This window comes from Stenella coeruleoalba (assembly GCF_951394435.1).
Source record: "Stenella coeruleoalba genome assembly, chromosome: 18".
Classification (NCBI taxonomy): Eukaryota; Metazoa; Chordata; class Mammalia; order Artiodactyla; family Delphinidae; genus Stenella; species Stenella coeruleoalba.
The window spans coordinates 57,838,558-57,910,646 of record NC_137164.1 but is presented as its reverse complement, the minus strand read 5'-3'; the positions used below and the strand labels follow the sequence as shown (position 1 = coordinate 57,910,646).

The 72,089-nt window shown below is 34.4% G+C and overlaps 1 long non-coding RNA gene across 1 annotated transcript; it reads left to right on the top strand.

Annotated features, from left to right (window-relative positions):
- The first annotated feature begins 20,361 nt into the window (after positions 1 to 20,361).
- Positions 20,362 to 49,559, top strand: LOC307176800. Its single transcript, XR_013824895.1, has 5 exons — positions 20,362 to 20,425; positions 21,473 to 21,516; positions 45,707 to 45,822; positions 47,769 to 47,800; positions 49,464 to 49,559. It is a non-coding gene; the product is annotated as an uncharacterized lncRNA (long non-coding RNA).
- The last annotated feature ends 22,530 nt before the right edge of the window (positions 49,560 to 72,089 follow it).

The window sequence follows — 72,089 nt, the reverse complement described above, 5'->3', positions numbered from 1 at the left end:
GAAGCAACTAGATATTCCAGCACCCTTATACTTTACATGAATTAGAAATGATTTCTTCTCCCCATCAAATCTTTCATGTCTTACTACATAACTGAATGAATGTAGGCCTTTTTATTAGACACTAGCAAATTATATTCAGTATGAATGGCTTAAATGATTATTTAAGAATATAGGACAATTGTGAATATATCAGACCTCAATATATTTCTAAACGCTTCTAAATTTTTGCATCATCATTTTAACGTAAATATTTGTTTAATTTATACTAATATAATATAGTTTATAAGTATTCTAAAGTATATAGACATTTGTTAGGATTATAATGCCTTCCTTTATCATATCAATAAATATATATGTGACAGGTGAATACCTCTGTTACAGGATTTCTAAAAGCCTGTACAGTTTAAAAGACACCAGTATACCTTTAAAACATGTAACAGCAAAAAATATATTAGGCAATCTTCCTGGAAAAAAACAGTAGTATGTTGTCAACTCCATTAATTTACTTACTAAAATTAGGGCGTTTTGGGGGTTTTTTTGGTGATATCAATATACAAATGTTTATTAAGTACATACCACATATCTGGGACTTTAATTGTGATACAAAACAGGCAAAATTCCTTTTCCTTGTTTTCACAGACCCTATATTCTAGAGAATCACCTTTCAATGGAACTTTATGAGATGGTGGAAATGTTCTATATCTGCACTGTCCAGTAGCCCCTGGTCACATGTGCATACTGAGCACTTGAAATGTGGCTGGTATGATTAAAAAGCTAAACTTTTAATGTTATTTAATTTTATTAGTTATTTATTTATTTAAATTAATTTTAATTTAAGTAGACTCATGTGGCTACTAGCTACTAGATAAGACAGCTCAATTCTTGAAGGTCATACAGTACACACCCTCAAGATCATGAAGCCAGTCCCCACAGTTAACAGGTCATTATAATATAGGTTGACAAGTGCTGTGATAAGTGAGAAATTCTGTGGAGCCACACAAATGTATTCTATCCAAGAGTTTGGCTTAAGGAAGTCTTAGAGAAATTCACATCTGATAGATAAGAATTTTTGTCAAATCATACTGATTTTTAAAATATCCCTGTTATGTAGTAAAATAACATAATGGGACAGTAAATAAGAGCTCTAAACTAGATCATTTATAACCAGGATAATCTGTATGACAGCAGAAAAAATAGGTACTTATTACCTTCCATTTTAGATCTTAGGTTGTCTACCAAGAAATTATGAGTCTTTTCCACATTTATTAAAATGTCTGTGACCTAATACGTTCCATTAGCACATGCAGAGATACACACTACATGATTCTGATGAAACTGGAAATGCCAAATAAAACATTATATTTCCTTTTGATGTCCTAGTTTTAAATCACAAAATCCATTTTAAAAGGCAAATTATTTCTCCCTAAACAATATCAGCATGAGTAAACTATTTTCAAGTCTTGGCAAACATATACCACTTGAATTAGTAAGCCTTCTGTAATTGGTTATGTCTATGAAGAAATTGAATTTTTAATTTTAAAAAATATTCCCAGGCTCAGATAGTGTTACTGGAGAATTCTACCAACCATCTGAAGAATTACATAAATCATATACAATTTCTTCCAGAAAAAGAAGAAAACAATTCCTTGCTCATTTTATGAAGATAGTATTACCCTGAAACCAAAATCAGACAAAGACCATAAAGAACAGAAAACAACAGAGAAATGTCCTTCATGAATATAGGCACAAAATTTCTTAAAAATTTTAGTAAGTAAAATTCATCAACATATAAAAAGAATAATATACCAAGCAAAAATGGATTTTTTCCAAGGATGCGAGACTACTTCAAATTGAAAATCAGTTGATGGAATTCACCATAGTAACAGGATAAAAAAGAAAAATCACGTCATCATATTAATCTATACAGAAGATACATTTGCTAAAATCCAAAAATTAGGATTTTAACTCTCTATACAGAATGAATTACAGAATCAGAAATACTTTTCTGCAATTGCTTCATAATGTACATAGGTTAAATTCAGCAGTTGGTCACGATTGTGTGCATAGAGTTTTGTTGTTGTTGTTTTTAAGAGGGTAAACTGCGATGCTTTTTTCTATTTTTTATTAAAAAAAATTTTTTTGGCCGCACTGCACGGCATGCAGGACCTTAATTCCCTGACCAGGGATTGAACCCGTGCCCCCTGCAGTAGAAGCATGGTGTCTTAACCACTGGACTGCCAGGGAAGTCCCATGTCTGGAGATATTTTTAATTTATAAGTCATTGTAAACAAAAGAGACATGAGTAAAAAGTTACTGTATTTACATTTTATCAGAGTAGAATAGCCAAAATCGCATTTTCCTTGATCCAATGCATAAATAGTGTTAAGATAATTAAAAAGAACATATAAAAACATTACACAAAATTATTAGTCATTTTTAAAATCTAAGAGGCATATTAGATATGAGAGTAAATTTTGCTCAGGCATCAAACTTCTCTCCAGATTTATGCATTTGCTTCCTCTAGTCAAAATTAAAAATATATATACCCCTCAGTCCCTGGGAAACAATGGGGGCAGGTACATCTTCCTGCTTGCATAACCTCTACTTGTCTGCCAAGTCTCCTCCTTGTCTTATAAATGCTCTTTTTAGCCCTGCCTATCAACATTCACCTTAGTGATTTGAAATGAGCAGTCTTCGATAAACAGATTATAGCATATCCATATGGTTGAATGCCACATGACAATAAAAAAAGTGAAAGAAGATACAAAAAAAAAAAAGAACATACACTTTCACATTACATTTATTCCAAGTTCTAGAACAGGCAACTCTAAGCTATGGTGGAAGGAACAGTGGTTTCCTACGGGGTCAGAGAAGAGGATTGACAGGAAAAGGAAAAGAAGAAATTTTCTGACTGATCAGAATTTTCTATAACTTGATCAATTTGGTAGTTACTTAATAAATTGTTTACTTAGATTTGTTGTAGGCAAATTATACCTCAACAAGACAAGAGAAAGAGCATTTTCCCTGCTTTATGCCGGGTGGTCTCAAGGTCTAAGGGTTACTCTTCATCTCTACGTTACATGTGAAATACAGTGAGTACTTGGAAGGCATCTAATAAATATTGCTTGAAGGAGCAATCTCTTCTATATGAAATATCATTACATGACATTTAAAACATTTTATCATGATTTCTAAAGGGTGATATGTTAAATTTGAGTGTTTTCAGATGCTTAACTTTCAAAGCAAATTGTCTATAAGAAAAATAAGTAAATGAAAAGACTAATCTCAAGAGGACCTGAACTTATTTTATTATAACACATTTTTTATGAGAAATTTGTATGTGAAAAGATCTTCCTATAAAGTGCCCTATTACTCTGACAGTAAATGAATAGGCTCACAGAGAAACTCCATATAACCAGTTTTCCTTTTTAAAATCACAGTCATACAACTCTCAGTGTTTTGTCTAACATTAAGTGTACATTATAGCTTTTTTTTTCTTTTCAGGCAACAATAGGAAAAAATGAAAGTAAATATATCATAAGCACAGTGTCTGCTCTATTATTAACAGGGTTTTAAATAAAAAAGTTTAAGCAAATATAGACCCATACAATCTCTGCAACCTTGATAGTAAAATGTATTCTATTGTAAATATCTTGTATATCACTAACAAAAGTCAAAATAAGCAAGGCTAAGGATGAATTGTATTACAGTTTCTTTATTTGAACGGTTCCACCACATACTGTTTTGTTATTGGCAGTGACAGATTCCCTCCTACTGTAGTTTGCTTTCCTTTTATATCATAATGATGACAGTAAACTCAGAACCGGATAATTACGGAGTGCTACAAAATGGGTAGTACGCCAGGGCATGTGGTAACTTGACCTTAACAACATCCCCTGGCAATACTTACCTATTAATATGAAGGAAAATGCAGAAGTATAGATACTAACAAGTATTTTACTTATTACATATATGGATTCTAAAATCAGCCCAGGACACTGTCTACAGGTTTATTAAAGAAACATATAGGGCTTCCCTGGTGGCGCAGTGGTTGAGAGTCCGCCTGCTGATGCAGGGGACACGGGTTCATGCCCCAGTCCGGGAAGATCCCACATGCCGCAGAGCGGCTGGGCCCGTGAGCTGTGGCTGCTGAGCCTGCACATCCGGAGCCTGTGCTCTGCAACGGGAAAGACCACAGAAGTGAGAGGCCCGTGTACCGCAAAAAAAAAAAAAAAGAAAAAGAAACATATATTTGCTTATGTGTAAAAGGCATGAGAGAGACAGGTTGTTAATTTGTACCAATTTCTGATTCAATGTACTATACCCATTACATGATTGACTAAAAATAGAAGGAGGGCATTAAAGTTGCTTTGTTTATAGAGAAAAATACAAAATGGCATTTTTATTTACTTGCTTGATAAATTAATTGTATGTTTTGTTATTCCAGTGAAATAATGAATATGACTCATTATATGACTGAAATTTTGAATATGACTACATTGAAGTCTCTGTAATCTACTATTCTAGGGGTACATGAATTCATCCTATTACAGATATCCTTGGATTTAGTTCAAAATAACAATGTTTTATAAAGAATGCATTTCTATGAAGAATAGCTATGTCTATAATCCTTTAAATTTTTCAAATATAAATGAAATATATTATTTTATGCTTATAGGTGATTTAGGGTAGTTGAGACTTTTAGAAATAACAAGATTCACTTTGCATATATATTTATGTATAGGAAGAGTCAGTATACCATCCTGGAATGCCAGGGGATCTTTGTTTGGTAACAGAACAGACTTCATTTTATACAGACTTTCTACTCATGCTCTTATTAGATTATACTTGTCTGCTTTGCCAAAACATTGGATAGAGACTAACTTTAACTAAAACAAAAAAAATCTCCATGAATTTACCTCTTGATTGAGAAGCCTCACCAGATAATTTTCAGACATAATGCATTAAATTCTTTAAAGTATTCTTTTTCTGTATATGCACTATTCCATTTCCCTCCTAAAATCTTGTATACTTTCCTTTCAGATAAAACAATTTATAGCAACTTAACATTAGATGAAGTAGAAGAATAGGGTAACACCTATTATAACATTCAAAATATTAAAAATTTCAGAAAATAAATCATCATCAGACAATCATGAAAAAAGATTTTTCTGAAGATAGTAAAAGAGAACAAAAAAGAGAACTTATTCACAAATTATTTAATTTAATTCACAATTAAACAAATAAGTACATTTATGCACACATATCTTTTTCTAAGTTTTTACTGTATCTGACAAACACAAAACTAGCAATTATTCCCTCAAGCTACAAAACATAAAGGCACTTACAATATGAACCAGTTATTAGTAAAAATAATGATGTTTTGTCAAGTATATTTCTAGCTTTATACTTCATTCATTTCTTACATTATTTTCCACATGTTTTCTTATGAAAATGCAAACAGTAAATATGGCTCAATTCACAGGCAGGAATTATGTTTTTCATTGGGATGCAAGATGAGCAAATAGTTGATATTGATAGGAATAAGGTAAATATTTTTGCCAACTATAAACTAAATAACGTATTTAAATGCTTAGAGTATCACTTGACATATAGCACTCATTGTGTACTAGATATTTTAAAATATTATTTCAAACTGTAATTCCCCAACAGGTGTCCTAAATAATGAAGTACTATTTTTTAAAATTTCTTATTTCAATGTGGGTGAACGTCTAAAATATTCATTTGTGTATGGGTTTTTTTTTTTGTTTGTTTCATATATTGTAATGTGTGATATAATATGTAGGATATCTACTCTCTAGAACCTGACACCATTTCTCTTAATCAACCGAATATTCTTTTAATACCTTTGAACTTTGCAACATTTGACTGTAACAATATAATTCAGGCTATAATTTATTACAGTTGTCTCACAAGATGCATTTACTTTTGGAAGTGGAAGTTGGTTGGCTTGAATATGTAATACTTGAAAGAGTTAATTTGTCTTCCTGTGCTTGGTTACTTCTTACTGGGGATGTGAGTGAGACTCTACACTGTGGAAAATAGTGCCAAATAAATATTAAATCAATCAATCTATTGATGAATCAAAAATGACAAGGAATGTTGGCTTCTATTCATCTTCTTGGAAACTAAATTATAGAGCTTATTTCAGAGCCAAAGCAGAGTATGTCACAACAGCCCTAGCAACCAATATTCTGAGAAAAGACTTACACTGAGAAAACTCAAATGTGTTATCACCCTATCAATGCAGGGAAAGTCACATTATAAATTATCCTAGTGCTACAAATATCTAGCATAATAAACTTGGCAACTACTTTGTAATGTCAGACTAAAAGCATTTGAGTATGAGAGATTTAGTTTTCTGCCCATTTTTTTTTTTGCTTCTGACAGCATGTGGTTTGTTTTCAACTGCAAAATATATCAAAAATATTAAAATAGAAGTAAATAATACAAGCACAGTTAAAGGAGTTAAAGAGTTGATCAATGTGTACTTCAGGTTTTGAAATATTTAAAAATAATTAGTTTATTAATACTGTCTGAGTTTTAGAAGGCCTTTAATATTATTTTACTAAACACCTGTCATATATTCATAAACATATATTTTTTTAATAGATCTTTATTGGAGTATAATTGCTTCACAATACTGTGTTAGTTCCTGTTGTACAACAAAGTGAATCAGCCGTATGCATACACATGTCCCCATATCCTCTCCCTCTTGAGCCTCCCTCTCACCCTCCCTATCCCATGTCTCTAGGTCATCGCAAAGCACTGAGCTGATCTCCCTGTGCTATGTGGCTGCTTTCCACTAGCTAACTATTTTACATTCCATAGTGTATATATGTCGACGCTACTCTCACTTCGCCCCAGCTTCCCCGTCCCCACCCCCCGTGTCCTCAAGTCCATTCTCTACATCTACGTCTTTATTCCTGCCCTACCACTAGGTTCATCAGTACTTTTTTTTTTTAGATTCCATACATATGTGTGAGCATACGGTATTTGTTTTTCTCTTTCTGACTTACTTCTCTCTGTATGACAGACTCTAGGTCCATCAACCTCACGACAAATAACTCAGTTTCGTTTCTTTTTATGGCTGAATAATATTCCATTGTATATATGTGCCACATCTTCTTTATCCATTCATCTGTCGATGGACATTTAGGTTGGTTCCATGTTCTGCCTATTGTAAATAGTGCTGCAGTGAACATCGTGGTGCATGTCTCTTTTTGAATTATGCTTTTCTCAGGGTATATGCCCAGTAGTTGGATTGCTGGGTCATATGGTAGTTGTATTTTTAGTTTTTAAGGAATCTCCATACTGTTCTCCATAGTAACTGTATCAATTTACATTCCTACCAATAGTGCAAGAGGGCTCCTTTTTCACCACACCCTGTCCAGCATTTATTGTTTCTAGATTTTTTAATGATGGCCATTTGACCGGTGTGAGGTGATACCTCGTTGTAGTTTGATTTGCATTTCTCTAATAATTAGTGATGTTGAGCATCTCTTCATGTGCCTCTTGGCCATCTCTGTGTCTTCTTTGGTGAAATGTCTATTTAGGTCTTCTGCCCATTTTTGGATTGGGTTGTTTGTTTTTTTTGATATTGAGCTGCATGAGCTGTTTATATATTTTGGATATTAATCCTTTGTCAGCTGCTTCGTTTGAAAATATTTTCTCCTATTCTGAGGTTTATCTTTTTGTTTTGTTTATGGTTTCCTTTGCTATGCAAAAGCTTTGAAGTTTAATTAGGTCTGTTTTGTTTATTTTTGTTTTATTTCCATTACTCTAGGAGGTGAGTCAAAAAAGATCTTGCTGTGCTTTATGTCAAAGAGTGTTTTTCCTGTTTTCCTCTAAGAGTTTTATAGTGTCTGGTCTTACATTTAGGTCTTTAATCCATTTGGAGTTTATTTTTGTGTATGGTGTTAGGAAGTGTTCTAATTTCATTCTTTTACATGTAGCTGTCCAGTTTTCCCAGTACCACTTATTGAAGAGTCTGTCTTTTCTCCATTGTATGTTCTTGCCTCCTTTGTCATAAATTAGGTTACCATATGTGCATGGGTTTATCTCTTGGTTTTCTGTCCTGTACCATTGATCTGTTTCTGTTTTTGTGCCAGTACCATACTGTCTTGATTACTATAGCTTTGTAGTATAGTCTGAAGTCAGGGAACCTGATTCCTACAGCTCCGTTTTCCTTTCTCAAGATTGCTTTGGCTGTATGGGGTCTTTTGTGTTTCCATACAAATTGTAAAATTTTTGTTCTAATTCTGTGAAGAATGCCATTGGTAGTTTGATAGGGATTGCATTGAATCTGTAGATTGCTTTGGATAGTATAGTCATTTTCACTCTATTGATTCTTCCAATCCAAGAACATGGTATATTTCTCCATCTGGTTTTGTCATCTTTGATTGCTTTCATTAGTGTTTCATAGTTTTCTGAGTACAAGTCTTTCGCCTCCTTAGGTAGGTTTGTACCTAGGTATTTTATTCTTTTTGTTGCAGTGGTAAATGAGATTGTTTTCTTAATTTCCCTTTCTGATTTTTTTGTTGTTAGTATATAGGAATACCAAAGATTTCTGGGCATTAATTTTGTATCCTGTAACCTTACCAAATTCATTGCTTAGTTCTAGTAGTTTTCTGGTGGCATCCTTAGGATTTTCTATGTATAATATCATGTTATCTGCAAACAGTGACAGTTTTACTTCTTCTTTTCCAATTTGTATTCCTTTTATTTCTTTTTCTTCTCTAATTGCCATGGCTAGAACTTCCAAAACTATGTTGAACAAGAGTGGCAAGAGTGGACATCCTTGTCTTGTTCCTGATGTTAGTGAAAATGCTTTCAGTTTTTCACCATTGAGTATGATGTTTGCTGTGGGTTTGTCATATATGACCTTTATTATGTTCAGGTAGTTTCCACTGTGCCCCTTTTTCTGGCAACTTTTTATCATAAAATTGTGTTGAATTTTGTCAAAAGCTTTTTCTGCATCTATTGAGATGATCATGTGGTTATTATTCCTTAATTTATTAATATGGTGTGCACATTGATTGATTTGCATACATTGAAGAATCCTTGCATCCCTGGGATAAATCCCACTTGATTGTGGTGTATGATCCTTTTAATATGTTGTTGGATTCTTTTTGGTAGTATTTTGTTGAGGATTTTTGCATCTATGTTCATCAGTGATATTGGTCTATAATTTTCTTTTTGTGTGTTATCTTTTTCTGGTTTTGGTATCAGGGTGATGGTGGCTTTGTAGAATGAATTTGAGAGTGTTCCTCCCTCTGAAATTTTTTGGAAGAGTTTGAGAAGGATCAGTGTTAGCTCTTCCCTAACTGTTTGATAGAATTCTCCTGTGAAGCCATCTGGTCCTGGACTTTGGTTTGTTGGAAGATTTTTAATTACAGTTTCAATTTCATTACTTGTGATAGGTCTGTTTTTATTTTCTAATCCTCCTGGTTTAGTCTTGGAAAATTGTACCTTTCCAAGAATTTACCCATTTCTTCCTGGTTGTCCACTTTATTGCCATTTAGTTGTTTGTGGTAGTCTCTTATAATCCTTTGTATTTCTGCAGTGTCAGTTGTGACTTCTCCTTCTTCATTTCTAATTTTATTGATTTGGGTCCTCTCCCAATTTTTCTTGTTGAGTCTGGCTAAGGGTCTATCAGTTTTGTTTATCTTCTCAAAGAACCAGCTTTTAGTTTTACTGATCTTTGCTATTGTTTTCTTTGTTTCTATTTCAATTATTTCTGCTCTGATCTTTGATTTCTTTCCTTCTACTGACTTTGGGTTTTCCTTGTTCTTCTCTCTCTAGTTGCTTTAGGTGTAGGGTTAGTGTTTATTTGAGATTTTTCTTGTTTCTTGAGGTGAGATTGAATTGCTATAAACTTCCCTCTTAGAATTGCTTTTGCTGCATCCCATAGGTTTTGGGTCATTGTGTTTTTGTTGTCATTTGTTTTGTATTTTTTTATTCTTTGATTTCTTCAGTGATCTCTTGGTTATTTAGTAGCGCACTGTTTAGCCTCCATGTATTTGTGGTTTTTACAGTTTTTTTCCTGTAACTGATTTCCAATCCCATAGCATTGTGGTCAGAAAAGATGCTTGATACAATTTCAGTTTTCTTAAATTTTCTGAGGCTTGATTTGTGACACAAGATGTGATCTGTCCTGGAGAGTGTTTCATGTGCACTTTAGAAGATAATGTATTCTGCCACTTTCAGGTGGAATGTTCTATAAATATCAATTAAATCTATCTTGTCTATTGTGTCATTTAAAGCTTGTGTTTCCTTGTTTATTTTCTGTTTGGATGATCTGTCCATTGGTGTAAGTGGGGTGTTAAAGTCCCCTACTATTATTGTGTTACTGTCGATTTCCCCTTTCATGGTTGTTAGCATTTGCCTGATGTCTCGAAGTGCTCCTATGTTGGGTGCGTAAACATTTATAATTGTTATATCTTCTTGGATTGATTCCCTTGATCATTACGTAGTGTCCTTCCTTAGCTCTTGTAACAGTCTTTATTTTATAGTCTATTTTATCTGATACAACTATTGCTACTCCAGCTTTCTTTTGATTTCCATTTGCATGGGATATCTTTTTCCATCCCTTCACTATCAGTCTGTATGTGTCCCTAGGTCTGAAATGGGTCTCTTGTAGACGGCATATATATGGGTCTTGTTTTTATATCCATTCAGCCAGTCTGTGTCTTTTGGTTGGGGTATTTAATCCATTTACATTCAAGGTCATTATCAATATGTATGTTCCTATTACCATTTTCTTAATTGTTGTGGGGTTTTGGGGGGGGGTTTTTCTTCTCTTGTGTTTCCTGCCTAGAGAAGTTTCTTTAGCATTTGTTGTAAAGCTGTTTTGGTGTTGCTGAATTCTCTTAGCTTTTGCTTGTCTGAAAAGCTTTTGATTTCTCCATCAAGTCTGAATGATATCCTTGCTAGGTAGAGTAATCTTGGTTGTAGGTTTTTCTCTTTCATCACTTTAAGTATATCCTGCCACTCCCTTCTGGCCTGCAGAGTTTCTGCTGAAAAATCAGCTGTTAACCTTATGGGAATTCCTTTGTATGTTATTTTTTTTTTCCCCTGTGGCTTTTAATATTTTTTCTTTGAATTTAATTTTTGTTAGTTTGATTAATATTTATCTTGGTGTTTTTCTCCTAGGGTTTATCCTGTATGGGACTCTCTGTGCTTCCTGGACTTGGGTGACTATTTCCTTTCCCATGTTAGGGAAGTTTTCCAGTATAACCTCTTCAAATATTTTCTCAGACCCTTTCTTTTTCTCTTCTTCTTCTGGGACCCCTGTACTTTGAATGTTGGTGCGTTTAGTGTTGTCCCAGAGGTCTCTGAGATTGTCTTCAATTCTTTTCATCCTTTTTTCTTTATTCTGCTCCTCGGCAATTATTTCCACCATTTTGTCTTCCACCTCACTTATTCCTTCTTCTGCCTCAGTTATTCTGTTATTGCTTCCTTCTAGGGTATTTTTCATTTCAGTCATTTGTGTTGTTCATCTCTGTTTGTTCGTTCTTTAGTTCTTCTAGATCTTTGTTAAACATTTTTGTATTTTGTCAATCTGTGCCTTCATTCTATTTCTGAGATTCTGGATCATCTTTACTATCATTACTCTGAATTGTTTTTCAAGTAGATTGCCTATTTCCTCTTCATTTATTTGGTCTTGTAGGTTTTTACCTTACTCCTTCATCTGTGACATATTTTTTTTGCCATCTCATTTTTTTTTCCTTTTTTTTCATAAGTGGGGTTGTGTCCCTGTCTTACTGGTTGTTTGACCTGAGACTTCCAACACTGCAGTTTGTAGGCTGTTGGATAGAGCTGGGTCTTGGTGCTGAGGTCAGGACCTCCAGGAGACCTCACTCCGATGAATATTCACTGGGGTCTGAGATTCTCTGTAAGTCCAGTGGTTCAGACTAGGAGCTCCCACCGCAGGAGCTTCGGCCCAATCCCCAGCTCATGAACCAAGGTCCTGCAAGCCATGTGGGCAGAAAAAAAAAAAAAAAAAGAAAGGAGAACAATAAGTAAAAAATAAAATCAGACTAGGAAACTAACAGCTATGTTAGAAAAAATATAAAAATAAAAATATAGATGAAACAACAACCAGAAGGTAAAGTAGAACCACAATAGTAAAACAGAGGAGGAGAAGAAAAACAAAAAAGGTGGAAAAGGCCTTGGCTGGAGAGTGTGGGGCCTAAGCAGGGGTGAGGTTTGGGCAGTGGATGGGGCCTATGCTTAGGACCCACAGGGCTGGAAAAGGTGGCGGGGCGGTTTGGGGGGAGTGTTGTGGGGGGTGGAGCTTAAGTTCACAGAACAAAAGGGGCCCAGGCATGCCTCCCTCTGGTCTCAGAGCGTGGGGCATCCCCACCTGGGAGCCCAGCAGGTTTCCTGGGCTCAAGTGGGCAGGGCAAATGCCCTCTACTTCTCTCCTGCTCCTCCCGTCCCAGAAGTCCCCTCCCACCTGCCTCTCCTGATCCCCCCAGCCTCCCTCCTAAGCCCCCAAGACCAACCCAGCCTGGAGGGGACCTCTGGGGGCGTAGGACCTGGCCCGAGAGCCGGGCAAACTTCCCTGGCCGATTGGGCAGGGAAAACGCTGTGCCTGCTCCCTGCTGATCTGAGTCCATGAGGGTCCCTCCAGGTGTGGGAACCCCTCCCCCCTCTCAGCCACCCCTCAGGGGCGCCAGTCCTCTCAGGCCTCCACTTGTCCTCCCCTCTCAGTCCCCTCACATCCTACCGGTTCACTTGGGGGGTTCTTCCCATCTCCTTGGGTGTCAGCGTCCCCCACCAGAGTCCAGCAGATGCTCTGGTTATGGAGAGATGTGAACTTTGCATCTTTCCACACTGCCATCTTGACTCTGCCCCATAAATATATATTTTTAGAAGTCAAATTTTTTCTGATACTAGGTAAAATTTTAAACACACTGTAGATGTTTTTTAAGATATATATCGAAAAATTATTATAAGCCTCAGTGTATAAAAATGAAAATTATCTCATATAAATTAAATAAGAATAAACAGACTCTATTTTCCTATGTTGTATAATAATAAAATCAACATTCATCAGATTCAACTACTCAGCATAGCAAAAAAGATATTAATCTCTGTATAAAAAATTCATGAGTTCATAAACTGATATTATCTATTATAAAACAATAAATGGGAAAGCACACATGATAAATGGATACTCCTTAAATCCCCAGTTTTATTATGATACATTCAGTAGTGCCAAAGGGAAAAAGAACAGCCAGAAATACTTGAGAGAGAAGATAAAAATCAGAACAAATACAGACATTTTAAAATTTGGTATTTTCACTTCTTATAATACAGTCAAGGAAAAAATAATATTGAAAGCTCTCAGAAAAGGCATTAACTACATGAATATTAAACAATTGGAAGCACTTAAATACTTGAGTGGAGTGAATGTAAGTAGTGGGAGGAAATACCCTTCAATCATTCAAGACAGAATAAACAAATTAAAGTGATGATGCACATCAATGATATCCCTTCTAGGCTTCACTAATTGAAGCTGTAACAAAATCTACAACTCAATCAAATGTAAATGGACACTTCCTAACAAATAGCTGTACTACAGCTGAGCCTTCTAATCAGAGCTGACAGGAAAAGCAGTACTGTCATCTTACCCAACATAGTCATTTTGCAGATGAAGAGACTAAGGCAGTTAAGTGCATTCCAAAAAAAAAAAGGTGATCAAACAATTAAGCAATAAAAGGAAAAAATTATAACTCGATCCTATGTCTTTGATTACAAGGTCAATACACTGTCTAATGTATCTAACATTTGGCCTGGTTTCAAAGGTAGAAATGTGGAGAATTTTAGGAAAGATTGGTTGGACAAGGTGATGTAAAGTGAAACCTGCAGCTTCGGCATTAGCCAGGCAAAACAAGGAAAGCATATGTGCCTGGCAAGTTCAACATCCTGGGTGTAAGAGGTAACACAAAGTTTGAGGAATTCAAAGGAGTTCAGTTTAATAGCTTTTCTTCTTTTCCTCCTTCCCTTTTTCTTAGACAGCCTTTGCAAATCCAAGATTGGGATGGAATATGGAGGTGAGGGGAGGGGAAAAGAAGAAGGATAACTGACAGAAAACCTGTCACCTGAATAATACAAGCATTTTCTCAGGGGCCTCTGTCTGGCAGATAATGAAATATATATTCTTTCTTTGTGTATTTGTGGTTTCTCAGGCCTTTTTCTTCTGAAGACCCTCACATGCAGACCTCTGGCACAGATGGCATGTTCCTGGTTAGCTGCCTGTAATTACCTCTCAACACATGATTTTTGATGGGGCTCCTCTCCCTGATTTGCCAATTATTAGCATTTTTCACAAGAGAGATAAGTACCTAATCCTGAGTACACCATGTTTTATAAGACATAGACGATATTTTCCATAGGTGTATCTAGACCTTGTCACTTGGAGAAACATGAGCAAGGACACTGCCTGCCCACTCCCAACAAAAGGGAAAAGTACACCAAACAAATCCTCATTACTGACTTATCTGTCCAATAGATTCTAATTAAAAACTCTCTTGTATGTTCAAATTGCATGATAATTAATGGTTTTCTAAACTACATTTTTGGCAGTTGGGCGGTTCCTCAAAATGTTAAGCATAGTTACATATACCCCAGAAGTTCTCTTCCTAGTTATATACCCACGACGGGTATGAAAACATATGCCCATCCAAACAAAAACATTACATGAATGTTCATAGATTAAATCATAATAGTCAAAAGGTGGAAACAACCCAAATATTTATCAGTGATGAATGGATATACAAAATGTGGCATATCCATACAATCAGATATTATTTGGCAATAAAAAGGAATGAAGTACTGATACATACTACAACATGGATGAACATTGAAAACATGCTTAGTAATGAAACATGCAAAGACACAGAATAACACATATGGTATGATTAATGAATTAATATGAAATATCAAAAATAAGTAAATCTATAAAGATAGAAAATAGATCAGTGCACAGGACTGGAAGGGCATAGATGATGACTGACTGTCAGTGGGTTTGGTGTTTCTTTTAGGGTGAGGAAACTGTTCTAAAAATTGATTGTAGTGACAGGTGCACAAACTCTGTAAATACCATTTAATAGTATACTCTATGGGTGAATTTTGTGGTACGTGAATCATATTTCAATAATGTTTCTAAAAAAAATAAAAACCCAGCATTTTCCCACACTCCTTGCAAGTCCTTCACAGATCTTCCTGCACCTTGTTTTAGATTAGCACATGGGATTACTTTGCATCTATTATTCTCAGCTTTAAAACCTCAACCCCAAGATAAAATATTTATTTTAACATACATATACAATTGTACTCTATTCATAAATAACTAAAGATGTTTTATAAGAATATATATAATACAAAAGAAGAAGAGTGGGATTTTGATGGAATCGAAGTCAAATATAAAATTAGAAAATTAGTAGGTTAGGAAAACCATTTTCAGAAATGCAAAATATAGAGTAGTTTAAGTTTTTATATAATTTCAAAACCCTAAATATATAAACATTAGTTATCAAAAAGTGTTCTAGGGCTTCCCTGGTGGCTCAGTGGTTGAGAGTCCGCCTGCTGATGTAGGGGACATGAGTTCGTGCCCCTCTCATAAGAGGCTACATGGAACTTCACTGCCTGATTTTGTAAAAACAGTCCTTATTCTTTGGTCCAACACTATAGCAGGGTTTTTCTTTAGTGGGTCAGTAGTATTTGTCTATGTAGAGGGCACAGGTGAAGTTATATATTACATACTCTATGTGTTCAAGAATTCACGTAGTCCTTCTTTTAACATTTGATATGATATGCTTTGGCAGAGAATCTAGCTTCTTTCCAAAGGATAAAGGCATAGTTGCTGAAACACATTGTTGGTGATAAATAAGGGTTTCTTTGAGTGTATATACATGGGAAAATAAAAATAGTTCTGGACTATTGGACTTCTAAGAAATTTGTGATGCTGATTATTCCAGGTTTCTAATTGTTGTCCTTATTTAGATGTTTATCTATTTTTATTTATTTATTCATTTACAGTAAGCTTTAACTTTATTTTTAAGATGTCCTCTTCATTCAGGTTTGCAAGAAACCAGAGGGGGTGAATCACTTTTAAGAGAACAGTTTTTCTACTATCCAAGGAATTGAGTCACATTAACATTCATTGTAACTTTAATATTACCTAATAATAGATGAACAATGATTTTAAAAGAATATTAGTAAAAATTATTTAAGGTTTCTTGCTCATCTTAATTCTGCATGCAGTACCTGAACTCTAAACCCATAATGGAAGTGTTACTTTCATTTTGGTTTTCCTCCTTCACAGAAAAATAATTGAAACACTTTTTTTTCTCTCAAGGATTCCCAAATGCAAACCATACTCATTAAATGTGAATCTGTACCCCTCATAAAATAGCATATATGCCAAAAAAAAGATCAAATGAGGTTTTTCTGATTCTTATGGTTATATATTCTTTTTGATTGAAAATTGAAGCATAATGACATAACTGACATACAATATATTAGATTCAGGTGTACAACATAATGAGTCTATATTTGTCTATACTGCAAAATGATCACTACGGTAAGTCTAGCTGACATTCATCAACATACATAGTTACAGAATTTTTTTTCTTGTAATGAGAACTTTTAAGATCTACTCTTTTAGCAACTCTCAAATATGCAATACAGTATTATCAACTATAGTTGCAGTGCTGTACTGTATTTTATTATTCATTTAATGCTTTAAGTAATTTATAGTTTTTCTTCTCAAGTTTAGAAGAATTTTATATATTTATATTGTATTTCCTGAACACTCTCCTGCCCCAATTTCTATATCTGTAATTAAGTTAAACAGGCCATATAGTACACAAACACTGCTTTCAGAATGAGTATGTATATTCATTTCTAGACTTCTTTCCAGTATATTTAATTCTTTTACATGTCACCAGTGAACCGGCACCTCTAGGCAGGAATGACATCTTCAAAAGAGCAAGTAATTAATCACACACACCCACACTCGCACACGTGTTCACACATACAGAGATGCAGATTGATAGATAGGTAAGTGGATCTAGACTTTGGAGATCACAATATGATAAAATTTATATTCTCCTTTATATTAACCATTCTTTCATGAATACAATTTTTACCTTATTAATTTGTATATTTATGTTTGTGGATATAACCTAATACATTTGTTTTGTTTTTATAAATATTGAACTTTTTGCCTAAAAGCAACATCCAATTTTATGTCTTGCAGATCAGAAACAGCAATATTTCTGTTCAAGTAATTTTAAAATGTGCTATATTTGATCCATCTGTTTTCCAAAGCACGTTGATATATCTTCTGGCAAAGATAGCTGGATATACTTTTCTCCAGACACATTATAGATACTTTGAATTTAACATAACACCTTGATAACAATGAATAAGTCATCTTAATGTTTTTCCAATTTGATAATCAACAAATATACTTAAATTTTATTTTATTTTTTTATTTAATAATTTGCTGATGAAGTTGAACATTCCACCATATCTTGAAGTAGTAATGCATTGTCTCACATAAAATAAAATGTTCAGTAGCTATACTATTTAACTTATAGCATTTTTAAGGAAACTCATAAATTCAATTATTCTGCAGAAAGAAATTCAGTGAGATGAATATTCACAACTAATTTATATTTATTTTATTAGAATCCGTATCAAACATATATTCCTTCAGCTCCCACTATTTTCTAATCATGTATATAGAAGGTTATTCTAAGCAACAGAATAATTGAAATATGCAGTTACCAAGCATTTCAGAATAACTTTCAGTAACTTCTAATGCTTTTGTAATGAAAATTGTCAGAGATACTCTTTTTTTTTTTTTGGCGGTACGCGGGCCTCTCACCGCTGTGGCCTCTCCCGTTGAGGAGCACAGGCTCCAGACGCGCAGGCTCAGCGGCCATGGCTCACGGGCCCAGCCGCTCCGCGGCATGTGGGATCCTCCCGGACCGGGGCACGAACCCGTGTCCCCTGCATCAGCAGGCGGACTCTCAACCACTGCGCCACCAGGAAAGCCCAGTAATACATTTTTGCATCTTGCATTTTATTAATATTTCAATACTAATATTTTCTATCTCTTTTTCATTTTCTGAATTATCACAGGTTTTGAAAACTTATTTCTAGACCCTTTTGTGATAATCTACTTCCTACATGCATGGAAGCTTGAAAGAATAGCTGCTTTGACCACTCAAGCTTCTTTCAAGTTTCTTAGGACCAGCACTTCTGCACATTTTCAGTGGTTGATGAGACATGCGTAGATTGCTCTTTTGTATTGTGTGTTATAACACTTTGATCACTTTCAGAAAAAAATGGTACTTCTAATTGAGAAAAAATATGTATTGTTTCGGTACTTATGTGTATGACTTTAAAAAAACGTTTCTCTGAAAATAAACAGCGATTCTGTAGTCCTTAATATTTACACGCTTTAAACATGGGTTTTAAAATATTTTCTTGGATAAAATCTTTACTTCAGATTTTAAAGGTTCTGGGAAGGAAAGTGGCAAAAATAATTAATAATCTTACTTTAGAATTTATAGTGGAATCCAATGACATATGAGCTATAATCATTTTAATCCTCCTACAAGAAAACATTAAATATTGTCATATGGCAGTAACATTGATAATGGACATAGTGTATGATTCATATTTTTGTAGTATTTATTGTTCAAAGAATATACCTATCATATTATGCTTTTTAAGATAATATGCGTGTGTACATTTTTTAAAAACTTGTGATTAGAGGGGTTTCTCTGGTGGCGCAGTGGTTAAGAATCTGCCTGACAATGCAGGGGACACGGGTTCGAACCCTGGCCCGGGGAGATCCCACATGCCACGGAGCAACTAAGCCCGTGAGCCACGACTACTGAGCCCGCGTGCCACAACTACTGAAGCCCACACTCCTAGAGACCATGCTCCGCAACAAGAGAAGCCACCGCCATGAGAAGCCTGGGCATGGCAACGAACAGTAGCCCCCTCTCACCACAAGTAGAGAAAGCCCGCGCACAGCACAAACACCCAACACAGCCCAAAATAAATAAATAAAATAAAATTTTTAAAAGAAGAAAGAATGTTAAAAAAAAACCCAAACTTGTCATTAGGGAAAGTGGCACTCCCTCCAGTCACACAGTGTGAGATCTTTTTAAAGAGCTGCTTTTAAAGGCCAATCAAGAAACTTGTATGGTATCATGGTGTTAATTAGTAATCAACTTTTGACATAGAGCCCTGATTATTAGTTCTCTAAAAGAAATTTATAGGAACGTACACACCGTTAATAATTTTAGCAGTTAAAATAATAATTAGCTGTTACAACTCTTGCTGATCGAATGGTAATCACAATGTGTGAGTCATCAAATTCTGATTTTCTTAACCAAATATATCTAATTTACCCATAGCAGCCACCTCTGTTCATAAAACATCACAGTATCTCTCTTCTCGCATGTCCGTATGCAATATGAACTTGTCTCTCCCCTATCAAGAGCTGGACTAGTGTACTTCACTCACTTGAATCTGACCAGTAAAAAATTGCAGAAGTAATGCTGGACCAGTAGGAAGTATAGTCTTTAATTGCCTAGCATGTTACATTTTCTAGGAATCCTATATGAAGAGCACTTACCTTGAGACAAAGATTCCATTAAAAAAATAAAATAAACAGGGCCTCCCTGGTGGCGCAGTGGTTGAGAGTCCGCCTGCCGATGCAGGGGACACGGGTTCGTGTCCCGGTATGGGAAGATCCCACATGCCCTGGAGCGGCTGGGCTCGTGAGCCATGGCCGCTGAGCCTGCGTGTCCGGAGCCTGTGGTCCGCAACGGGAGAGGCCACAACAGTGAGAGGCCCACGTACTGCAAAAAACAAACAAACAAACAAAAAAAAACAGAAAAAAACTCCAAGTCCCATGTATCCCTTAGAAAATCAGAAGAAATACAGAGAGGAAGAGAGCAAGAGCACTAAGATGTGTAAATAAGGAAGCCATGTAGTAAATGGATCCACCAGCTCCAGGCATTCCATTTTCTGCCGCATGGGATCAGACATGACCTGCTAACTGGACCCTTCCACGAAATCATGAGCAAATTAAAGTTTGTTTTGAACCACTAAATTTTCACAGTTAGTTATGCAGCAGTAGATATCTAAAATGCCCATGCTCACATGGAAGAATTATAAAAATACAAGGAAAATATAGATGCTTCAAGTCTATTAATAATAGAGAATAGAAGATCAACAATTAAAATTAGACTGTGTAAAATGTACTTCAGTTATTTCTTGACTGTTCATATTGTTTTCTTTCAGGAACTGTCCCCTTCCCCCCAGCAGACAGTGTCAACATTATCATTGTCCTGCATTCCTTTCGGTAGGTAAATGACAGAGGATAGCCAATAATACCACATTCCTCCTGGATATAGTGATTGGATTAAAGGTTATACAACACTAGATAATTAAGAATCCTATTTGTGGCATCATTACTGATTCTACAAAGAAGGGAATCTCTTTTTGAAATGGTTGACCGAGAACCAGCTTATCCTTGGGCTGCCAGTGGATATTAAGGCCGACGTGTGAAGAAGACCTGCTTAAGAATTATTTTTTTTTAAATATATAAAATGGACCGAAGTGGAAGAGATAGACAACTGATGACACCTTTTGAACTCTAGGACCTATTCATGCCTTAAGCAGGAGCTTTCTCTTTGATTTCACAGATATGCAAGCTGCAAGCTGCAAAACGTTATTTTTTTCTTGAGCTGGTTAGAATTGTTTTTCTGTTACTGAAATCCAAAGGAATGTTGTGTGATCTGTGGAGATGGAAAGAATTCATAGTAGAGATCCTGCCCACTATGAATTTATTTTCAAGTTAAATCTAAATTGGAAATTGTATCAACATTCATTTAAAAACCTTTTTGACCATTTATTATATGCAAAACTTTGTACTGGACATACAGAGTTGTACATACATGTCCTGATATTATGCATGTTCTCAAAGAATTAACGATATGTTGGGAATTTTTATATTATTAAAAAGATAAAATAAAAGCTACAAGTTTTAAGAGCATGAGAATTTGGGGTGAAGACAGAGCCATTCATTACCAAGAGTTCCCATGGGAACATGTACTGTTAATTATTGAGAAATAAATTAGAAGATGTGTACTTTTCCTCTCCCTCCTCATACGTCTAGTCATTTTTTTTTTCCTTCCACTAGCTGACCTTATAAGGCACAAGTCTAAAGAAACTAACATGTTCCTAGAACACTGGAGCCGTTTGAGTGCATTCAGCAGTATTGCAGGAAGAAAATATCCAGAAGAGCTCTCTGATTTTAAGTGGCTCTTCAGCATGGAAGGGGATGGGGACTTATATAGATGAGAATATCAAATCCTTATGAGAGTATGTTTTCTTCTTCCATCACCAGGTCCAGCAGAATGATGTTCCAGTGTAAGGTACCTCCATCATGGTGTAAGCTATATTGATTTCTTCCACTGATTAGTTTTTTATGAACCTAGCAATATAGTTTTCCCAGCTGACTCAATTTCCTCTCAATACCTTAAATATTTTAGTAATTTCTTGTTCTTGAAGAAATATCTCCCTGAGCTTTATGCTTCAACCTGGGATCAGTGTCTCCAGGCTTAATGTGTATCTGACATGTTTGAAAACACCATTAATAAAAGCTACAATAATAATGACACACTTAGATACTGCTTAATATTTCCTGACATTTCACTAAGTGCTTTACCTTTAATAATTCAAGTAAAAAGTTAATTTTTAATAATTGAAAACATTTATACATGAACATTCTGAGGTAAATACAGAAAAACTTAACTGCCCTAAATCATAGGGCTAGCAAATGACAGAAGTGAGAGTGTAACTAAACAATGTATCTCCAGAGATCTTGGAGGGCCTGAAAATAACTTGTGATAGTTTAAGAGGGTATAAAATTCTGTTGGAAATTATTGCTTTATTGTTTCCCTGCTTTCTGCTTTTTGAGAAATCTGATTGACATATCTACAGCCCACCTGGACTGGCAGCTTGGGCTTCTTCCAGTCAGTAGAACCTTTCCTGAAATTGGTCTTGCTGAAAAGCTGAGCTCTGTTGATATATCTTTTCTTAAATACTTCCTTCAGTTCAGCTTGTTGCTGCTGTTGGGAATGCAGTCCAAAGAATCTTCTGGTATCAGCTTGTGTATCCAATTCCACCTTTTTCTCCAGCATTGATTGTTTTTTATTGGCAGGATGCACCTCTTATATTGTGTAGCAATATTTGACTACCTTTGTCTGAGATTTGCAGCTGTATATATTCTCCCTAGAGCTCTTCAAATAATATTCATTAAGTTTTATTCTGTTTTGCAACTCTTATTCATAGTGGCTCAAGATTATGGACATCTAATAGACTCTACCAGTCATTTTTGTTCTGATATTTCTCTATAACCAGACTGCTAATTGAATATTCTCTCATTATCTTTACCCCCTTGTATATTTCTCCTCATGTATCCATTTCATGTATATATATATATATATGAAAATTACTTCTCTGTACCTTATTCTTAAATTTGACTCTACAGTGACCACTTATTTCTTAAGATCTGAATGCATATTTCCAAACTATTTGTATCTACATCTAGAAAGTAAACAAGCAAGCAAACAAACAAACATACCCAAAAGCAACTTATCCCCATAATTTCTTATTCTTAAGTATGCACTATCTATCTCCAGGTATTCAGTGCTGTTATTCTGTATTCAGACTTCAGTTTCATGCTTCTCTTCCTTCTTTTCATTTTTACTTACATCTACTTAGTTACAAATTGTACTGATTCTACTTAAGCAGTATTTCTAAATTTCCTCATTTCAATTGCACTTGACTCCTCTATTTCATAACATATCAAGACCCTCCTACCACACAGTGTACAGGTTTCTTTGCAAAAGGAAGATTTGAAAATTTCTCCTATTTCAGAAAATATGTAAACATTTTGAAAACTATGCAATTTAGATAAAACAGTTGTATATAATTACATATAATATAATATATAATAATGTATATATTATACAAAACATAAACTAAAAAAGTAGTGGGACATATACAGATTTTTAGACATTTTCCTCTAGTAAGTTCTTTGAGTAATTTCATAAATGTTTTTATTTTTTTTTTAGTTAATTTTTATTGGAGTATAGTTGCTTTACAATGTTGTGTTAGTTTCTACTGTACAGCAAAGTGAATCAGCTATACATATATATATATCCCCTCTTTTTCTGTTTTCCTTCCCATTTAGATCATCACAGAGCATTGAGTAGAGTTCCCTGAGCTATACAGTAGGTTCTCACTAGTTATCTATTTTATACATAGTATCGATAGTGTATATAAATCAATCCCAATCTCCCAATTCATCCCATCCCCCCTTCCCCCTTGGTATCCATACGTTTGTTCTCTACGTCTGTGTCTGTATTTGTGCTTTGCAAATAAGATCATCTATACCATTTTTCTAGATACTATATATATGCGTTAATATACAATATTTTTCTCTTTCTGAGTTACTTCACTCTGTATCACAGTCTCTGGTCCATCCACGTCTCTACAAATGACCCAATTTTGTTCCTTTTTATGGCTGAGTAACATTCCATTATACCACATCTTCTTTATCCATTTCTCTGTTGATGAACATTTAGGTTGCTTCCATGTCCTGGCTATTGTAAATAGTGCTGCAGTGAACATTGGTGTGCATATGTCTTTTTGAATTATGGTTTTCTCTGGGTATATGCCCAGTAGTGGGATTGCTGGGTCATATGGTAGTTCTATTTATAGTTTTTTAAGGAACCTCCATACTGTTCTCCATAGTGGCTGTATCAATTTACATTCCCCCAACAGTGCAACAGGGTTCCCTTTTCTCCACACCCTCTCCAGTTTGTAGATTTTTTGATGATGGCCATTCTGACTGGTGTGCAGTGATACCTCAGTGTGGTTTTGATTTGCATTTCTCTAATGTTTAGTGATGTTGAGCATCTTTTCATGTGTTTGTTGACCATCTGTATGTCTTCTTTGGAGAAATGTGTATTTCGGTCTTCTGCCCATTTTTGGATTGGGTTGTTTGTTTTTTTGATATTGAGCTGCATGTGTTGTTTATATATTTTGGGTATTAATCCTTTGTCAACTGCTTTGTTTGCAAATATTTTCTCTCGTTCTGAGGGTTGCCTTTTCATTTTGTTTATGGTTTCCTTTGCTGTGCAAAAACTTTTAAGTTTAATTAGGTCCCATTTGTTTATTTTTGTTTTTACTTTCATTACTCTAGGAGGTGGGTCATAAAAGATCTTGCTGCAATTTATGTCAGAGTGTGTTTTGCCTATGTTTTCTTCTAAGAGTTTTATAGTGTCTGGCCTTATGTTCAGGTCTTTAATCCATTTGGAGTTTATTTTTGTGTATGGTGTTAGGAAGTGTTCTAATTTCATTCTTTTACATGTAGCTGTCCAGTTTTCCCAGTACCACTTATTGAAGAGGCTGTCTTTTCTCCATTGTATATTCTTGCCTCCTTTGTCATAGATTAGGTGACCATAGGTGTGTGGGTTGTATCTCTGGGCTTTCTGTCATGTTCTATTGGTGTATATTTCTGTTTTTGTGCCAGTACCATTTTATCTTGATTACTGTAGCTTTGTATTATAGTCTGAAGTCAGGGAGCCTGATTCCTCTAGTTCTGTTTTTCTTTCTCAAGATTGCTTTGGCTATTCAGGTTCTTTTGTGTTTCTATACAAATTGTAAAATTTTCTGTTCTAGTTCTGTGAAAAATGCCATTGGTAATTTGATAGGGATTGCACTGAATCTGTAGGTTGCTTTGGATATTATAGTCATTTTCACAATATTGATTCTTCCAATCCAAGAACATAGTATATCTCTCCATCTGTTTGTGTTGTCTTTGATTTCTTTAATCAGAATCTGACAGTTTTCTGCATACAGCTCTTTTGCCTCCTTAGGTAAGTTTATTCCTAGGTATTTTATTCTTTTTGTTGCAATGGTAAATGGGATTGTTTCCTTAATTTCTCTTTCTGATCTTTCATTGTTAGTATATAGGAATGCAAGTGATTTCTGTGTATTAATTTTGTATTCTGTGACTTTACTAAATTCATTGATTAGCTCTAGTAGTGTTCTGGTGGCATCTTTAGGATTTTCTATGTATAGTATCATGTCATCTGCAAACAGTGACAGTTTTACTTCTTTTCTAATTTGTATTCCTTTTATTTCTTTTTCTTCTCTGATTGCTATGGCTAGGACTTCCACGACTATGTTGAATAATAGTGGTGATAGTGGACACACTTGTCTTGTTCCTGATCTTAGAGGAAATGCTTTTGGTTTTTCACCACTGAGAATAATGTTTTCTGTGGGTGTGTCATATTTGGCCTTTATTATGTTGAAGTAGGTTCCCTCTATGCCCACTTTCTGGAGATTTTTTTTATCAGAAATGGGTGTTGAATTTTGTCAAAAGCTTTTTCTGCATCTATTGAGATTATCATGTGGTTTTCATTCTTCAGTTTGTTAATATGGTGTATCACGTTGATTTACGTATATTGAAGAGTCTTTGTATCCCATAAATGTTTTTAGATTCCTGAGAAAAGAGAGATTTCTAATCACTTTATATATAAACTTAAATATCTTGTAAGTCAACTCAACATTAATTAGCAGTCCTCAGCAGGGAATTTAATCTTTTCTTCAAATAGATTCATACCTTATTCATACAAATTCTGTATTTTATTTCAAAATATAAATCTAAAATAGAAGAAAAAGTATTATCTTTGAATAAATTAATTCGTAAGCTTACTCAATTAAATATTTATTAATTCAAAAAATTATGTATTACTTATATTGTTTTCTCTTAAAGATTGTATGAGAAATAATTTGTAAAAGTAAATATGCATCCAGTTGCCTCCCAATTGACTTTAGTTAAGCAGAATGAAAAGTATAAACTGTATATCAGTGTTAACTGAAATCATAAATTCCATATCCCTCAATGTCTGATATTTTCAAGTGTATTAGTAATGTTTATAAAATAAGATTTCTTTAAATTACACAATCGCTTATTTTAAATTTATGCTTAAAATTAAACAAAAATTATATTGTTAGAAACATATTGTTTAGAGTTATAGAATCTTAGTAGCAAATGGCTCAACTCTTTGTTAAATTAAAAAAAATAAGGGTGCTGCATAATTGTAAAACACTATTTTTTTACTATGTTGATTATAGATTTTATTTTATATATACCTAATATCCATGCTTGATTATAAAGTTAATATATTGTGTATGTTGTTGTTTGTGCTTTCATGCTATAATTATTTAGTAAATCTTATATACATGAGGCCAGCATTTACCTTGGAGATTGAAGAGTGAAGTAGCCCTGTGTTAAATAAGTGATAACTTCTGTTTATCTCCAAGAGACATATGCTTTGAAAAGAATTTAATTCCAGTTTAAATTAAGTGATGAAGTGGGAGGATATGTGTTTTATATGTGAGCAACAGGTCTTGAAGCCATATATAAGAAGAAATTATTACCCCTTTACTCTTCAGAAATTTGCCCTGTTTTACATTATTTTAGAAAGACCTCAGATGAGTAAGTTTCATATTCTTATACTTTTTGCATATATCTTTGAGTATATTTAATGTTAATATATATTTACTTTCAGTCATTTTGCCTCTTTGGTATGGAGCAATGCCAAATTCTTTATCTACTTACAGTTTATAAACTTCAAAGTATTTAGTACATAGATAAGTTCAATACATAACTGTTACTGGAATTTCAAAATTCATTGACTTAATCAGTAGAAACTAAGAAAAATGCTTCTTCCATTTTTTATCTTTAGCTTAAAGTATTATCTGTTGCCTCCATAATTACTAAAATTCTTTGAACTGAATCTCTGTTTTTCTCCTTCCTCTTCTCTTATCTCCATCCCCAAAGCCATTTGATTAAAATTTCAAGTCTCTTAGCAAAACTGCTTTTTGAATAATACCCACATGCTTATAGGAGTTCCAGTGGGGTTTTGTTCAATTAAAAATATCTTATGAGATATAGCAAATTCAGAGGTAATACCCAGAAAATTTATTCCTAATTATCAGAAGAAAATGTTTTAAATAAGGTACATTTTTGCTTGGGACAAACCTAAATCTAATATAGATAACCTTGTTAAAACAAAATTATATGAGATATGGTAGGCATTTATAAAGGTTCACATATAACATTTAAAATTGGTTTTTCGGATTCCCTTTAAACTGTTTAGGTTTCAGGAGACTGAGCTAGAGTTGTGCTACATAAATAGGGGAACAATGAATAAGAACTAAAAGCTGACATGGGAGATGATTATTAATAAAATATCTTAGGTAGTATCTCATTAAACTAATGACCTTGAAATCAAGTAGAGATTTGAGATGTTAAAATTTATTTTACATGGGGATGTATATAAAACTGAAATAATTAACTGAGGTTGAATTCAACGAGCAAAGGATTTTTCTTTAAATTTGGGGTGGAAATTTATAACTGTAAAGAATTTATAGAGCCTGTTCTACCCTTACCCTGAGGACTCTCCTCAAACAATTAATTGTGGTCTTTCTTCTAATGGAGGTTTAGTTTGACTTTATTCTAATAAATTAGCCTGTGTTGTGCATCATTTTAAATGCTCCAGTGAACACACACATTTTCCAATTCCGAATGAATTCAGCTGATACATTGCCATGAATGTACCTTGCTGCTATGGTTCAATATTTTACAGAGAAGCTTAACAACCCCTCATTAAAAAAAAGTTTCAGGAAAGAGAATAAAAAATTTATTCCACATTATTGTGGATTAATGGATCTTTTATAATGTTAACTCTATACTTCTAACTTAGAGTGCTTCACCCCAAAATGTATGAAAGATGATGTAAGGGCATTTTTTAAAATAGACTACATTATTTGATGTATAGGTAACTTTAGAAACGGTGGTCACTCTAGATTTATAACTCAGGTGATTTGCAGAAAGAAGAGCCTTCTGGTAATTTGATAAACTAGAGGGACTGAAATGGTGTAAGTACAAGCAATTTAACATGAATTTGAAAAATTGAAAATTCTCTCTGTATTTTGGATATTATAGGCAAAAGTTTGGCAGTAGCATCTTCAATAATTACTTTAATTAACTTATTTTATCATTATCTTTAATATCCAGCTACTTTTGATGTCAGTTCCATTTGCTTATAGGTGACTATTTGCAAGATAAAACTCATTCATTAGACTTCCATAGAGTTTTGCACAGAAAAGAAAGCATAGAAAAGAAACATATGAATATGTTAGCCTTTCATTTATACACTAAGGGCACTACAAATTACCTCCACATTAATGTCAAAAATAATTAACATATCATATAAACTCTTTCATGACCTGAACCCTGGTCTCTGTTCACTTTACCTTGTAGTGACAGCTGTATTTGTAATTTCCATACTATTTCTCACTCTGAGACAGTTATACATTAATTTCTACCTGAATTTTCTTTCCTACCTCCACCCTTTCCCATTATACAGTTAAATACTATGTGTCCATTATAATTCATTTTCAAATTTCTCTATTGTGCTCTCAAGACACTTGTACCTTCCCAGGTTAGTTAGTCCATCACATTGTCCTTATAGTAACGTAACATCCTCAGCAGCAAACACAATGCTTACTTTATAAAAGTAAGCAATATTCAGTGTGTCTTATTAGGAATCTAATACCTACTCTTTGTGTGTTCAGCAGACAGAGGGAGATCAGTTTGAACTGGTATTTTTAGTGAGGCTTTTAGAGTGCTATATAGATCAGGTAAATGATATATGAATAAATTTTAGATATTCAGTGAGGACAAGAACAATATTACAGAAGGACTGGAGCGAGCAAAACTTTCAAATTCAAAATGATTACAGTCTGCTTGGGGAATATAAATGAAGTAGGTGTGGGAATGCTCTATGGACTGTCAAGAGGTGCAGATCCAATATTGTCCATCAGTGATTTCGACTGGGCCATTTGGGATCTACCACTAGATCCCCAGGATCAACAAGCATATTGAAAGACAAAGTTGTATCTCAGTAAAGCTGCAAAATTTAAATAAAATAATTTTTGAAATAAATAAAGAAGGAAAAGAAAAGTAAATAAAAAATAAAAAGAAGGACACTGTTGAAAACTGTGGAAAGCCACAAGAGACTTACCAGCATGATTAAATCCCACCACCCTGGTGATGGTGCCCAGGATAGATTCTAGTGACGGTCCTCAAACTACTCCATCCCAGGCCCCATTTACAGCATTAACACTCTTAAAAAATTATTGAAGACCCCAAAGTGATTGTGTTTATATGGGTTATATCTTCCTAGATTTATAAATTTAGAAATAAAAATGGAGAAATATTTAAAACAGGTATTTTAAACTCACTACGTGTTAACATAAATAATATTTTTAATAAAATAGAACTATATTTTTGAAAACAGAAAAATTAGGAGATTGTCTTGCATGTTTGGGATTTCTTTAATAAATATCTTTATAGAAGACAGCTAAACTTTATTTCCTTCTGCATCAATTCTGTTGTCATATAATGTTTTGGGTGAAGTCTATAAAGAAAATTCTGTTTCACACAGATCTGTAGTTGGAAAAAGGAAGACCTTGAGGCCCTCAGGGGTCCTTAGATCGCACATTGATAACTACTGGATTAAAGAAAATATGGAAGCCAAGTAATTATGAGACTGTTATAACACTGGAACTGTTAGGTGAAAGACAGTGTAAGTCGTTTCATACAATTGCTTAACATACGGATCAAATTTTTTAACTAGCCCAGGACCAACCCCTAAATGAAAACATTTTTAACTTTCCAATGTGCACCCTGAAATGTAACTGAATATTTATTTAACAAGTTTTGTGCCGCTACAAGGATTTGAATCAATACTACTAAAAGAAATTCTAGGAAGGTAGTTTTATTGAATATGCTTTATGCAGTTAGACTTCCTTTGTAACAAGGTGGTAACAGAAATCAGAGGAACTTTTATCTCTATTAGAGCACCCATTCATCTTCTGGGAGCACATACTCAGATGCATCCTAGCATTCACAGTGACACAGAATATAAATCTATGTATTAGGTAGGAATAGAGAAGCATTTGTTTCTATTACTCCATATTTTCCTTTCAATTAGTCACATCTTTCTCATAACATCTCCCACCCCGCACTGTGTCCATCAAACTCTCCTCACTAGTAGTATTTATATTCTTAATTATGTCTCATTAACACCTAATTATATATGCAGTGTCATTCGGAAGCTTTATTTCTTAGGCAAAGATGGATCCTGTCTGTTGAATTAGTATTTCTCTTGTGACATTTTTCCAGTCCATCAGGGTGCAATACTGATTTCTCCTCGATTAACTTGTATGAAATAAATCATATATGTTTTCAGAAATACCTGCCTTAGCTACAACTGTCTATAACTCAATCTTTTCTACTTACATTTGTCTAATATATATACATACAATGTATAACTAAAATGGTATGCACTTCATAGAAGACACAAGACATTTATACATGTCCAAAGTATCTATATGAAATAACCTAATAAGCCATAATAAAGAAAAAAATAAGTAATATGAATGCATTTTTATAAAAGGAAAGATTTCAAATTTCATTTTTTCCTCAAAACATAACCATATTTTTTTTCTATTTTAGTTGTTGTCTTGAAAAATCTGTGCTATTCCTTCAAATGTGCCCTATAAGTCACATATTTTATGAGCTCTTGAGATGTTCTTTCAGAATCCTATTCTCTTCTTGTTCCATTGCTTTAACTTTTGCTTTTGTGAGATGTTTGAATTTATATTTGCACTTTTTCACCCCAGGTCTAATGAGGAACATAACCAGATATTTTCACCTTGGAATCTTTCTGGCATCCAATCTTTGCTTTGTGTTCCTATCACTAGAATTTAGATCATCTACTCCTTGTCTTGCCTTAACTAGTTCAACAGTGTCCAAACTGTTATTTTTGTTACCACACTGAACAACTCTCAACTCACTCAAACACTCACCATTTTATCTTCCCTAAAGCAGATGTGCCTTTTGCCATTCTACTGTTGAAATCGCTTAAGATGGGATATAGACTTAACATTCATGAGTGTTAAAATCTGAGGATATCCATTTCTTTTCCCCCATTGCTCTTCTTTTAAAATCCCTTATTCAAATAGATAGAAAGCTGGATGAAAAAAGAAGAGATGGAAATCTGTTAAAGCAATTAAGGGGTAAGGCAGCCAGAAGAGAAATTGTTACAACCTATAGGAGAGAAAGGAGGGGGGTGGCGAGGATCAGCTGCCATGCAGACAACTTAGGAGTTTAAAGAATAATTCTTCTTGGGCTTCCCTGGTGGCGCAGTAGTTGAGAGTACGCCTGCCGATTCAGGGGACACGGGTTCGCGCCCCGGTCCGGCAAGATCCCACGTGCCGCGGAGTGGCTGGGCCCGTGAGCCATGGCCGCTGAGCCTGCGCGTCCAGAGCCTGTGCTCCGCAACGGGAGAGGCCACAACAGTGAGAGGCCCGCGTACCGCAAAAAAAAAAAAAAAAAAAAAAAAATTCTTCTTAACTGTTGCCGGTTGCGGGGTGGAGAGGAAGGGGAGGTAGACAGTGTGAGTCCATAAAGGTGAAGATGTATTTAGGACAGCTGCTTCAGCTACTGCCAAAAGAACAAAAAGTAGCAGAGCTGGAAATTTTCAGAGGCTTCAACAGGCAAACCAAATGAACTGACCACTTTAGTAATAACCAATAAATGAAACTGGATTCAAACTAATGTATTTGAACCTGGAGGCTGTGCTCCATATCTGACTCATCCAGCTTTATAGGAGGTTGAACCCTCTCTTTCATCCTTTATTTGGCTTTATTTGGCCATCATATAATAGAATGGTCAAGAAATTAGGGGTGGGTGCACCAGAATGGAAAGTATAAATGGCCTTCAGAACATGGCCACATGAGACTACAGTTCTGAATCAAATATTGCAAAATCAAAAAGCTCTTCAATGGGCAGAAAAACTTGAAACCTACGTAAAATCTTTTGCCAGAACTGACATAAGTTTACTTATGGTCATTATTTACCTAATCTAGTATGGATATATGGATATTTTTGTCTCACTGCAAAAAAAAAAAGGAGTACATTATTATAACTAGGGATGATATATAGTATAGAGTACATATAAGCTATTGCCTTCCTAAAATATGAAAAATTTAGAAATCTAAATTTTATGTGGCGGCTGTAAAGATTTGGATAAGCCATGTTGGGATGGTGGGCCTGTATAGATATGATTGTTATGACAGAAAAGAGCCCCATGACTCTTTAGAACCAAACAAGGAAAGAGATCTGGCCTTTAGCTTTATCACCTCCCACCTCCCCACCCCCATTGGAATGAGTTCTTTCTCTGGGCATAAGCCTGGGGGCATGTTCAATAGGAAGGCTAATCTTCTCTTTAAAATTACATGTTCCCTCTTTGAATTCCAAATGGAGGAACAAAATGTATCAATATATATTTTTCAATTTGTGAGGCATGTGTTTGCTGTAAATGATTACACAAGTATTAAAATCTATCCATCCTCCTTATTATCAAGAAAAGATATATTTTAGCTTTTACATCCAAGTAAGACACACTTTTACAGTTGGTGATTGTTTTTCTTTAACATTTCCGAGGGCAAAATACATAATGCATATAATGAGTTAGAAATTACAGTTATTCATTTACAACCTCTCCAGTTAAAGTGAAATACTGTCGTTTTTAGGTCATTGTATAATAGTGTTTCTGGCATATGTGGGTTGAATAAAGTAACTTTCAGTGCCAAGGTTAATGTATCAACTTCAGGTAGTTGCTTTGTTGAATTTTGTTAAACATTCTTGAACTTCCCTAACCCTCTGAGACAGACTGAAATGAAAAGGAATTTAATTAGAGTGTGCTGTAATGGAATGTAATGTGATACATTAAGTTTTTATTAAGAAAACTGGTTTTCATTAAGAAAACCACCATTATTGGTTCTGAAATTATCCTTCTAGAGAAACAAAGTACACATATGTGTAGATAAACAGATTGAATGTAAAGGGAACTTATCAAATAGTATTAATTCAATGAAAGTTTACATCATAAAATGCTTTTGAAAGAAGAGAGCTTTTTCATGCCATGTAAATTCAAAAATAAAGCTCCTGTTTCATTTTGGAACCACTGTACAAGAGCCGTTATGCTATGCCCATTTTAGTCGTTGGAATTCAGCACTCTTGTGATTAATTTCAAAGGCACATTGGTCCAGGGTTATTATTAGGTTAGTCTGTTAATGCAGAATCTGTCAAGAAGGGCTTGAAGTGGAAATCACACAGATGCATACAAAGTTCTACCTTAAAATACCTTTAACTCAAGGATTTGACTTTTTTAGCTTCATTGGTGAAGGGAGCTCAAATTAAGACAATTAATTCAGTTAACCTGTGTTTTTAGCAGTGTGTAATATATTTTGGGGAATCAAAGCACTGATACTCCTCAAAAAAAAAAAGAAAAAAAGAAGACCTCAATTTAATAAAAATCTGTTCATTCAAAGGAGTTAATATGTATTAAATAAGTATTAATATTACACTAATAAAAATTAGTAAAATGCATATGAATAATATTATACAAAATGATAGTGTTAAATCTCATAGACAGCTTTCCAGAATTTTTAAATCTGACTTTGAAATAAGACTTCTTTTCCTCTGCCTCATCAGTCTCACAGACATTGTTTACCTTATTTTAGTATTAAATAGTCATGTATGATCATCTCTTAAATAGCAGTTGAAATTTAAATACATCTCCAATTCAGATAATCCTCCATCCACCACAATATTTTATCTGATTTATTTAGTTTGATATAATCCATTATTTAAATCACGAGTAATTATTTAATCTTACCTTTAGTTTAGTTCTATGTAAATACAATGTCATAAAATAATCAACAATTAGGGGCTTCCCTGGTGGCTCAGTGTTTGGGAGTCTGCCTGCCAATGCAGGGGACATGGGTTCGAGCCCTAGTCCGGGAAGCTCCCACATACCACAGAGCAGCTGGGCCTGTGCGCCACAACTACTGAGCCTGTGCTCTGGAACCCGTGAGCCACAACTACTGAGGCCCACAGGCCTAGAGCCCGTGCTCCTCAGCGGGAGAGGCCACCGCAATGAGAAACCCACTCACCGCGACTAAGAGTATCCCCCACTTGCTGCAACTAGAGGAAGTCCGTGCTCAGCAGTGAAGACCCAATGCAGCCATAAATAAAATAATTTTTTTTAAATCAACAGTTATAAATTATCATCACTTTGACTATCTCAATCACCCATTATTGGAAATTATTGGAAACCAGAATATCTTATGTAGACTTTTAAACTATTATGGTTAATTTAAAAGAGGAATTTCATCTTTTTGACTGGAACTCCATAAAATGCACTATAACTTCATTTAATTTTCTTGTAATTTGTAAGTTTATTTTCTGGAGAATACTAATTCATCTTAAAGTTTCTTTTAAAATGATAAATATATTTTGTTAAAATGAATTGAATATTAAATCATATTTAACATAAGCCTATGCAAATTTCAAATATGTTAACCTCAAGAATTGTTGGCCCCTTGATGAATAAGCTACTTTCAGTGCTTATATTTAAGGACACTTAGTAATCTTTTAAGATACATTGCCAATTTTTTTTTTGCCAATTTTTTGATATAATGAATAAAAAAATAAACATACCTACTATATGTGAAATAAAATTTTTTTCTTATTCTTACATAAATAATATTTTAGCTTTCTTTTTAAAATTCCATTTTAATATTGATACAGTTATACATTAGAATTGACAAGTATATTAATAATAGGTAAAATTATATACTAATTAGCACATTTAGGCTGTGTAATGTTTTCATCAACATCTCAGAATTTTACCATTTTTCTAATGGTAAGAAACTATAGCATATTTCTACATAAGGGGAAAATATTCAGTAAATATTGTGTTGAGTAGATTATCATAATTAAAATTAGAAAAGGTTTTTTTAACAAGCGGTACCTATGTCTTTTTATCATTGCTTAAAATATGTTATGTGGGGTTGTATCTTGTTCTTTCAGTTAGAACATATTCCTCTGTTCCTTTATCTTCTGTGACTCTCTGTGTTGGTTTCTATACATTAGATAAAACAGCCACCTCTCCCAGTTTTGATGGAATGGCCTCAGTAGGAGATGAACCTTACCATTCTACCCTGCCCAAGCTCTTGGTTGTGTCTCAAACCTTTGTGGTGCTTTGGAATTTCAAAGACTAAAAGTAAGACAGTATACCTAATGATTCTTTACAATTTCATTTTCTTCTTATGAAGAGCTACCATATTCAAGGAAGGCATTATTTTTGTAACATTGATGGTATCTGATTAGAAGTCATGCCAGCAGATTGTACTATCAAATCATTGTCCTTTCTGGCTTTCTTGGAGTCATTTTCAACAATTCATTGAATATCTTCATTATTACATTGTTCTACTGGGATGTTTTCATCTTAGTACTTTTTTGCCAAAAAAAATGATACCAAGAAAATACATGATTCATTTTAGTTAATTTATTTATGAATACAAATGTTATTGTTGAAAATCCATTTTTATCAAAAATAAGTAAAAATGTGTACATATGCTTAATGTCTATGTATTGAGGACTATATTTGTTATTCACATAATTCAGATTGAAATAGGTAATAAGGAAATTAAGAAGTTTACATAGTACCTAAAACACTTATTAACATCTTCAATTTTATATAATTCAAAATGCATGGGTGTAGATACCCTGATTACTTATCTTATTTAAAACCATGAAATGCTGCTTAATTTTACATAAGTATTTTAAATGTAGAACTTAGCTAACAAAAGAGTGAAGAACAGAAACAGATTTTTCTTTTTTTAATGTGAGTGAGATTAATTGGAGGTAAACAAGCAGCAAAGTTGCTTCTCATCTGCCAGCTAGGAAGAGAGTCCTTACCATGAACTGAGTCTTTGGGCACCTTCATCTTGGACTTCCCAGCCTCCAGAACTTTGAGAAATGAATGTCTGTTGTTTAAGCCACCAGCTGTATGATATTTTGTTACGGCAGCCTCAACTGACTAATACATCAGCCAACATCATATTATTACTTCAAAATGAATCACTAGTCAAAATAATATGTAATATAAATTCTGGACCCAAAGAAAACTATTTAGGGTAGTAGAAATATACATAATATAGCCAGTCCTTCATGACTTTATATTTTTCATTAGTCACAACATTAGCAGCTGTGTTCCTCTTTACTAGAAGATCCTGGAAATAAATGCAGGTGTTCCTGGAGACATGCAAATGATATCAACTTCCTCATTTTTTAATCCACTGAGTGTTTAATTATGGAATGCTGTCTTTAGATTTTAGTTATGTTAATTGTAATGCCTTACAAAATAGATGAAGAGCAAGAGTTAAAACTTCAGAACAGTTTATGAATTATTCTTACCAGGCTTGTCCCTGTTGAAAAATGCTCCATATGTTCCCAACTTCTCGTGCTTTGCTTGATTTTTAATGTGCTTTGAATATCAACACTTGACTATAATCATATCTAAAAAGAAGGTAGTAAGCTACTATGTAATTTTAAGTGTTATTTTATTTTTCTTATTATCTGTTATAAAATTCCAATTTATACCTTTTGCTATATTTACTTAAGTATGTACTTACCCTACTAAAATGTGGACAATGTAAGGCCAGACTCCATGTTTTATACTGTTTTGTGTTTTTAACAGCAATGGAAAAACAACATTTCAGAAAGTGTTATGAGGTAGTGCACAAAAATTTTATAAATGAGAGTTATACATAAAATATTCTGTATTTCTCCACCTGACTTTCACCAAGTAGTTGTGATTTGAAAGTCCTGGGTACTTTGCATGCTTTGATAGAAAATGACTTCAGGAAAGTTACCTAGTCCCACTGTGCCTCAATTCTCTCATCTAAAACCAGGATGTTAAGGGTACCTATCTCATTTTTGCTGTGAGGATTATAGATATTGTTAACTTCAAAACAGAGTGCCATATATAGAAGTGCTATGTATGTATTAACTATTATTTTCCAATAAATCTTAACAATATTATTAAGTTAATCTGTCACTGATGGAAATCTGGATATATGCTAAGATGCTTCTCCAAATGCCCCATGAACACAGAGGGATGAATAGCAGATTCAGGCTGAATGACTAGAAGTCAGGAAGACCTAGAGGAAAATGGACCATGTGTGAGCATCACCTCACATCTCATGCTCCCTTTCACACCAAGAGCAAGAAGGCCCTACGCTTGTCATTGTGATTCAGCCCTCTGGTTGTAATCAGATTCACTTCTCCTGGGTACTGATTTATAGAAAACACCTCCAAGTTCTTTTGTCATTCAATTCACCTCTTCTCCTTCCTTTTAACCCTCCAGCGCGCTCTTTTATTCTGTAATTTCTATAAATTCAGAAGTGAATTAATAAGCTCTATACTGGTGTGGACTAACATGTCACATGAATAAGTTCTGATTTGTACTGAACCTTTTTTCAAAGATACTATTTATTTTTGCCACATGAAGTATTATGTTTTCACAGTAATTATTTCTGATTCTCACAAAACTTTTACAAGAAGTATGTGGGAAAGCACAGTTGGAAAGCAAATGACTTGCCCAATTTTAGGCAGCTAACAAATGATAAATGTTCATTTCACCTCTGAGTTATGGGACTCAAAAGCATACACTATTTTAAAAAATTGATAGAATATAGATAATACAAGAGGAGTAAAAATGCACATCTCACAGTTTAAGAGCTGAAGAAAATCTCATTGTTTTTGTCATTATGGAGTTTCTAATAGGAAAACTAAAATACTGTAACAAGGGTCCACAGACTACAAAGTCATCTGTGGATTGAGTTCAGGAGTTTGTGAAGTTAAATGGGAAGAATTAAAGCTTCATTTTAACTAACCTCTAACAGAGATATGTTATTTCTTTCAAACATATGCAATAAATCAAAGTAGCATTATATTTGTCAGCAGTAAAACTCAAAGAAATGTTAATATATTATTGAAACTTTTGTAGATATCTCAATTCATTATTTCTGCTCATTACTGCTTCAGAATTATCATTGTTATTAAATGTATTGCTATATCTTATTTTACCACATTAAGTTCTACACCCAATTCTACTTTTTGGTTTTATTAACTTGATAAGTGAATTTTACATAATCTAGTTCCTTTGCAAAGTTATATCTTTAATTTAATGTATTTAAGAATTATTCTGAAAAGTGGCCCATAGTCCTCACCAAATTGTCCAAGGGGCTCATGTGCAGAGATTTATAAGAATCTTTACTAGGGTATATGGTAACCTGAAAACATGCAATTTTAACAAATACATCCAAAACACGGGATGATTTTTTTAAGCAACTACAAATTTATAACGTTCTTTTATTTCACAGGGTGCAAAGAGAAACACAGAAATATGATTACACTATTTAAAAATCTTAAAATTTCTAACGTCTTATGAATGAGCTTAAAATAATGATATGGGGCTAACATTGTATCACAGTGGGCTAACATATCCCTAGGTACCAACTAAAAGCATGAATTAGATTTTTTTTTTTTTGAGGATGTATTCATTAACTACCTACTATCATGGTTTTTAGGTTAGAAGAGAAATGGACTTTGGAAAATATCCAGTCATTTTCAGTCATCATGAATTTTATGTGCTGGATGGGTAGAAAAAAAGATGTAAAATAAAAACAATAAGTAAATATACATAAAATGAAAAGAACATGAATGCATTAAAATGGGAATAGAGTTGAAAGAGCAATATCCCTTTATGAAACAAAATAGAAACTTTATTTCACGTATGAAGTGCTTCTTGATAACTTGAATAAATATTTTGTTGAATAGCATAGGGCTCCAAGATGAAAGACACCACTTGTTAAAAGAATACTTGGGTAGTGACCAGAAATTTGGTTGCCATCCTATTCAATTTTGAGAATCTCACTGTCTATGAAACTGCTTGTCATGAACCAAGGGCATTTCAGAATTAGATAACGGAGAAGTTCAGTGAACTGTAATGTGCATTAAGAAATGGAGAATTTCTGTGCTACCTTCAGGGAAAATGGCCTTTGGTTCCACTGAGATACGCTGTCACTGACCTGCATTAAACACAAAATGTTTTATTGATTTTTAAATGCACTTTTAGATGTATTCTATACATACTCTTAGATGAGAAATCTTCTTTTATACTCTCAATAAAACCTTGGTATTTCTACATGATGACTCTACGAACTGCTTTTAGATGCTTTACCAAGCCAAAATGATTTAATGCTTTAGCTAAATACATGAAATTAAAACTAACAACTTACAATTGTTTAGATGTGTGCTCTTTAAGTCAACTTTTGATACATATTCCTAATTTGACTTAAACACTAGGACTAAAAATATGTTTACCTAAAAAAATCACATTTGAGGAGATATACCATGTGTGAATTGACAAATGAAATCTGTCCAAATTAAATGAGCCCCTATGATCACTTGCTTCCTGTGATTTTTGCTGAGTAATGGTAGAATTACTAAAAAATATTATTTTAAGAGAAAAAACTATTGTCTTGTTTTACAATGTTGTTGAATTATTTTGACTTTTTTTAAACATCTGCTAGGCGCCACTGCTGGAGGGGTCAGAATTTTTGCCAAAAGTTGCTCATATTTAATAAGGGAAATTATAATAAATTAACCATTAAAAGATACCACATTGCAGACAATGAAGAACTGGTTGGTGAAAGCATAAAAACTGGCTCAAAGGCTACTAAAATACTTGATATATATATTTTTTACATGTAGGGCAACGAAAGAAGGATGGAACGAAGGAAGAGAGGAAAAATAGGAGAGAAGGAAAAATAATGCTTATTGGTATCCAAAAAAAGTCAAATTTGAGAGCTACTGAAGCAGCAAACCTTAGAAGCATTCCTCATCAGCCCTGGAAAGTTAATAGAGAAATGAGGGGTCAAATTCAGTCCTTCGCCAACCTGTCTGTGCGAAAGGTTCTTGACCAATAGAAACAAATTACCAGAAAAATAAAACAGAAATTAAAAGGCATAAAAATATAGTTTACTTTTTTATGGCTAGATTCAGGAGACACAAACTTGCATTTCAAGGAATACAATCAGAACAAATATAAGGGAAAAGAAAAATCTTACAAAGCTATGTACCTTACACATACCAGCGACTAGTTAAATTTAAAATTCTGGCATTCTGAAATTATAAATAGCACTCTTTATATGAAATATCTATTTACATAATTTGAATTAATAACAGTGTACTGATTTTTAAGGATCTCAATATGACAAATGAGCTTGCTGCTTCTTTTCAACTTGCCTAATTGAGAATGGCTTGATGGTGGTGCCACACCAAGGGAATGTTTAAATTGCTTCTTTGCTTTTCAAAAGCAGCTTTTTTGAAATGTGATTCAAAATGCAAAAACATCACACATATTTAAAATATGTAATTTGATAAATTTTGACATACACCTGTGAAATGTCATCATAATCAAGATAATCAACAGATACAACACCCCAAAAATTGTCCTCATGCTTCAGTATAATCTCTCCCCACAGGAGCCCCTTTCTCAGCCTCCAAGAAATAACTGATCTACTTTCTGTCACAGTAGATTAGCTTATAGTTTCAAAATTTTGAATAAATTGAACTACATGTTATGTACTTTTTGTCTGGATACTCTTACACAGGATAATTGGGGATTCATTCATGTTGTTGCATGTATTAACCGTTCATTCATTTTTATTGCTCAGTAGAATCATATTTAATGGATACACCAAAATTTGTTTATCCATTTACCTCAGATGTTTCCAGATTATGGTTAATATAGATACAGCTCTTATGTATAAAAGTCTTTGTAAGGACCTAGGCTTTGATTTCTCTTGGGTCTAGGAGTAGAATGGTTGGATCAGAAGGTGGGTGTTTGCTTAACTTTATAACAAAATACAAAACTCTTTACCAAAATGGTAGTACCGCTTTCTATGCCCTCCAGCAGTGTGTGAGCATTCCACTTCCATCACAGGTGAGAATTGGCACTATTCCAGACTCTGTGTCAACTCCAGGTACTATATTCCCTATGAGAACAGATGGCTTTTTCCCCAGGTTCCAGTAGTTTCTTCACCAACATGCATTAAGCAGTACTCTGCTAAATACGTGAGGAGGACTCTTTCAAAGCATCTCGCTTAGGTCTGCTCTTCTGCAAACGAGCTGCCTTGTCTTCTACAAAGACTTAACTCCACCTCTTTCACCCCAGGAACTAGGAGGATTCAACCTAGGCTCCAAATTCAACACTGCACTTAGGAAATTCTCTCAATGTAGTAAACTGAGAGCATCTTAGGACTCATCTTATTTGTTTCTCATCACTTAGGGATCACTGCTTTTCATTTCCTTATGTCTAGTGTCTTGAAATTTCTTTATGTCTAGTGTCTTGAAACAATATATTGTTACATATATTTTATCTGTTTTAGGAAGGAGAGTAAATCTGGTCCAGGTGACTTCATCTTGACTAGAACTTAGTGTTCTCTATGATATTTTATTGCATAGAAATGTAGAAATTGTCAAATATAATCTTCCAGGGGAAATATGATAGAAATTGGAGAAGACAGTTTTTAAAATTCAAGAATCTTAATTTATAAATATATATGAAAATAAATAAGTTATATTTTTTAAATTAATTTTCAACCCTTCATCAAGGTCCTGTTTCAACATTATCCTGTAAATCTAAGTTAAAATTATATATACATGATTCACTTACTATTTAAATGGATTTTGGATCCATGATTTTCCTGTATAAAGATGAATATTTGATGTAAAGTAAATTGCAAAATGTTTTTATATGGTATTTGGTGATAACTTCAGATGTCATGTATGTACATGTTTACCTGTTTCATTGTTAAAACATTGTTAAATTATGGAACACGTCATAACTTGCTATAGAAACTCTGTCCTTCCTTTTTGAGGAACCTCCATACTATTTGGACACATGAGCTAGCTTGAGGGCTATCACTGGCCAAATCTTGAATAAGTAAAGCTTAAAAATAATTAATATTATTAATAGATTATAATCCATGGAACAATACAGTGATCCAAAAATCCATACTTATGTAAATAAAATGAATAACGTGAAAGTTTGATGAAATTTAGAAAATTTATAAAGATTCAAATTTTTTCAAATAATTACTTATAAATTTAAAAGAAAAAATGTATAACTTTACAGTGGAGATGCCTAGCAGACACCAGCTTAATCAAGTGTTCAGCATCACCAGTATTGGGAAAAAAAACACAAAGTCATGTACTACTTGATAAGATGAAGCAAGGAGAACACAACATCAGTGATGATACTCCTGCCAAAGATACATAAACTGAACCTCATCATAAGGAAATATTCGAATTAGTCAAAATTCAAAATAGTCAAACTCAAATTGATAGGCATTAACCAAAATAAGTTTCCTTTAATCCTCAAAGGGCTCAAGGACACAAAAGACAAGAAGAGACTCTGGACTTGATCCAGATTGAAGGAGATTAAAGAGACATGAAAATTAAATACAACATGAGATAATGTACTGTATTATTTTGCTCTAAATAATATTATTGGGACAATTTGTTAGCTACGAATGGGGTACAACAATTAGATGTTAGCAATGTATTAATGATGGTTTCCTGATTTTGAAGGCTGTGTTGTAATTATATAAGAGAAGGTCCCCATTAGTAGGAAATATACACTTTTATATTAAGTGTGATGGGACATAATATTGGCAACTTTTTTTTCCAGCAGCTCAGGAAAAGAATGTCCATTGTACTATACTTGCAACTCTTCTCTGTTAGAGTTTGTTTCAAATTTTTTTTAAATATAAAGATAGTAAAATGGTTTCTAGTGAGGGAAAGAAAAATGAAATGGCAGTAACTTGAATGGCCATGAAGGTCAGAAGAAGGCTTTATTAGGATAGGGATAAATTGAATTTGTTTGTAAGCCTGAGAAATATCACCCAATAAAGAGGATAAAAATGAAGATACAGAAAATATCGACCATATAATTTGAAACAGTGAGGTGCCCAGTGGTATCAGAAATGAGCAGCAGTCCACATTTCCTCAGAGCACAGGGGAAAAGTGAAAAATAAGTGAAGTTTAAGAAGTGTCTTCCCATCTAAACACAATGAAAGCCTTCACATCTGATGGCCTGTATTTCCTCTGTGAAGTAGGAGGCAATGCAGATGTATAGAAAGCTTGAAACTCTAAATAATAGTTTATTGAAATGAATTGATTAACAAACATCAGTACTCAATGAGATGAGAAAAACATGCATAATAGAGTAAACTGGTAAAGAATATGAATAAAAGAAAAGTAGCATTAATGGTCTGTCTGAATTTAGAAGTGACTAAATTATAGAGAAATAATACGATTTTTTTTCTGCCTATTCTCAGTTTCTTTCATGGAGGACTGAACAATATGTTAGCTTATATTTGCATAGTGCTTCAAATTTACAATTCCTTATTTAATTCTATGGAGACTGTGAGTAAGGTTCCAGTATTCTTACCTGAAACTGTGAGGTGCACAGTTATCTTGTGGTGTTTGTTCCAAGACCTCAAGATGGAAAGTCAGTGACAGCTAAAATGTAGACTGCAATCACTTGACTCCAGTATTCTGTGATCAGTATTCTTCATGTTGGATACTTCATTGTGAATATGCTGATCTAAGAATTGAAGGGATTGGTATTGGTAAGGATAATGTGTTTGAAATGTTTGCACTGTCTGGTCTGCACTGAACTATTAATACAATACAGGAGAATCCAGATGAAGAATGACTGGGAAAATAGGGATCAATCAAGAGTTTGCAGTCTTGGTTAGGGGAAAAAGTTGGGGTTTAGGGGTTTCATGAAGATAAGACATTTGAACAAAGAGGATATATATGGATTTTGCCCTTACATTATCTGTAGGAGTTTTTTATTTCATAATCTTCATTCATTAAACAAGAGAGTTGACATGTTCTTTATACTTTAATTGTTATAAAGTTATCTGCTTTAGTAAGGGAGAATGTACCTCCACACCAATCTAGCTAGAGTAAAATAACAAAGTCCTCCGAAATACCTGACATGAATAGTAGTTATGGCTTGATTTTCATCTCTCTGATTTAAATGTTTAACTCTTCAGTAGTTTTACTGCCGAGGATTGACGGGCTCAAGCACAAGGAGCTTATCACTGTAAGCCACACTTGGCTGCCAAGCCTAACTCAAAGAAAATGTAAAAACACTTCAGACCTTTTGATATTTCAGTGAAGATTCTTTAATGTGTACAGAAGAATAGAAATGCTCAAGATCACACTAAACTGTGCCCTTAACTCCATTGCAACTGATAATTCATGAATGTCTCTAGTGCAATGTGAGGACAGAAATAATGAGTAATATGGTTGTGGAATAATGAAATAGGTTTAGACCAAATTTAGGGAGCATAATACCTATAAACTAACTTTTATGATTTCCAATATCATTTAATTTTACTTGCACAAGTATTTCCCATTCTGATATAGGAATTTTTATATATAGAAGATAACAGATAAACTGACCATGTTGATATTCCAGATAAGGGTACAAGATGAAAGCCCATCAAAAACTTCTGAGTGTAATAATCCTAACTTGAAGCTACATTCAGACGTGTGCTCCTTTGTGTCTATCAGAGATGTGTTACAGCCACATAGGACCACTGATCTGCAACTGGAATCTCTTTAAGTAAACAGAAACACAAGAAGGTTGTCTTTGGAACCTGGGAACATAGGGAAGATATTGTATAATTCCATTTGAAGTAAACTTAATTCATCCATTTGCAAATAGAACATTGTAGTTTTTCTTATATAAGATTGTTATATTGGATGCAGAAAAGATGTAAACAAGCATGTAAATGGTTTTGAACCCATAGTACTTAAAATGGAAGTCACAAAAATAATTTTAATGCTCAAAGCAGCAGTTGTGGATCAATAATTATTAATAGCATGAATGTCTATATAATCTTTCAAGTAATTTTATGTGTATATATAATATATTAGTGATGGCATTCTTATAATAAAAGATTAAAGAATATTAGTCGTCATTTGGTCTAATGTTTCAGGGCAATTAAGTGAACAAAATGAAATTAAGACATGCACCGTCTAGTGGTCAAAAAACATATTGCCCTTTAATTTTGTTTGGTAAAGAGAAGGAAATATTGGGAATAGCATAGAATTGTAATTCAGGACAGGCAAATCCAGAGAACAAAGGAGAGGGGCTTGCTTTTATTAGGTTTCAGAAGGAAACTGGGCAGGGTTGCTTTGAAGAAAAGTTCATTGGAAAACAAGAACTCCAAGTTGTGGAGGTTTCTCCTTGGCTTCAAGGGGTGGTTAGTGTTGTTGCTAAGGGCAGAGAGATCTTCCTTGCATTTTTTTAAAAGCAGGAGGTAAAATTCCTATGTGAAAACGTCCTCCCTTGTACCAGAAGAAAGGTAACATTCCTATCTTCCTTTTCCCTGCTGGTTATGCAGGCTGCAACAAGTGGTTATGTGAGTGAGAGCATCCCAATCTGGGCTTCCTGACTCCATTTAAAATGAGACTTTATTTTCACAGAGTCAAGACTATTGGCATAGACACAGAGACAGAACTCAACTCTGCTGAAACGGAAAAACAGGAGCACTGGATGGTTGAGACTGTGGAAAACCAATGCAGGACTTTAGGGGAAAGTGGTAAGAAAAGTTGATTACAAGGCACTCTCTTCCTCAATGATCACATTTCAAAGGGATGGCTCCCAGGTCCTTGAGAAAGACATTCCTGAGTTCCTTTCAGGAGGCTGGAACAAGATTTACATCTCAAAGGGGTGGAGGAAAAATTTACAATCCCGCATTTTCTAAAGTAAATGCTCTAAGAATCGGGAGGTGAGAAGACTATATTCAGGAAAAAGCCTGTCTAAAGTTTAGTCAAAACAGGAGAACTTTAATGCCGTCTAGGTCAACACACACATATACACACACACGCACACACACACACTTCTTTTTTCCCTCTTCTGCACTGTTTCTTGTTAACATGGTCAGTGGTTTTGGCAATGGATTTAGTTTCCATAAACTTATTTATTTGCTGGGACAAATGTCCAATGTAGTTCAGTTTTGTTTTGGTTTGTTTATTTTCAATGTGTTTTTTCATTATTCCTTGATCACCAGTCACCTGAGAAAATGCCACAGAATATGTGAAAGGAAAATTTTCTGGAAATAAAGATATGTATTTGGAAACCAAGATGTGCATTCAGGAATAATTAAAGCACAGTTGAGGCTTTTTTCTTTTTTTTCTCCCATTAATTCTGTTATCTCAGTTTCTACCTACCCACAATTTGTGAGGATCATACCATGTAACACTGGTATCTTGTCCACATTCTATCCGCACAACACACTGTGGGGTGACGCAGGAGTCAGTGGACCTGGGAATTCTGAATCTGAGGATTCAATTTACTTATTGGATTATGACATTCATTTAGGATTTCATTATTAAATTTTTCTAGCTTTTTGATGTCATATTGTGACATATAAATTGAAAAATAAACTTAATCATAGCATTATCATGAAGTAAATAATAAAAATAATTCTAGGGACTTCCCTCGTGGCGCAGTGGTTGAGAGTCCGCCTGCCGATGCAGGGGACACAGGTTCTTGCCCCGGTCCGGGAAGATCCCACATACCGCGGAGCAGCTGGGCCCGTGAGCCATGGCCGCTGAGCCTGCGCGTCTGGAGCCTGTGCTCCGCAATGGGAGAGGCCACAATAGTGAGAGGCCCGCGTACCGCAAAAAAAAAAAAAAATTCTAAATGGAAACACTTATTTGATGGCAAATCACTAATAATCAAAGCAACACTTAAAGGAATTTAAAGTAATTAGTTATTTCTTTCATCTGATCACTTTCCTCATTCTTTGAGGAGATTGATTCTTTTAATCTCCACATAGCTGTTCATTTAAGCTATAGCATAGGCACTCTAATAACATAAATTTTCAAATCATTACTACTGCTTTGTTGGAACTATTGATGAGCATCATATTACATACAGCATGAAGAAAAAAGATAGAAGCATGTACATGTTCTCTCTTCTAAGAAGAGATAATTTTTTGGAAGGGAATTAAGAAAGATATCTTTACATGTAGAATGCCACCTGTGATTTGAACAATTATCAGAATTCTGCATTAAATTTATTTTTTGCAGATATTTTCAGGGTGAATTTTTGTAGCTTTCAATTTCTTATATCTAATAATTAAATGATAAAAATGATTAATTTCCCATTTTGAAAATTATTTTAAAAACAGTAATTTGGGGACTCATTTAACTCACTCAATCATTTTCAATATGACTTTTTTTTGGTGGGCAATTAGAATTTCATTAAATTCTATTGATATTAACTCTGGAAATTATATTGAGCCCTAGAACAAACAGCTTGTCTGGGGAGCCCAGTGAAACATTGTAGTGTATCAAAATTAAGTACATTTCTATGCTTCCGTCTTATATCCTTTATCTTAAGTACTCTAAAATCTTCAAATGGTTAAAATTTAAAAATGTATTTCAATACTCAGTTTTGAGAAAACTGTACTTTTTCAACTGAGCATTAAGGAAAGCATAAGATATTAAAACTCCTTTATATGTTTTCTGCACTTTCCAGGTGACAGTGAAACAAGAACTCTAAATAGGAGGGTGAGTAATTTGCTTCTGTTAATTTTTTAATTGAAGAGCCCATAAAGATGTAGAAGACTTTGAAAAGTTCATTCAAATATAGTAATATTCCAGTATCTATACATAAAGTTCCAACTGCATTCTTTTATCATTTGTGGGGCTGAAAGCAAACAGAAGTGAAAATATTTCATGTTATAAATGATGTAGATGAAACAAGTACAACCATATCATGTAGTTGTCTATTATATAATTTTATCTGAGGGATGTGTAGCATATTGTGAATATACCTTGCTCTTCTCCTAATCAAGGAGCAGCCATAACACCATTTCATACTATTTAACAAATATGACATGCCTTTTCACAAATCTTTTCAGATGCATCTTGAATACCTCTCTTACTCATAAAAGTCATTTCATGTCCCTTACATTCTGAGGTCTTTATAAAATCCTTGATTAAAAAGATCACTCGCTACTCTGTGTCCCTGCTATGATCAGTGACCCCTATTATAATATCTATACATTTATAAATTCTTTTCTCAACTTCATGGAAGTTCGTTGAAATGAAAAACTTTAATTTATCCCTCCATCATCAGGATCAAACAAAGGGCAGTGATAAAGCTAGTTATGTAATTGTAATAGACACCAGGAAGACATATTTTTTCTCCTTTCTTCTCTTTACTGATTTAAGAAACAGTTGTATAAAATAATGTGAGTATATATGTGTATGTGTATATATGTATATGTATAGGTAATATATAGAGTTTAGCAATAAAAAAAATTAATTACTAATACACAGTTCCATGAAGGAACCCTGAAAACATTATAAGTGAAAGAAACCAGTCAAAAAAGACCACATACTATATGTACTATATATTTCTATTAATATAAAATACAGCCACAAAAAGCAGGTTAATATTTAGATTATTAGATTATATTATAACTAGAGGGAAGGGACAGCTAAAAGGAAAGGGGTTTCTTTTTGAGGTGAAAAAATGTTCTGCTATTGACTGTGGTGATGGTTGAACATATCTTTGTATATACTAAAAAATATTGACTCTACACTTTAAATGGGTGAGGCGTATGGGATACAAATTAGATCTCAATAAAGCTATTAAATTCGTGGAGGAACATGTAAGTGGGAATCAAGGAATTAGAGGTGAATTTTTGTTTCATATATTTTAAAAGTTGACAAATATACATGACAAGGTTTTTTCCTTGATAACAAGATGATACTTTCCATGATAACAAAAGGATAAACTTAGCAAAAGACCTTTTTATTTACATTTTTACTATGAAAACTTGATGAGAGTTTCATTTGCAGCATGATTTTTCATATTATTTAAGGATTCTATGATGAAAGAATATGGTTGTGCAATTTATCCTTTTCAGCATCTTTCCCAAAAAGCTATTTAATATTTCCTGTGATCCAGCATTTCAATGTGGAAATCAGGAAATCTCTCGCTTTATCTGAATTTTCCAAAGGAAGAACATTGAAAAAAATCTGAATTAAATGACACAAAAATGGAAAAAAAATCTAACTTATTCTTAGATTTAATATTTGTACATTAGTTATAAAGGAAACTAAACATTTTTATTTGGTAACAAACATTAATAATGTAAAACATTTGAGCAAAAAATACAAATTTGCGTTCAAATTTGTACTAGATTTCCATTTCCATTTACAGATTGCAGACATTTTTTTTTAAAGAAGATTTCCTGAAGTAGAAATTTCACATACAGGAAGTTTTTCACTGGGTGATCTCTGGAACTAAGGTAAGAAAGGGGTAAAGGGAAGCGAAGTTGGGCAGGGGGAAAAGTTAAGCTGGTATACAGTGGTCACAGAGTGTCAGCCCATCCCGTGGGCCACTCTGGAGCTGAGATGGACCTTCAAAGATGTCCTTCGTTGAAGTAAAGGGCCCAGAATTCTTTTTTATTATTATTGAAGTATAGTTGACTTACAGTGTTGTGTTAATTTCTGCCATACAGCAAAATGATTCAGTTATTTATATACATATATTCCTTTTCATGTTCTTTGCAGTTATGATTTATTACAGGATATTGAATATATTTTTTCATGCTATACAGTATGACGTTGTTTATCCATTCTGTATATAATAGTTTGCATCTAATCCCAAACTCCTAATCCATCCCTGCCCCACTCTCTCTCCCCATTAACAACCACAAGTCTGTTCTCTATGTCTGTGAGTCTGTTTCTGTTTCATAGATAAGTTCATTTGTGTCATATTTTAGATTCCACATATAAGTGATATCATATGATATTTGTCTTTCTCTTTCTGACTTACTTCATTTAGTAAGATAATCTCTAGGTCCATCCATGTTGCTGCAAATGGCATTATTTCATTTTTTTTATGGCTGAGTAGTATTTCATTGTAAATATGTACCATATCTTCTTTATCCATTCCTCTGTCTATGGACATTTAGATTGTTTCTATATCTTGGCTATTGTGGAAAGTGCTGCTATGAACATAGGGATGCATGTAACTTTTTGAATTATAGTTTTGTCTTGATATATGCCCAGGAGTGGGATTGCTGGATCATATGACAACTTTATTTTTAGTTTTTTGAGGAACCTGCATACTGTTTTCCATAGCAGCGGCATCAATTTACATTCCCACCAACAGTGTAGGAGGGTTCCTTTTCTCCACACCATCTCCAACGTTTGTTATTTGTAGACTTTTTAATGGTGGCCATTTTGACCTGTTGAGGTGGCACCTCATTGTAGCTTTGATTTGCATTTCTCTGGCAATTAGCAATGTTGAGCATCTTTTCATGTGCCTCTTGGACATCTGTATGTCTTCTTTGGGCCCAGGACTTTTAATCCCTCAGCATCCACTCAATGGAACTGGCTGTCTCCAGGAAGAGGGACATTTCCTTGAATTAGGCTACTACCTTAAACCAAGGCAAACCTGGGAAGGCACTGTGCTGTGAGCCCCCAGCACCTGATGAAATGGGCACCTCTGCCCTGAAGGGTGCATTTGGGTGGTGCAACCACTGAGATTTCTAAAAGAAAATGGATAAATGAAAGAACATATTTGGTATGTGTAACTAATTATATTGACACGGTAGGAGGAATAAACTATAAAGTGTAAGAACAAAGAAATTTTACAATGCAGAATTCCATTGACATGTATAAATTGCTATATTTAAAATGGATAACCAACGAGGACCTACTGTGTAGCACAGGGAACTCTGCTTAATATTATGTAACAACGTAAATGGGAAAAGAATTTGAAAAAGAATAGATACATGTATGTATAACTGAACCACTTTGCTGTAAACCTGAAACTAACAACATTCTTCAGTTATACTCCAATATAAAATAAAAGTTAAAAAAATTCCATTACACTGGATAATGAAATATATCTCTTCTTTCCATTTATTTTATAGAATAGTTGAAAACTTCATCCACACTCAATCTTAGCATACATGTTATGTATGAGGTAACTTACATGTGATTTAATTAAATACTATCTCTAGTAATAATCTAGAAATAAACATTCAGACTCTTATTTTTCTGTAAGTTAGACTGACAGAGATTTCTTTATGACCAAGGGAGGGAAAAAACCCTTTTCACTACTTAAAGTAATAAAATTCTTCTTTTGCTTCTGTGTTCATTTGATGAATTTCTATAGCCTCCACTACTTAACTTCTCTGCTATATTTTCTTTGCCTTTGTATATACAATGTGTCATCCCAACTCCACCATCAGGCTCTTGAGGGTAACGTCAGATCTCCCACATTTTCATAACTGAGCATGAAAAGAACTGGTTCATAGATGCTAAATCCATGCTAGATATTCAGTTTTCCAGTAAAGCTTTCAGGAACTTGTTGTTTGAGGAATTTTAAAAAATACAGAAGAGCATAAGTATATAAAGAATAATAAAATAAATCACTTATATTGCTATACTTAGAATCAACAACCATTGCTACTATTTTGCAATTTTCTAAGGAAATTACGACTTCTTTCTCTCCTCAAATAGCCTATACCTAATTATTTAAAAGTTGTTATTCAGAATTTTCCAATAAAATAATTTGGAGTACATTTTAAAAATTACTAATTTGTCTTCCTTATTATTGCATTTCTTCGTGGATTTTGGAATTTGGGTTTATCCCTACATTTTGAGTAAAAATACATTTATATATATTTTGGCCCTGCATTACTTGTGCATCCCCCTCCAGTATTCAACTAGGCAATTACTTCCTCTAAAGCCTCTATAGCGCCCATATAGAAACAAGTCTTAGCATGTCAGCGCTGCCCCATGGCGATGAAAAAGAAAAAGTGCAGTCTTGAGAGGTGACATCTGGCATTTGGTCTAGTTCCCGTCAGATAGGTTGTAATGTTCCCTTGCTGGAAATAAACATTTTCAAAGAATATCAACATCAGATATGAGTTATCTGTTATCATTGATGGAATGAGACAAAAACAAGACCATGCTATAATCAAAACTCATGAAAACAAATACACAGCACAACCACATAAATGACTAAGCATCCCTCCCCACCAGCTAACTTGAGTGGCTTCTACTTCTTTTCCAAAGGCGACTCGGCTCAGCTTCATTCCTCTAACATCCTATATAGAAATCATTATGACACGTGGTCACTGACTGCACCCACTCCAGAAACTCCCATTTTCTTTGAACCCTCCTTCCACTCACTTAGGGCTGCCCAAATCATATAACAAGTGCCTGCTAATCCCCTTGGTTCCCATGGTTTGCAGTCCCCCATGTCACATCAAGTACTAAGCACAGCTCTGTTTGACAACAAGTGTATGATCTTTGCCTTTTTTTTTTTTTCTTTTGCATTGACAGTGATATTGAGTATCTTGGCTCAATTCATTGTCTCCAAGTTCTGTCATTGTTGTCCTTCTCTAAGTCCATATACATAGCTTCCAGGGAAATTCAGCCCAAGTATTTTTCCCACTATCTTTTCATAAATTGAAGAAATGTATCCATGGTCTCTGGCTTTCCACATATACTTGGATCAGTCTCCCATCTTAAGAGAAACATTTTAAACTCCTTTATTATACTATTTGGATTAAAAGCCCAGCAGGTCTACCACTTCAGCCTGCTCACCATGTTTTTATCCTTATGTCCCGCAGAGATGTTTTTCTTGTCTGAAGTTCTCATTAAAACTTTCTGCCTTCCTCCTTATCTGCTAGTGTTAACGTGTCTCAGGGAAGTTAAACATAACAGAGCCATCTTGACCAGTGAAACAGCACTCATATGTTGGTCTTATTTCCCTCAAGTTTTCAAAAAAAATAAAATGAACATTACTTATAAAATCAAAGTCTCTTTTGACGACCAGCACAAACCTCTGTTTATTCAATCCCCAAGACAATCACTTTCATCATTATGTGATATACCTTTCCTGTGTACATTTTTCCACTTTTCCTTACATATGCAAACATGTACAATTTATTATTCTTGGTCTGTGCCTTAAAATTTATGTAAATGGCATCGTTATCTTTGTATCATGAAAATATACTGTTGAGTGTATTTTTTCACCTAAAAGTCTGATTTTAGATCTATCTATGCTAGTGTCCATAGTTTTAAGTATTTACTTTTTTTTTTTTTTTTTTTTTTTTTTTTTTTTTTTTTTTTTTTTTTTTTTTTTTTTTTGCGGTACGCGGGGCTCTCACTGCTGTGGCCTCTCCCGCTGCGGAGCACAGGCTCCGGACGCGCAGGCTCAGCGGCCATGGGTCGTGGGCCCAGCCGCTCCGCAGCATGTGGGATCCTCCCGGACCGGGGCACGAACCCGTGTCCCCTGCATCGGCAGGCAGACTCTCAACCACTGCGCCACCAGGGAAGCCCCTAAGTATTTACTTTTAACTGCTGCATCATAGCCAATATATTTAAATATCACCCTTTAATTAAAGGACATTGTTGCCGGAAAATAAACATACTATTATCAGTGTATATATATATATATATATATATATATACACACACACACACACACATACACACACACACACGTATATCTATAGATATCTATAGCTATCTTAGAGGAAGCACATGTACTAAAGCCACTTGGAGGTGTTCAAAGCACCCTTTAGGACATGTTTATTTTTTTCAAAATTACGATAGACATTAATTATCTATCGTAATTAGAAGAATTTCCCACATTTGTAAGATTTCTGAAATGTCCTTATGTAGTCTATTTTCTGTTTTTCATAATTAAGGCAATTTGAAATTTTTGCAAAGTTGGGTTACTTAAATCTTCTTTTCCCTATATTGCTGATTTTAATTGCTTTTCTCCATTTGAAGAGTTAATACTTAAGTGAATAAGTTGTTGCATCTAATAATCTGTAACAATGAATATGTAACAACACTTTAAATTCTACAGAAAATCTCTGCTTATCTTCCTAAGGGTTAAGCAAATCCTTAATTACAGTTCTTAACTTGACTTTAGATCTGGAATTTAAATTCAGCTTCTATAGATCTACCTTCTACCTTGTGGTCTAGCAATTTTATAAAGTGATTGTTCCTTTCCTGAGAAAACCTAAACAATGTGTAACTTATTTAGAAGGTCAGAGAAAGAAGCAGAAGGAATAAAAAGACTATACGTGTTGTGCAGACATGTCTGATTAGAAAGAATGATGCAGGGAGGGCAAGTTTCAGAAGGATACAGCCTTTGAGTGATCTGATCTTAGATTTAGAATTTTATTTCTGAGCCTCCACATACTAATTAAAGAAGCTGACCATCTAATATTTAATACTTTGTCTCATTTTATTCACTCAAGTTCTTTTAAAATACATTAATTTTTAGCTCTTGCCATGTAAAAAATTTCTTATAATGACCATTGTTATTTGAAGTCAGAATCTTGTCTTTTATAAAAATAGGTACGACTTTGTGTAGGAAGTAGAAGTAATTCCAGAAGGAGACTGCAGATTTGACACAGACATTTCCTAACAAGAAAGAGAACCATGATGGTCGGTTAGCAGTGGTTTATAGTGTCTTGGGTTTCCCTGCTAAGCAGAGGCTAGGGAAGTGGTTGAAGAAATACCAACCTGACAGTCATTGACCCCCAAAGCATGGACTAAACACAGTGCCAGAAAGTGGTCTCATGAAGGTTCTGTAGGAGACCCAAAGCACTACTGACAATTCCTCTCTTCTCATAGAGGTCTAACAATTCTAACCATTAGTTTTCAGAATTAGATTTTATTTCCAACCTCCCCTAAAGGGCATATACCTGGATTTTAAAAACTCAATCAGAAGGTGTCTGGTTTTAAATTGCAGAGTTTAGTCTCTTTATATGAACTTTCATTGCTAATACATTTAGATTTATTCTAACTTATTGGTTCCTATTTACTGTGTATATTCTTTGCCTATTTTTCCTGAATTTTCATAGATCTCATTTTAAAATTTCTGTATATCACCACCTGTGTGAAATCTACACAATTTACTTTTATTCTTTTAATGACTATCATTATATTATTAGCATGCGCATTCATTTTAAATATTTAGATATCCTAACAAAGAACTTTAACTTCCTGCCAATTTACACCTCCTCAATTTCCATGCTTTTAAATTATGTTATTTTGTCATATTTTAAGACAATAAATACTTATTATTTCATAATTATGACTTAGATTTATATCACTGACTAATTTCTATGATCACTTTGGATAATTGTACCTTTCTTTCTTTTCCAATTTTAGTCCATATAACATTTTTATTGGAGTATATGCTTTAATAATAGTGGGTCTGTGAGCAGTAAAAATTCTTAGTACTGTATGTCTAAAGTACTTCTATTTCACTCTCACTCATGAAGGAAAATATAACTTGTTATAGGATTCTAGGTTCAACTTTTTATTCAATATTTGAAAGATATTACTCAAGTCTATTTTGCTCAGATTAGAAATCTGAGTCAATCTTTTTGCCATTCCATCATAGCTTACCTCATTTTCACTCTAATTTTTCACTCTAATTGCTTTTCTGGGTTTGTCCTTACCCTCTTATTTCCAGGGTTTATTCTTCTTATTAGTAGTATTATTCAATGTATATGTGCTTAACATGCTTAAAATGCATCCTTCTCAGTATACATCCAATTTTCAACTATGAGGATTAATATCTTTCTTTAATCCCAAATAATTTTCTGTCATTCAGTCTCTTCTATTCTCTATTCAGTTTTGAGAATGCCAATAATTCAGATTTTATTAGTAAGCTCTTCATCTCTTAAATTTTGCATCTGGTTTATATTTTCTATCCCTCTAACTCTCTTGATGCATTTTGAAACATTTCTTCAATTATGCCATCTTGTTTGCCAATTCTGATATTAGCTGTGCACAATTTTTAAGACTTCCTATTTTTTCCCAAATGGCTATATTTTCATTAAAACAATTTCCATTTTTTTCAGATATGTCTTTTCTTATTTAATGGGTATCATCACCCCACTCAGCTTAAAGTATAGATATTTAAAAAATACTCTTACATTTTTTAAAGAATTTTTTCCGAATGCACTATTACTCTAACTTAGTCAAGCATAAATTTGCCCTTTTGTTGGGCCTGTTGAATTCATATCAATCTTGTATCAATCATGGGTCTAGGCTTCCCCTTGTAATTCAAAATATTTTTGTGAACTCATCTTGAATACACTTTTAGATCCTCAAAAACTGTGTATTATATTACTTTGTTTATCATGGTATTGCTGGGAAAAATTGTGGAACTGCACACAGCTTATTCTGCAACAACTGTTTAAGGTTTATAGTCATTACAAAGATATAGCATAAAGATCTCTTGCCCGTGTTTCTTCAAATTAGCTATGGCTGGAAAACATGAGAAAATTTGGTGTTCCCTCTTCTAGGGATGATGAAGAAAATTTATTTCAGAGTTGATAGTTATCAGCTGGTCTAGTTCTCTAGATCGATATCTAGAAAGAGTTGGACCTTACTTCCAGGCTCAGCGAACACAGTAACTTAGTAAGGGACACATGGTTACCACCCCGGTTGGAGAACATCAGTAAATATACATACGTGCGTCTGCCTCTAATGCCAGAGTTTCAGCTTGTAAATAGGAGCTCTGATCATAAGGAACTCTTGATATCAGAGACTATTCATCTTTATATCCCCCCAGTAGTATGTGCAGTGCCTTTCACGTTGTAAGCATTGAGTTTTATTTATTGTCTTCTCCATAGCATTTATTCTCATTCCATCTCGGTCTGCAACCTCTCATTACATATAGCAATTTGGAATTGCAGCAGGAAAAAAAAATCAGATGAGGTGATCATTGTCAGGCCCACAGTAAGGTGCCCACTACTTTGTCAGTTTAATTTAGTTCTTTTACCTCAAATCTCAGTAGTACCACCTTTAAGCTCTTTTCATTCTCCTTTTTTAAAAATCGTTATCCAATCCTGAGTAACCTACATAAAATCTACTGGGACCACACTTGAGGAACTATTATTCTAAAAAGTAGGTTAGTGTTCTTTTGTCTGTAAGAGGTTCTTCTCTTTTTCATGTATAGAACTTGATTAATATAATCAAATTATACAAACACATAAAAATATGTGTTGGTGATAGAAATAGTAATGAAAATTGCTTATGACATTTTCTCTATAGAAAATTATTCTGTTCAAGATACATCTTTCTTGTGCTGCCTCAAAGATTTAGTTACTGATAAAGCAAAATGAACCTAATTATAAAGTTATCTCTCAGCTCATTGCCCCTTATGCCAGTATTAGAGAAAAACTTGTGCCTACGCTGATTCAGAAAGTATCAGATGACCAAAGTATTATTTATTAACTGATTTTTTGTGGTAAATGTATTGTGTACACAAGCAAGAAGAGGAAAAAAAATCAAATGGTAGTACTCTGTTCTGCAAATTATTGTTTGTTAAAAGTAGACTATTGGTGAATGTAAATAGTAAGATATGCAAACTCAACAATAAATAATTATTCATTAATTGATAAGTACCAAATGCAATATATGTTGTATACATAGTTTTAAAGTTCATTATTTTTAATGGCAAATGCCATTCCCTTATATAAAAGTATACAGTAATTCATATACTGTATACAGTATACACCTTCCAGCACTACTAAGCATGGCTTTTGTCAGTTTCTTCTGCATGGGTTAATTTTTCCATTCAATGTAGGAATGAGTTGACTCAGCTAGGAATCTAAAAACTGTGTTTGCTAGCAAAGAAAGAAGGAAATTGGCAGACATTCATAATCCAGTTATTGTTTGACTTAAACACTCTAGCTGCCAACTACAAGAGACAGTGGAAGAAAATGAGCAGGAATAGGCTTAAAATTTATTTGTTGATTTGGTAGAAAAGCACAATATAGTCTCACTACATTATTTGCTTTTCATGTTTTCTTTCACTATACAATTTTTTTAGTCTTGAGGATTTGTAAATAATGTCTTGGTACAAAGTTACAATTTAAATCATGTAGCCATTTGCTATTTTCATTTAAGAGAAACAAATTCCCAACGGAAATAGAAGGGAAACAGAAGTTCCTGCAGCATCTCATTTATTTAATCAGTGAGAGGAAACAAGTGTTTGGCTCTACCAGAAAATCCAGAGATACAGTAGGGACGATCAAAGAATCAGGGAGTTAAAGCATTTTCTAATAAACATTCCTTTGCAAGAAATCTTTGCAGGGGGGAGGGGGGTGGGGAACTAGTACATACTTCCTTATAATTCTGAGAATTATAATGCTACATTTTAACCTTTAGAATTGTACACAGTACAGAATACAAAGAACCCAAACATCACATCCTGTTTTTTTGTTTCTCTCTATTCTTAAAGTGCAATGGCTCAACCTCCCACTGACTCTATGTGGTAACTGCAAGCAAGGTGCTTAAAAAGTGCTTTTCCCTGAATTTTTATGTAGGTTGAAACCATAAGGCCTATTCACTGTGAGAGTAAGCAACCTGTCTTTCGCAGAAGATCCAAATGTTCCTAGAGTGTTTAAAAAACAAAACAAAACAAATCTAAAACCTTTAAAAGTTGTCTTTAATGCGTCATTCTAATGAGGTTTCCTTAACTTATTAATGCAAACATAGGTTAGTCCTCCCATTTTAGGAATTGGAGTTTTTCCGTGGCTGGTAGAATGTGTTACAAAAAGTGTTGCAATTTTATAAAATATGTTCTAAAAGCTACACATGCCCTTTAGGACCTTTAATGTAATCCTAATACTATGGTTAGAAGCTATCAATTTAAAAAAACAACTATGAGTATACTTCTTAATGTGTTCCTTGAAAGGCTTGCTTTAGAATCAGCGTGCTTGTTAAAAATGCAGATATCATCCCATACCAATTGAATCTATATTCCGAGGTGTGAGACTAGGAATCTGAGTTTTAAAAGTCCGCCAAGTGAATCTTGTGCATACTAAAATTTGAAAACTATTTTCCAAATCTACATCATACGTATACTTCCCTTACCTATCTAATCATCAGATATCTATAAATTACCAGCCAATATGCCAAATAATTTGCTATTATTAAAAATGAAATTTAAAATAATGCTAAAAGGCTTCATTTAAGAAATTTTATTGGGGAGTGACAGACTTAGCTTCCATTTTCACATCTTTTCTAAGACTTGAAGTAAGTTACTTAACCCGTTTAAATATCAATCTATGCCTGTTATAAAGGTTACATAGATAATCTATGCAGAGCCCTTGGCATCAGCCAAAGTGAAGTCAGATAACGATAAGACAATACCATTTATTGAGAGCTTAATACATGCCAGGCTTGCTTCTAAGTGTTTTGCATGCATCAACTTATTTAAATCCTACAGCAAAGTGGTGACACAGATGATTTTATATCTGTAGTTTATCGATGAACAAACTGAGGCAAATGTTAGATAATTTACTCATCCAAAATTACAGAGTTTATAAGTGGAAGACCCCAAAACTAGGATTCCGGAACAAGGAGTTTATTCGTGAAATGCAGATAATGCTGGTAGGGGAGTGAGTAAGTGATTACACTCAAGCAAAGACAGTCAAGAGAGGGCTCACCGGGGCTTCCCTGGTGGTGCAGTGGTTGAGAGTCCGCCTGCCGATGCAGGGGACACGGGTTCGTGCCCCGGTCTGGGAGGATCCCGCATGCTGCGGAGTGGCTGGGCCCGTGGGCCATGGCTGCTGAGCCTGAGCGTCCGGAGCCTGTGCTTCGCAATGGGAGAGGCCACAGCGGTGAGAGGCCCGCGTACCACAAAAAAAAAAAAAAAAAAAAAAAAACAGAAACAAAAACAAAAAAAAAAGAGAGGGCTCACCATTAGCTAACACCGAACGTGACTCAATATAATGAGGAAAATCTGGAGACAGTGCAAATGCCACACCTAAGAGTTATCACAGCCGAGACAAGAAAGCTGGGGTAATTTTAGAGCAAATATTGTGTTATTAATTGAGGGATGCTCCTGTCTGTTTTAATTCCTGGACCAATCACATGTGAACAGTCTTGCTTTTCACTGATGAAAAAGGAAAAAAAAAAACCTTCAGGTATACAAATGCCGATTCTGGAAGTAGGATACGAGCAGGAGCAGACAGCAAGTTCCCAGGAATATGGGTTAGGCATAATGAGCCCTTACTGCTGCAGTGTCCAGCTAGAATTTTCTTTCTCTACGTCAACAGCATAAGATCATATCTATTATACCCTATTGCTTCTATGTATTTTAATCCTGGCACAAATGTAGCTTTAATAATTTTAATATATTTCATATGCCCTAAGTAACTGTTTTTCTCATCAGCCATTTTTGTCTTTTATAGGACAAATTGGTTGATTTATTTATTATCATATTTATTGCTAGGTGCTGAGTGGATCACCATGCAAAATAAATTGACTGTAAACTCAAGGAGCATATATTCTAAAAGAAATGTTAGACAAATTCACAGATATTGTATGCACACCTAATTGAGATAAGTTAAAGAATTTTGTATAGAGTTAGCAAACATAGTGTTCTTTAGTTGTAGTTTTAGATCAGAATTTAATGCACTCAGTCTACATGCAATTATTGAATGCCTTCTAAGCCATGTTTGTTCTAAGCACTGGGAATAAAATGATAAGACTCATATTGCAAAGGGAGAGACAAGTACATACACAAAAAAAAAAAGATAATTTCATGGACAGTTAAGTAACATGAAAAATACAAAGATAGACTAACTAAATGGAGGATCCTTATGTACAAATGGTTACCTTAGCTTTGATGATTAAGAAAAACCTTCAGAGCAGTTAAATGGCAAGAAGAATGATGAGAAGTAAGCAACAAAGATCTAGGGAAATCTGCAGCTGAAGAGAATAATCAAGGTAGAAACACAGAGTAATGGAAACGTAAATTTGTCAGGAAAGAACGGACTAATAAAAATAGTAAAAGCTTCCATGTATCAAGTAACTACTGTGTGTCAGGACATTTACATACATCATTTGCTAATTTCTCAGTAGTATTGCAAAGTGATGTTATCCATACTTTATAAATTGGAATATTGAGAAATAAAATTAAAATGATAAAATGCCATTGAACTAAGAGTGCACACAGTGGTGGAAAAATCTGAACCCAGATCTGTCTAGCTTGAAATTTCTTTACTTATTCAGTTGTGCTTAACCCTGAATGAACAGAGGAATCACTTGGGGATACCCCAGCTTACCCTTGAAAGATTCTGAATTAATTGGTCTGGGTTAGTCATAGGCATCTGCATTATCTCCCAGGTGTTCTAATATGGAGCAGGGAGGTGGTCCATTATCCTGCATCGTGCTTCAGATAAAATAAGAGGATAGGGATTGACCCTCTGGTAGGCATGCTGTGTGTGTCATCTCATTTAGTTCTCAAGTCAATTCTACAAAGTATTATTAAGTTCATTTTTAAAAGGAGGAAGATAATTAGGCTCAGAAAATTTGAGCATAATGGTAGGAAGTGGTAGAGCCTGGTTTCTGACAGTCTACTTAAATAAAAGTCATATTCACAAGGCTGTTGATATTCGTCTGTATTAATGAACATTTTTGAATATTCTAAAATTCATAGACAGACCTCTAGAAGGACTCCATGGACCTCACAAAGCACCGATATGGCCTTACTTGGCCCAATCAGTATGACCACCACATCCTACTTATTATGAGAGGATTAAAGGATGCATAATGCATTATCACTACATAATATACAAATAGATTTTAATTCATCAAGAGTAGGGGTTTTCCATCTTTTATGTTACCCAACAGATTTTAGTTTCGTGCTTTACTCATAGTAAACCACACTAAAAGGCTACCTACTAAAGCTATCCCACTGCTTCTCTTCTTAGAGTCTAGAAGAGGCTTCCTCTTGGGGTAGTGCTGGACTGAGTGTTTTGGATGACTCTCCCACTGAGAAAGACTGGATAAATAGCATGGGGTGGGGGGGAAACACTCTCTGTTTCACAATTTGAGAGTGCTAATAAGACAGTGTCAGAATGTATGGATCAAGATTTTTAGAGATACAGGACACCAAGAGAAACTATAAACACTTGGGTTTTCTGCTTTTCTATCAGGGTCAACAGCCAATTCCAGGATCAGCCAACTTTTTCTGTAAAGGACTAAATAATAAATATTTTAGGTTTTGTGGCCCTTAAGGTCTCTGCCATGCTTTTCAAATCTGCTGCTATTGTAGTGAGAAAGCAGCTGTAGGTAATATGTGAATGGATGGGCATGACTGTGTCCCATTAAAATCTATATACAAAAACAAGCAGCATGCCAGATTTGCCTTCCGATCTTAGTCGAAGAAAATCTAGTTTGCCAACTCCTGATCTAGTTGGATGAAAGAGGGCTTTAGGACCCTCTGAAGGTGGGGTGTCAGGGTTAGCTGCTAAACAGAGTTTATGTGGAAACCTTAAAGGATGAACTGGAAATAGTCTGATTCTCACAGATCTGAAAACCAACTTAAAATAGTTCTGAATAATATTGCTAAATTGTCAATAATGTTGCTGAAGTACTATACCCTAGCCTCCTGCAAAAAGTAAATATAAATCTTCTCCATAGGAAGGTATAAATATCCAAAGTTTTAAATTATATATGTATTTTTGATACTTGATTCTGAAAATCAATGAAAAATAACCAGGCACTTTGGAGACAAGTTTACATGATCAAAAACAGCAGTGTATCTGTACAACAAAGTTGCTAGAAGCAGACTATAAAATAACTACACTTAAAATGTTCAAGAAAGAAAAAGACAAATTTGAAGATTTTAGTGGATAACTAGAAAAACAAAATTCCATAACTCTATTTACAGTATATTTGATCTAGCTGTTTATAGAAGAAATAGAACAGAATATAGATCAGAAAAGAATCTGCAGAATATTGCCCAAAGATCAAAAAGACTAAGAGTATAGAAAAGAGGGTTAGGGACATAGCATCTAATGTGAGAAGATCTGTCATATGCATAATTGGAGTCTCAGAAAAGGAAAATAAAGAAAATGGAGTAAAGGTATAAAAACATATTTCACAAAACAATGGCTAAGGATTTCATAAAATTGATGAAAGACACAAAGCTAGAGATTTAAGAAGCTCAGCAAACTTTCAGCAGCAAAAATATGAAGAAAAGCATACCCAGGCACATCATAGTCAAAGTGACAAAACCAAATACAAAGGGACATCTTAAAAGTAGCCAGAGATGGTGGGGTTTGGGTGGGGATGGCATCTTACTTTCAGAGGGACAACATACGGGAGACAGGCAGCTGACATCTCAAAAGAAATACTGAATGCCAGAAAACAAAAGAGTTGTATTTTCAAGTGCTGAAAGAAAGAACTCTTAGCTTAAAATCCTATATACAGGGAAATAACCATTGAAAAAGTGAGACAAGGATATTTTAAGCAAGCACAAATTATCAACAGGTTGTTACCCACGTGTGCACGAAAAAATACTAATACTAAAGGGTGATCTTCAGGAAGAAGACAAAGAATTCCATTGTTAAAATTCACGAACGCAGAATAAAATAGAGACCATTTACTCAAAGTTTCAGAATGTGTCTTTTTTTTCAAGTATTTATGGAACTTTTATAGCAATTGACCAAATGCTTAAAATAAGTCTCAACACATTTCAAAAATTTTAAATCATTCATTATTTTACCCTGACATGAAATTAAGCTGGAACAAAACTTTTAAAAAATCAGAAATTCTCAAAATGTTTGGAAATTAAGAACTGCACTCCTAAATAGCCCTTGGATAGGAGAAATAATAGTCAAAGTTAGAAAATATTGAAATTATTAATATTGAAAATACTGCACATTGAAATTGACAATATGCAGCTAAACTGTGGTTAGAAAGAAAGCATAACTCTTTGTTTTGGTTTTTGTTTATTTTTTAAATTAATTATTTTTTAAAGTATAGTTGATTGACAATTTTGTGTTAGTTTCAGGTGTACAGCATAGTGATTCAGTATTTTTGTAGATTGTATTCCATTATAGGTTATTACAAGATAATGGGTATAATTCCCTGTGCTATACAGTAAGTCCTTGATGCTTATTTATTTTACAATATAGAGTAGTTTATACTTGTTAATCCCATATCCCTAATTTGTCCCTCCCCCCCTTCCTTCTCCCCTTTGGTAACCACAATTTTGTTTTTATGTCTGTGAATCTGTTTCTGTATTGTATATGCATTCATTTGTATTATTTTTCGGATTCTACATATAAGTGATATCATATAGTATTTGTCTTTCTCTTTCTGACTTATTTTGCCAAGCACAATATTCTCTAAGCCCATCAACATTGCTGCAAATAGCAGTATTTCATTCTGTTTATGGCTGAGTAATATTCTGGTGTATACTATATATATTATTTTATATCTATATATAAAATATATGTGTATATATATTTATGTATATATATATACACCACATCTTCATTATCCATTTATCTGTTGATGGACACTTAGGTTGCTTCCTTCTGTATCTTGGCTATTGTAAATAGGGCTGCAGTGAACATTGGGATGCTTATATCTTTTTGAATTAGTGTTTTAGGTTTTTTCTGGACATATATTCAAGAGTGAAATTGCTGGATCATATGGTAGTTCTCTTTTTAGTTTTCTAAGGAACTTCCATACTGTTTTCTATTGTGACTGCATCAATTTACATTCCAGCCAACAATGTATGAGGGTTCCCTTTTCTTCACATCCTCTCCAACATTTGTTATTTATACACTTTTTGGTGATGGCCATTCTGACAGGTGTGAAGTGATATCTCATTGTGGTTTTGATTTGCATTTCTTTAATAATTAGCGATGTTGAGCATCTTTTCATTAAGAAAGCATAACTTTTGGGCTTCCCTGGTGGCGCAGTGGTTGAGAGTCTGCCTGCCGATGCAGGGGACACGGGTTCGCGCCCTGGTCTGGGAAGATCCCACATGCCTCGGAGCGGCTGGGCCCGTGAGACATGGCCGCTGAGCCTGCGCGTCCGGAGTCTGTGCTCCACAATGGGAGAGGCCACAACAGTGGGAGGCCCATGTACCGAAAAAAAAAAAAAAAATTCAGTATCAACAAAAGAGCAACTGAATTCACCCCATCATCTGAGATGGGGTAAATGGTGGGTGGAGCAAGTCTGAGCTAATGTCTGAAGTCAAGTTTTGGACGTATCGTGTTTGAGGTATCTATTAAACATTCAAGTGGAAGGACCAAGTAGGCAGGGCGTTCTATAAATTTGGATCCAAAAGAGATTAGGATGGAGAAATACATTTGGCAGCAATTAGCATATTGATGGTTTTAAAGTTATTATATTTTGCATGGAAGAGAATATAATCTGTATGATCTTACATCATAGAAGGATAAAGTCTGTAATGGCTTGTGGAATTCATTGAAGACACTTTATTAAATATTCTTTGAAATTTTTTGTGCATAGTTAAAAATAGTGTGTTCTCTGTTGAATGTGGAGTTGTTCATATGGTAGTGCAAACATATTAATAGTTTTGTGTGCTATGTGTGCATATGTACATTTAAATACATACATGTACATGTCTTGCACATATATGCACATATGTAATTAATACAATTATTATGTATAACATATGTGCATTATTTGTAATAATATTTTATCTTTAGTAAGACAACCTGTTTTATTTCAACTTGACCTATTTGTTTCTGAGACAGGTTTGTTAAATGCCTTTGAGGATCTTTCTGTTTCCATAGCTTTCAATTGTAGCTTTATAATTTTTTCAAATATATTGTTAGAGGCATATATTTTATGATGATTAAATGTTTCTGCTCTGTTATTTCTTTTACCAATGTGTATATTTTCTTTTGTGTCTTATGATATTGTTTGCATTAAATTCTATTTTGTCAAAAGTAGTACACAGCTGACGGTTAATTGACATTTGTTGGATATGATTTTTTTTATCATTTATGTTTTGAAACTTCTGTGTCTCTGTGTTAAGTGTATCTCCTGAAAATAATATATGGCTGAATTCTGTTTGTTTTTTTAAATGTAATTTTAAAACATTTGAATTTTAATAGTTCAGTTTAAATAGCTTCTATATATTTGATTAGTGCTAGAATTTAAGACTGATTTCACTGTCTCTCTTCTTATTTTCCATTTACAGTATTTTTTCTTTTTTTCTGATTTCCAGCATTGATTTTTTTTTCTTTTTCTTTTTTTTTTTTGCGGTACGCGGGCCTCTCACTGTTGTGGCCTCTCCCGTTGTGGAGCACAGGCTCCGGACGCGCAGGCTCAGCAGCCATGGCTCACGGGCCCAGCCGCTCCGCGGCACGTGGGATCTTCCCGGACCGGGGCACGAACCCGTGTCCCCTGCATCGGCAGGCGGACTCTCAACCACTGAGCCACCAGGGAACCCCAAGGCCTTTACTTTTTTGTGGTAGAGAACAGCAGAGTTAACATAGCCTTTAGGCAAGAAAGTTATTAAGTACTGATGCCTTGAGGTTATCACTAGGTTAAGTTTATAGTAATCTGCAGTCACCACCCATTGTACATCTAGTGTTTGCAGGCAGGGCTGATACAGCAGCAAACCTATAACTTTAAAGTCTTTGAATATGTCAAAACTCTACCATTCCACTTAGGGCATGACTATGCTTCTAATTAGCTTTGCCAGTGGAGGCAGTTTCAGTGGTCTAAAGTGACTTCCACTTGGCCTTTCCTATCATGATAATTTGCATCCCATAGAGTAAGAAACCAATACTCTAAGATTTCTGTGAGCTGGTATGCATATTCATCCTCAATGTGCAGTTAAGAAAAGGAGAAATGACCACAGAATGAGACAGACTCATTCATCCCACCATGAGATGAGTATGGACCAGGACACGGTTTATGACCCCATTCTAAAGTGGGACTGTGATTACATTTGCGACTGCCTAGTCTAATGCCAGGTAAGACCCACTAGCAAACATTTTCCTAAATATCTATGAGTTACCCTTCCCCTGGTGCATAATTACTTTGGTAAATGCCATAGGTTCCATTGAGAAGGCTTGGGAGAACAACTACTATAAAAATGTATGTTGGCATCGCAGGGCCCTGTCTCAAGAGGATCTAGTTTCCTTTCATTGATTGTCTTATGTCTGGGAATTACCCTAGGTCTAAAAACTGGGGGAAAAAAATCATGAGTTCCTTTTATGGCTGCCAACATCATTCTTTTCCTTAACAACTCTCCATCTATCTGGCATCTATAAGCCAGATATAAGAAGATACATGCCAAGCAATATCTTCATTGGCTGCCTATCTTGCCCCTAGAAACACCATAGTCTATTAGTCACTGCCATAAATCCCTTTAAGTCAGGTCGCTGGTTGCCACTTCAAGTGTGCTGCACCCATTGGAATTAGACCCAACTTGTCTCTGATAAAGTGAGGTGCTGCTACTGGCCTTCTTACTTGCATTAACACTAGTAAGCACAGTTTCAAAGATTTACCTCCCATTATCCAATCTGAGCTATGGTGGACAGCTATGACTGAACTTTTCACAGTTCCAGCATTCCCCTCACTAGCACATTCATCATTGCTTTAGTGAGGGAGTGTCTTTCGGGCCTCTGGGGGAACATAATCAGTAAAGGGGTTCTCTGGTATTACGTAATAAATCTATTCAGTTACGTCCGTATATCTGAGCCTTCTGATCACTTCCTCAAGACTCTGCCAAGGATATTCTAGCATGTCCATCCCGTTCACTATAAGCCATTATCATCTCCAGGATTCAAAGTTCCATTTTCGGGCATCCTTGCTAGAGAATTCCTCTGTGAGTCCTAAGAGTCCTTCCATATATATTTACTCTCCCCTATCCTGCCTTTTATTTATATACCCCTGCTCCAACATGTTTAGAAGAAACTCACTTACATGCTGTCCTGATCCATTCTGGTAAATATTAGTAAAGTTCTTCAGGCCTTTTGGAATAATCTGTTTCCTTTCATTTCTTCTTTGGGGCCAAATTGAGGTTGTTGGTTTTTTTTTTTTTAAGATATTTAAGAAATATTTATTGATTTATTTTTATTTATTTTACTTTTTGGCCATTCAGCATGTGGGATCTTAGTTCCCTGTCCAGGGATTGAACCCACAGTGGAAGTGTGGAGCCATAACCACTGGACCACCAGGGAAGTCCCCCATATTGAGTCTTGATCTTAAGTTATTGGTCTAGGAGCAGTGAGAGCAGGTGATGGGAAAATCTTGACCAGGACAAATATCAACTTACAAGGCATCGATTCAGATGTGGTCTTTGCAGGTCTCCAAAAATCAGGAGGTTACTCAACTCTAGAAAAAGGAAAAGGAGTACTCTTATCAGCCTAAGGGTTTACATGAATGTGTGGATTCAAGGTTCTTAAGCATATCTTACCAAAAGTCCCCAAATCCAGACTCCCACGATTTTCACATCAGGGCACTGATCTTGCCACTCTTACGATCAAATATTGAGCCTGTTTCTGCATAGTCTTTCCTCCAGGTGAAGGAGATGATGGCCTCTTCAAATGCTGAGATGGGGGCTTTTTGGCTTTTACAGTAATGTTTGAGTTGATAGTTGGATGACCCAAAACTATTCTTCCCTTTTTCAAGGCTTCGAAGAGGGTAGCCAAAAGCTACCCAACTCCACAATCCCTCTAATTACCACTGTCCTGTATATTTCAAGAGCTAAAGGTATTGTATAAGCCAGTGCTTCGGCTTCAGCTTTGCCCCAGTCCCAATTTCCAGAAGGTGAGAGTCTTAATAATTATGAAGTTGCAGCATTTGAACAATTATCACACTTATTTTATACAACAATGAATTCTTTTACCACCGGATAAGCAAGTGATCACATTCTAGAAACCCATCTTGAGGATTTGCCTTCTAGAAACATTTCTGTTCACAGCTGTTTTAGTTTGGGTTTCCCCCAAAAAACAAAACCTGAAACAAGGGCTTAAGTGTAGATATTTTAATAAGGAAATGATCTCAGAAAGAAATGTGAAGGGAAAGGGTGTAAAATTTAGACAGAGAAACAAGCAAAGCAAATAGGGTGTATATCTGTGATTGGGTTACTATTGTAGGTAAACCGGTTCCAGTGCCTCTAGGGATCCTCTGAAAAACTGTAAAGAACATGCCCCAGAACTCCTGATGCTCTTTGGTTGATTTTTCCCTTGCCCCAATGCTGGCCTTTAGAGGGACACAGCAGGGGTTCCTGCATTCAGAGAATGTTCTCACACAGAGAAAGCAGTCAACAGATGAGCTCCCAGGAAGAATGGGGAATATGGGCAAGATAACAAAAGTATCTCAAGCTATTATTCTTCAACAATGCAGATTTCAGGAGAGACCAGAGGTGGTCCCTACCTCTGAGTCATTAAAATAGAAAACTATTCATTATGAGCAAAAGAAATTTACTGAATTTTACATTAGATTAGCATTTCCAGGTAGTTTTTGAACTAAAATTTGGACACAAATTAGATAATCAGGAATGCTGAAGATGAGAGAAATTATGGGTTTTCAAGTAATCTGTTACTTAACAGTTTATCTCCTAATTTTGCAATATCTTTAAAAATCATAGATTCTGATAATAATTATGAAAGTCTATACTGGTAGATGTAATATTTATAAGCAAAATGACTATGCATGCATATGTAAAATCTTGATAGCCCTACAAACATTTTGTTCTTGTTCTTATGATTGAAGCTTAGAAGAAGTAATATTTCTTCTGATTAATTACACCATAATTTTAGGTTCTAGGTACACAAGAGCATACAAAATAATTATATTTTAATGAGACACTTGAGAAAACACTTTGTGAACTCCTATTATGTAACAACTTTGGTATTAAATAATAAGAAGAATAAAACATTCAGACAAGGAATATATACTCTATATTTGGGAGTGGTCTCGGGGAGCTAAGTCTGTAAGAAAATAGCAAAGAATACAAATCAAAATTTAAAAATCGCAAGAATTTTGATATTCGATAATAGTTTCACCTTTTTCCAATATTAGCACTATAAAGTGAATTATACCAGTTATGAATCACAGTTAGTTACTCAGATACTTTTATTTTAGAAATTTTAAAGGATTTTTCTCATGTATCGTCTCTTCCAAACAATGTTGAATTTCATTCAAAGTATAAAATCATACATACAAATGAATAATGTATTTACTGAATGTTCAACATCTACAATATTTTGAAATATCTTAATTTTTTTGTTCTCATTTTAAACACTGTGACCTGTGTTGTGTGTTTAAAATTTTATATATATTATATGCAATTTTCCTTAACTATATTTTTTACTCAATGATAGGTCTTTTTTTTTTGAAGTGTCGTTGATTTACAATGTTGTGTTAATTTCTGCTGTACATCAAAGTGATTTAGTTATACATATATATATACACACATACTTTTTTATATTATTTTTCATTATGGTTTATCACAGGTATTGAATATTGTTCCCTGTGCTAAACAGTAGGACCTGCTGCTTATCCATTCTATACATAATAGTTTGCATCTGCTAACCCCAACCTCCCACTGCATCTCTTCCTGCCCCCCTTGGCAACCACAGGTCTGTATGTCTGTGTGTCTATTTCTGTTTCATAGGTAGGTTCATTGTGTCGTATTTTAGATTCCACGTGTAAGTGATATCATATGGTATTTATCTTTCTCTTTCTGACTTACTTCACTTAATATGATAATCTCTAGTTCCATCCATGTTGCTGCAAATGGCATTATTTCATTTTTTGAATGGCTGAGTAATATTACATTGTGTATGTGTATATATATATATATGATATATATATATATCACAGCTTCTTTATCCATTCATCTGTCTATGGACATTTAGGTTGCTTCCAATTCTTGGCTATCGTAAATAGTGCTTCTATGAATATAGGGGTGCATGTATCTTTTCAAATTATAGTTTTGTCTGGGTATATGCCCAGGAGTGGGATTGCTGGATCATATGGTAATTCTATTTTTAGTTTTTTAAGGAACCTGCATACTATTTTCCATAGTGGTGGCACCAACTTACATTCCCACCAACAATGTAGGAGGGTTCCCTTTTCTTCACACCCTCTCCAGCATCTGTTATTTGTAGACTTTTTTTTTTTTTTTTTTTTTTTTGCGGTACGTGGGCCTCTCACTGCTGTGGCCTCTCCCGTTGCGGAGCACAGGCTCCGGACGCGCAGGCTCAGCGGCCACGGCTCACGGGCCCAGCCGCTCCGCGGCATGTGGGATCCTCCCGGAGCACAAACCCGTGTCCCCTGCATCGGCAGGCGGACTCTCAACCACTGCACCACCAGGGAAGCCCCTGTAGACTTTTTAATGATGGTCATTCTGACCGGTGTGAGGTAGTACCTCATTGTAGTTTTGATTTGCATTTCTCTCATAATTAACGACGTTCAGCATCTTCTCATGTGCCTATTGGCCAAATGATAGGTCTTATCATAGTCTGTGTTAGAATCTAGGATTCAGCTAGAACTTCCAACTCTTTCAAATATTAAATACATGCATTTTGAATTTTACATGTTAATGGTGCCCGAAATTAAATATGAGTAATCTCGTGTGTGTGTGGTGTGTGTGTAAGTGTGTATGTGTCTGTGTTTAGAGAAGATTCAGGCCCACTGTGATTTTTTTCTACAAGTTAAAATATTTCGCTTAACATTTTACCATCTATTTTATAAGCTAGTACAAATATGATTCATAATAGTGACTGAGTTCTCACGGAAATACATTTAGTATATTCTTATACTTTGCTAATGTAGGAAATATATCATTTATTTATGAAAATATTACCAAAAAGTAACCGGTAAAAAAACGTTTTTGCATATGAAGAAATGTTTATCATCCAGATTGATGCTTGTTAAATTCTGGCTAACTGAAGAGTTTATAAAATACAATACCTAATTCAACAAACAAATCCTATAGACTTTTTTAAAAATTTAATGTTTGTGATCTACTCTTATAGTT